General features: G+C 40.4%; 1 protein-coding gene across 1 annotated transcript; it reads right to left on the reverse strand.

The window, feature by feature from the left end:
• Positions 1–5,685: 5,685 nt before the first annotated feature.
• Positions 5,686–48,002, reverse strand: chst15b (carbohydrate (N-acetylgalactosamine 4-sulfate 6-O) sulfotransferase 15b). The gene is made up of 8 exons (XM_085360873.1): positions 47,771–48,002; positions 18,743–19,348; positions 17,038–17,377; positions 13,164–13,304; positions 9,636–9,792; positions 8,241–8,397; positions 6,697–6,844; positions 5,686–6,170 (listed from the first exon to the last, which is right to left on the reverse strand). Exons 2-8 carry the CDS (start codon positions 19,181–19,183, stop codon positions 5,971–5,973), a joined length of 1,584 nt encoding a protein of 527 aa, XP_085216999.1. The 5' UTR covers positions 19,184–19,348; positions 47,771–48,002; the 3' UTR covers positions 5,686–5,970.
• Positions 48,003–72,089: the final 24,087 nt, after the last annotated feature.

Here is a 72,089-nt window from a genome sequence, read left to right on the forward strand (position 1 = left end):
TTCACAGATGGTTTTCTGAATACCTTGGCTCAGTTGTTCCTCTGAGCTTTGACATTAACAAGGAATTATCACCCTGAGAATTACTGGCCAATGGATATTTCTCCTTTTCTGACCATTTCATTGACTGTGTGGGAAAATCCCAGATTAGCAATAACGACCATGCCATGCTCAAAGTCACTTGAATCACCTTTCTTCCCCATTATGATGCTCGGTTTTAATTTCAGCAGGTCATCCTGACTACGTCCATGTATCTGCCATAAGAGGTTAAACAGGTGTACCTAACAAAGTGAGTTAGCGTATATCTACCTACTGCATATTTCTATAGTAATTTTTTTACTGATATTGTTCCATCATATTCTAAGTAAACTACTTTATGATTTATGACACTATTTCATAATTAAACCACCCTGCATACAACTGAAAGCTAATAATGTTGCATCCGGACAGTATGGAGAAGAAACAATTATAGAGCCTTTGATGCTACTAGCTAACTGTTTGCAACATTTCACCAACCTGGAATCTGATTTTCTTTTTCCTTCCTGGGATTTTAGTGACCACCTTTCCTGAAGGAGCTGTGGGGAATCACGTCTTCACGCATGTAAGTTTATTTGCTAATATTTATTTGTAATACGTGTTATGAGTTTCTTGGTGGCTTAGCTTGGAGTTTTGTTAGTAGCCGCTAGCACTTGCAGGCCGGTGTTGCTGAACCTCTTGCATGACGTAATTCTGGGATTAATATTGCAGTCATTTATGAATTATTACACTTATTTTAGTTAACTTTCTATGTTTTGGTCTCCTATTTGTGCACTATAATATTTATGTTATTGGTTTGTTTGAGTATGTTTTGTGTTGTTTCATTTTGCTGCATATTTCCTGCTGTCTTGTTTTTTTTTTTTTTTGGCTCACAACACTAAAGGACAGTAATATGTGTTGACTCTAGGAATGGAAATATGACAGCTTGTGCTAGAATATTTCACCTGATGCTTATGTCATCTAAGAATCAGGCAAATAATAGCTCAAAAATCCAACTTAGACCAATGCTACTTGATACTCTATATTTAGCTGGATTCCTTCCAACCCTCAGTGTTTATGTGCTGATAATTATGCTGATAATATATTTTCTAGATGTTATAATATCTACAGCTGATGCTGATATTATTATTATTATTATTATTATTATTATTATTAATATTATTATTATTGTCATCCAAAACATCCAAATTAAATTCAACCTTGTGCACCCAATTCTTGTTTTCTAAAGTTATTAAAGAAGAATTATTGCACCCTGGAAAAAGAACATCAATAAAAAAAATCAATAAAAGCCCAAAATTGCCTTTCATGCCCATGATAAGTGTATGTTTCATACTGTAGTCTACATACTGTTACATGCCCGGGTCGTAACTTATGACCACAACCCACATGCACATTAGTGCACTGTATTTCCCTTATAGTCTTTGTTGCCCTTTGCCCTGCTATGCTTGCTCTGTCCAGCTCTTCTGCTGCACACTGCAGCATTTCATAAACTCCACCTACATCAGCAGGATTCATCTGTGGGCTAAATTTCAAAGTTCCCCTGAGCTAAAGTTTAAATTCCTCATTCTCCAGCTTCTGCAGTGCTAGTTTTAGTATATACCTGTGGGAAGTGTTGAGATCAGAACCTAAATGCCAATCTGTTCAATGTTTGGTTATTCATTAAGAAAATTGAAATAGTGTGATCTAAGTGTGCATTTCAGAAAGTCTCTTCTTCAGTTTCTTCTCAGTCACTGTAATCTGTATTCCAGATTAGGATGAAAGATACTTTGATAATATTTGTGAATTCAAAGACAACTGAAATTGGTTGGAGGCTCTCACTAAAGCCAAACTCCTTCAGCCAGTCATATACACATCCAACTCTAAACACAGTATGCAAATGACTTGGAGTCACTATTTTTCCATTCAGATTGTCTTGATTTCAGTGAGGATAAAGTAGCCAAAATTGCTGGCACTTCGGGATTGCAGAGTGAAAGGGCTGCATTACCTTTTGAAAAACAGCAGCGAGAAGTAGAAGATCTCATGTCGTTAAACTGTTAAGCTCAAGTTTCTCATAGCTATTTGGGTCAGGTTGTCTTGAAGTTAAGATGGAAAACTACCACGGAATCCAAAGTACCATCAGGGTGTACACCCCACCCCTGGCGTCGTTGCCCACCTCTCAATGTTAAATACACGTAGACATTGAGGGCTAGCAGGAGGGACCATGCGTTTACCTGCTGCTCTCTGGCAGGTAGCTCCATGCCCTCCTGGGTTTTAAATGCACCTTAGAACACACATGCATCAACACTACAATGAGCGGGTGGAGGGAGGTTTGGAGTCTTCTCTCACCCCCATTCTCTGCGACCTGCTGGAGCGGGGGGGCTAGGAGGAGGAGTTGGCCGTCCGACTGCGGTCTGGAGTGTGGGGCCTCCCTGCTGCTGCGGAGTCGGGGCGGTCTGCCTCCCCCCACCGCAGGGAAAAGGGTAACACCACCTGGGTCTGGGTGCAGTTCCCCCCTCCAGGGGCAAGGGTACCTAGACCCGGTTCGTAGAGTACGCTTGGGGAGTGTGATCGTGTGTACAGCGTCTCTTTATGTCTGTCTCCACATTGGTTGAGTGTGGAGTAAGTGCATATGAGAGCATGAGGGTGGGAATGGATGTTTGTATGTGTGTGTGCCTGTATGTCTGTGTCTATATGTCAGGTTGGGTGTCAGACGCCACCTCTCTGGGGACATCTCAGGCCCTCCCTGCCAGTGGCGGACTCCCTCAGACATCGGTGCGTTGGTGGTTCTTTGTGTCTGGGGGTGGGCGTCCAGGTACACACCGGCTCACTCCTTGGCGGCCGCTTATCGGGGCCTGGAGCCTGGGGCTCGCTCGGGCCACTTCGGAGGTGGGGTGCCCCCGGCCTCTCGGCCTGGGGCTCGGTCACTCAGGCACGGCTGGCTGCCGGCGGAGCTCACGGGCGCGTCACTGCAACTCCCCCTGGCTTCTGCTCCACGGCTGCTGAGTGAGCCCTCATCTGGGACTCTCCTCAGCTCTTACTGAGACAGTGGCGCGGCTGCCCCTCTGTTGGTCTTCCTTGGTCTCTCGTGTTCTGGGGGCCTCTGGATGTCTGGAGTTTTGATCTCCTCCATACCTGCTTCATGCCCTGGAGGACGGGGCTGTGGCCCCCCCCCCCCCCCACGCCCTCTAGCAGATCATTACATGAAGGAACCTTTTTTAAAAAAAAACAAGCGCGTCCATGCTCACAGGTGTACACACGGGTGATCACACCCACAAACTACACCCTTTTTGGCTCCTACCTCAAAGCACACTGTGTTCTGTTGATCTTATGTGCTGCACAATAATGTTTAATATTTAGTATTTACTGTCATATTCCCATATATCATTGTGATGTTGTTTATTCTATTACTCTTGTTCTCTTCTGCTAGTTTTCTTTTTTCTTTCTCAGCAGGTGATCCAGGTGATTGATATATGCATTTTTTTTTCTGCTCATTCTGTTGGTTTTTGTTTTTTGCCCTTCTCCCCCGTCCCTCTTCTCAACTGTTTCTCTTTCCCTCTTTCTTTCTCCCCTTCTTTCCCCCAGTCAAGTCTGTCCCGTATTCAGTAAGTGAAAATAAAATAAACAATAAAAGGTGAATCAAATGGACCATTACGGCAAGGCTGGGATGGTCAATTTGGTAAAGTAAATCCGTTGGGTATCTTTCTTTGCCTTTAGACAACAATTCTGATGGCAAAAGAGCCAAATGGGACAGGCAAAAAAAAAAAAAAAAAAAGATGGAAAACTATAAATATTGTCAGGAAAGAAAAATTACTGCATGATTTTTCTGTTTTTTTAACCCATATTCAAAATCGAGGCACATTTTCTTAAAGCATCACAATGTTTAATAATAATATTCTCATTAATGATGGCGTTAATAATTGCTGTAACTTACTAAACGTCCTGCTAAAATCGAAGTTACAATTAGGTATAGTTAAGTCTTGTCTGCCCTCTGGTGTAGAGAATAGATTGTACTCGAATTTCATTTTCACAGTCTCATATTTTCGTAATTGAAGTCATGCAACATTGTTTTAAAGACGTGAAATATTGTTTTTTGGGGGAATTTTTCTGGCAATATTTTGCTCCTTTGTAGGTGTGCTTCTGTATAAACTGTGAAATTATTTGCATTGTTAAATTAATTTGAGCTATGTGTTTCAGCAACACTCTGCAGCTACAGAAGTCCAAGAATAAACAATGCTATCAATCAATTTTCCCTCGAGTTTGGGCCTTCCTCCAGACGTTGGCAAAGCGGTGACTCATTCAGCACCACTTATTAAAAGAGTATTTTTTTTTACCCTAGAGAAAATCCAAAAGTGGAGGAGTGGACATTGCAATCGTCTACATGCTGCTTATGATACTGATGACCCGACAAGACAGACTGCATGTAAGACTGTGCAGTGCTCTGTATGATTTGGTGATGTTCAGTACAGGAGCTCCACAGGAGACTGTGCTGTCTTCCTGCTCACCTTGCAAACCTCAGAACTTCTTTGTAAGTTTGATTCATGCCACCTGCAGAAATACTCTGATTACTCCGCAGTTGTTGGATGAGGTTGGAAGTGGAATGAGGAGCAGTACAGAGCACTAGTGGATAATTTTGTGGAGTGGTCTTGAAGAAATTGTCTTCTGGATGCAAATAAAGGACAGAGGACAGCTATAGAGCTTGTGGACCAGAAATGCTGATGTGGCGGAGGAGCACCTGGACATCCATGTCAGCAGCAGGCTGAACCAATACAGAGGCTGTATGCCAAAAAGGTACGAACAGGCTCTTCTTTCTTTTCTATAGAAAGAGATGATTTTTCAATGTGTACAGCAAAATGTTGGAGATTTTCTATCAGTCTGCTGTGATCAGTGTACTGTACTTTGCTGAGGTCTACTTGGGGAGCAGCATAGGAGGTAGTGACTCCAGCACTGGTTAACTAATGAGGTAGGCTGGTCTGTGACTGTACAGAGCCAGCCCAGAAGCTGTGATGGAGAGAAGGTTACTGAACAAACTGTTATCCATTATGGATTATCCTGACTCTCTGCACCTCTTACCGTACAGGCAGCAGAGCACCTTCTCTAACAGACTGATTAAGCTCTGCTGCAACAAAAACAGATACAGGAAATCTTTCATACCACATGGACTATTATGCATAATACAATATAACTATCTGGCAGGAAGTCATCTGCCAGATAATAAGTCCTTCAATTTAATTCAGAAACTATTTCTTTTAATTTCCTGTTAAAATCTCTGCTAACATTTAACATGAGACAAACCATTGTATTAATTTTGAGGATAACATATATTCCATTTCACATCTGTGTTTTTAACCTTTTAGTCTTGAATGAGGCCAATTTTAAGACTGCAGTTACACCTTCTTCACAGTAGAGGGCGCTGTTGTTTCACTAATCCATTGTGCCCCTACAAGCTCGTTTCACTATGCCATATTTACAATCCTTCTGATAAAGGTACAATCAAAGTAATTTGTCTCTGTGAGTATAGCTATCTTGGAAGAAAAGGACCAAAACTAGTAGATCTCATCTTTTCTCATCTCATCTTTCAGTCCTGTCGGACGTCTTCCTCTTTAAATTAATTAAACATAAAGAGACAACGTAATATCTTCAGTTTCACTATTTAATTTTGGTACATCTGGTTAAAAAAAACAACAACAACAATCAGGGCCAAGAACAACTCAACTCTCGCTCACACACTCTCACACAAAACCACCACACTTGCTTGTGCTATTTTTCTATCGTTGATTCATCTCTGCTTTTATAACTTAAAAAAATAATTTAAATAAAAAAACATAGATTTTATTGTTTTTGTTTTTTAATGGGCACTTGAGAGAGATGAAGTCCAAAGGGGCTGGTTGACACATCAGTGGTATTTTTTTTTTCTTTCTTTCTTTTTCTAAAATAACAGGAGTTGTGATGTTGGGATGTTCAGAGTTTAGAGTTATTCTCCCAGAGGAAGGAGTCGTTCTGCAGCACTTTGGCCAATTTTTCATTGAACGGTGTGTAGAAGTCCCGCAGGATGTCTTTAGTGATGGGCAGCATGGGTCCTAGGTTTTTGTCAGCTGGCCTCCTGGTGTTTGACGCTGGGCTTCTTGTGATTTCTGACTCAATTTCTTTTGTCAGCGGCCCTGTGAAAAACACAGAAACATTTCTTTCACACCCCCTCGTTCTGGTCCACTTATTTTGATTTTGACGCAACACTAAACAAATGGAACAAAATAGTGAGAAAGGTAATCACACCTTAGATGGTGTTGGCAGCTCTTTGAAGAGCTAAGTCTGAGCTTTGGGGCAATTACACTGTGGGATAAACCAGTGAGTTCAGAGGAAGGAAGCTTCCACAAAGCTGGAAGGGGCTGTCTTTGGCTGTCATATTCATACACTCAAACCTGTGTGCGTGTGTGGTAAACTGTTCACGATTACTCCTAAGTGGAGATTTTATACTCCCGTATTCTGCATCGACAGATTTTAATTATATCGTTGCATGCCATTTTAAAGTGACATTTGTTTGCACAGGTTTTAGGTCGACGCATTCGTTTTTCTAATAATCACATTCACTGCTACACTACATATCCATATTTGTATGTATCTAGGGCACTGTTTGGAACTGTACTGATCAGAGTCCCCATGACTACACTTACTCACTTGTTCACTTACCCAGGTTAAGGAACTCGAAGACTTGATGCATTGTGTATTTCCTGTTAGAGGCATGGTCTTCCAACCTTAGGACCAGAATTTGTTTCCTGCTGAAGATGGTCAGCCAGTCCATTAAGTACACAATGTATAAGCCAACTTGCAATCTGACCTGAGGGCACAGAAGAAGAAAGTCAACATGAGATAAGAAATTCCTATGCAAGGCACTTTTTCTTAGCAAAGTGGTGCATGCATCCTCTTCTTTAAGGAGATAAACAGGTGGAGGGAGGAAATTTTAACTGCTTTCTTTTTCGTCTTCTCCATGAATTCGGCTCAGTGATGCTAGATGCTGTGTAGGCATGTAAATGTGTAGTGTTTATTATTTGAAGTGAGAGAGGGAGATAAGAAAGAGGGAAACCTGCATCATCATCACAACCAAACTAAATACTTTACGGCCAAACATTATATAGTATTTCAATTTAGTTTTGCATCATAATAAGGTGATTTTCCCTCTTTTGTAAAAGTGCAAATTGAAATAATCTAAAGATTTAATAATCTTTAAATTATTTTCTGGTCAAAACAAGTATTTTAAAGATCTCAACTTGGGCTCTGGGAACACAGGATAGACGTTTCTTTTAATTTTCTGAGGTTTTATTTGAGACGTAGATTAAACCACTACACAATTCATCAACCCCAGAAATAAATGAGCACACTGATCTTTTGTGAGATCTCATCAAAGCATTTGCTCGTAGCCTAACCCTTGTTGAAATTGATTTTTGGATTCCTTTGTGACAGTTCACTGCAGAACAGTAGGTGTGCACAAAATACCCTGTCCTTTCGCCTTTTTAGCGAAAATTGAAAGGCCATTTAGAATCGATGATTACAAGCCAGCTCAGCAATTCCTTCTTTGTTAAATCAATTTGGTACAACAGTTTAGGTCAGACGTGTTCTCATGCTGGGGTTTATTTGTTTTTTTTCTCTAAGACACTAATCCAAGCTCTAAAACCTTTATCAAGAAACCACAGGCATGAGAGTCTGCTGTAGGGACAGCTGTAATGCTTCTCACATGGGCTAATAACTCTTATAGATATTTGCGGATGAACAATTAGGTCATCGCTAGAGAGCAAACATGCTTATGAAGGGCCATAAAGACTGTTGGAGAACCTCTAAATACAAGGCAGCATAAAGGGAAAGCCAACAGAGGACAATCCTCATCCCCATCTCACACAGTCTGCCTCAGGGTGCTATGAGAAAAGCTGACCTAACACCGGCCCGGGCACTGGCTGGCACTAATACGTGGTCCATGAGTAAGAAGCAAGTTCACAGGAAAACGAGCTTTTGTAGTACACAAAGAGGCTTGAGGTGTTGAACTGCTCAGTGGTCCCACAGTGCTGCCAATCCTTTCCATTAAGTCTGTCCTGCGAACTTTAGCGTTTGCTAATGAAGCACGGACTTCTCTCCATCTGTCTTTTCTTACTTTCTTCGTTCCCACCAGCTAATCAACTGGTCACTAAGTGCCGCTTTTCAGCGGAGCTTTGAGACAAAAGCAGGAGGCGGGGAACACTCACTGGCATGGCGTTGTTGACGGTGGTGTTGTACACACAGGAGCGCATTGTGAACTCCGTAAGGCACCCCTCAAACAACTGCAGTGACTCTGACACCTTCTCGTGGAAATCCTCTGCAGACTTATTGGCACTACCAAAGTAAAGGTAGTCAGAGTACAGCCTGCAAGACAAGAGACAAATTTGAACATGGAAAAGACATCTCATTATGTTTCAGGTTTTTGTCTTCAAGCATTTACAAGCTGTAATATCACAGATATATTTCCTCTTCTCTGGTATTTTTAATATGTCTCCTAATTAAACTGTAGACAGTCATCATATTGGTCCAGCAAGAGGAATCCCCAGTGCCTCAGCCTCCTCTGACAGCAAATTATTTTAGCTTGTTAAGCCAGCCAGATGTTTATTGATGCTGGCACTGGTCTTGACTCTTATCTCTGTCATCTTAGTGCTTCCATTATACTTCTGTTGTTCTCTCTTAAAATGAAAAAAGATATTTCGATTTTAATTAAGCTGCCAGATTAAGTGACAATTAAATGAATCAAAATAATCATTTGGGGTTCAATTTACTAAAAATTGCTACTCTTGTTTGCTTTCAGCCAGCCCTTGTGAAAGATTTCTCTCTGTAATTAATTTGATCAGTCAGTAATGGGTTCCAGAATTGACAGGCCTTCACAGAGAAACCCAGATGTCCAAATTAGGACCTACAATTTGGTATTTTGTCGTTTCCAGTCAGTCTGTTAATGTTTTGTATTTAGGCTTTTTTTCTAAGTCAACCAAAAGTATTCATAGTGAACTCAACTCAGTTCTTAATGGTTGACTCTATGACTGAAACATGTTTCTGCCCATATGTCAAATGAGAATGAAAGGGAATTGTGGCGACACTGATCCATATAAACTCTAAGTTGCAATTTAGTTTGAAATGTAAGATCGTATAGAGGAAATGCGGTACAGGGTGTAAACTGATCTCACCTAATAAAAATGACACAGCTAATCTAATTGAGCATGCAACTCATTTTTTCCTAGAATTGTTTCGGGGGAGAGGTTCCACGGGCCACGATTTGACAGACAGAAGCAATTACAGAGCATGCTTAGACATTCTCAGAAGTAAAAATCAACATTAACAGCGTTAAGAACCCTCCCCACCCCCGTCTAAACACATTATCACACAGGCATTCAGCTGTAAGGTCTCCACATGTCTGATAAAGGCATCATAATGATACTTTTGTAGCAGCCTGTCTGAGTAAAAGTCAACACATCTCTTGTGACAACAGGTCTTTTGTTTCTTATGAACCTGGAAAATGTCTGTCTGTGTCAGCAGTGTAAACACTTATGATAGGGGTGCAAAGACATGCACATCAGAACTAGATCTGCATCATCGCTAGCAAAGCAGATTTCTCCCACCTTTCCACTGGATCCCTGAGCATGACAATGAAGCGGGCATCAGGCTGCAGGGCATGGATGAAGTCCTGGATAAGGAAGGGAGGCTCTCCCTTTGTTGTGTTGTCATAGAAATATACCCAAGCGTTGTTATCCCACATGGTGGATGCGCTGGCTTCTCCTGGAAAATACAGCCACAGTGCTTCAAGTAAAAACATGCACACATACACAAAAATATTGTGCAGTCACAGACACTTTTAGTTTTTAGTGTAAGGCTCATTATTTGTGTTTTTTGTGTATTTTTACCAAATATACACAGTACAGGATCCCTGTTAAATTACATCAAATTACTGTTATATGTGTTATCTTACACCTAATAATCTAAAACAACATAAAAACATCATACTAATACACTTTTGTATTGTTATTTTAGCGTTACTATTCTTATCACCATAAACGTATTTTATTGTAAAATGTGATGTTGATTGATATTTAAAAAAACAAACAGAATTTGGTATCTCGTTTGGCTTAAATGTAAACTGGCCAAATGTTATTAATCACTGAAAGTTGGGTTTTAGATAGTGGACAATACAAAATAAACAGTTTGGTTATTAAGAAATAATGGGCATGTATTGGGAAAACCATTGTTGTTGTTGTTTTTGCAACTAATTTTTAAGCCTATTTTCATTTTTCATTTCCGTTTTAGTTTGTCATTACCTGCAAATGATTGTCTGAGATTTAAATCGCACGTTGTTATGAAACTTGAAACATACAGCCTCTAAATTAAAGCTTGAAGTAAAACATGAAAGCAAAGGTCAATAAAATGAGATGTTCTAAAGCAAGTGCTCAATGGGAGAAAAAAGAAATAAAAAAGACAAACAGCAAGGGCAGCTAAATAGTACAATGACTGCAGTCTTCAAATCCTTGTCCAGACTGGTGCTCATACCAAGTCAGAGGACATTGTTTCTCAAACAATTTAGGACCATAAACTTTATCAAGCCAAGCTGAGAAATGATATCCTGGATTCATTAGACTGTCTGCGCCTTCATTATCCTCTTATCTGTGAAGCAAAGCTGTATTTGGAAGGAACACAACAGGAGCCTTATCTGCCTCCCTTCCTCAGAAAAAAAGGGACGATAGCCAGGGCCTATTTTTTTGCGATGAAAACGGTGAGAGCGAAACAGGATCACTGTTAATGCTGTTAACACATAAAATGATACACACTGTGATCAAGTCTATTTAAAGGTCTCTGTATCCATTAAAAGGGCTTATTTTGGTCCAGAAGGAGGGCTGTACAGGACAAACAAATGCAGGAGCCAGACTGGTCTCTCTGGTGTTTCATAGTGGCTGGGTCTTGGCCGGGGGTTGAAAAGAATCAGAAGCCCAAGATCCTGGCCATAGGCCTGCGCCGTGCTGGGCTCTCCCAGGGCATCGTGTGAATACTGAGTGGGGTTTTGCTCCCCCACACCCCTCTAACTAGGATTATTTATTTGAAATCGCAAACAAAACAGTGCAACATGCTAAGCTGCACCCAATGCAGCGAGCCAAGTGTGAAAAGCCTGTTGTTGAAAATTGAAATCAGTTTTTCTTTGTGACCGAGCAATTTCTTTGACACAGTGTTTAAGCGATGGAGGGGGAAAAAAGACAGAAACAGATAGTTGCAGAGGGGCTGGAGACAGGATATGCAGATAGAGGAAGGAGGTTTGTAAGACTTCACCACCCACTGCGGGTATTATTGCTGTCCTGACACACACACACACACACACACACATTCACACACGCATGCACACAAAACAATGATTCCCTTATACAGCACTTCAGTGAAGTGGCTAAGTGAGGCAGACGGAAGTCCAGTATTATTAAGCTGTTAGAGCCTCTCTTTAAGGCTTAGTCACTAGCTCGTTTAGAAATACCTTCCCTCACTGAAGTGAAAGTGGCTGCTACAGAGCGGCCCCATGCTTCATCCTCACTACCTGCTGCTTTAATAGTAGTTTTGTAATATTGGACACAAGATTACAGGCGAAGTTTAAAGTGAGTGTCAGGTCACCCCAGGCCCAATGCTATTGGCTGCAGCCCGACGAGGGCACAGAATGCTGCAGGACCACGTTCTATAGATGGATCACAACAGATACATGACCCGAGTAATTAATAAGATTCTCAGTAGAGAGTGGGGAACAATAGCTGTTCCCTGAAGCAGTGAAAGAAAACAGGAAGACAGAGGTTACACTCAACAGGAAATGTTTCCGCTTAGAAAACTACCAAGAGATGCGATTAGCAAGAAGTCAGGCAATGTTTTACACACTATCGCCTGTATCTTGTTGGCTTAGCTACCCAAAAACATGTTATTCTGATGATAATCAGTCTGTAATAGTTGGGTATTTTTTTGTGTGGGGAAATGCTGATATGCAGTTTCCTGTCATAATGTGCAACTCAAAGTTTGATTTACTGTGCTTGCATAGCACAAAAAGTGCAATATGATATTCAGTGTTTGCATTCTGCGCAATCTTAGTTCATATTAAATGCAAAATGTAGCTGGGTCACTTTGGAATATGAAGGTTTTGATGACAGTTAGATTTGAACTGGATCAAGGAATGATTTGTTTGAATTATACCTGCTCCTGTCACCTCATATTACTCACAGTGTATTTATTCAAGAGACATTTCATTTAAGAGCATCAGTTCTTGTTTTCTTGTTCAAATATTGCAACAGTCCGCTTCAAAACTTTGCCTTTGGACTCAAATAAACCACATAGATTTGTTCGTCTACTGCGCAAAATTGTATGTCTGCCCTGAGACAGACTGCTGCCCGCACAGACATCTTGTCCTCTAACTGAACCTCTATATCGTTGCACTCAAGTCATTTCTGTTTGCTTGCAAAACTTCCACTTCTAAATCTCTGCTCCTGCTCCCAGCATTTTGCATAATGAGTGACAAACCAATTGCCAAGTGGTTAGTACTTATATCACATGGCTGCTAATCATCTGAGCAATGGGTACCAGGTTTTATGACCTTTCCCTGCTCTTTGGCAGTCCTTGTTAGATCCATTAAATTACTGCAATGGGACATAAACCAGGAAGGTAATGTTGCTCACATCCACTGGAGGCTGCTGTGCAGTAGGCATAGGGCAACTACAGTATATGTAGGTATTCAGTTGTGCTGACTGTTTAATTCTAAAGATTATAATCTTCTATTGTATAACTTTTAAAGCCTTTGTTAGCAAGTTACAGTAGCACCAAGTAGAAACGACACAGAGTGAATTTTCAACCACCCGGAAATTAAACTAGATTTGGGCCAGATGGTGGATTTGAACCAAGGACCTTCTTACTGTAAAGACCACCATGCTGCCCAAAAATATTTTAAGTCTATTTTATAAATCTCGGTCCCAATATGCTACTAAGACGATAATTATCCATGTTATCCACACTGGCTAACAACTAGTGGTGCAGAGCCCAGTTGGAAAATGCTTCAATAAATTTTAATTCGAAGTGTTGCAATAATATATGTTATAATAGTTTCATTTCTACAAATGGGAGCTGGCTGTCATCTCACTTACCTATGATCATATCAGGTTGGCTGGATCTGCTGGTATTTGCTGTGAGGTTGCCCTGGATTTGGTAAGCAGCCTGATCGAACAAGTCCAAGTAGTCTTCCACTGGGTATCGATCATGGAAGCCCTCACTGAGACGAATGATACCTGACAGAGAAAAAGATGTTGACTTTAGGCAGGTATATTTTAGAATTTTTTGCTAAGTTATTACACTTAAAAAGCTGTTGGAGTGGATACGTTGGCTTTAAATGGGATTCTAGAAGCAAAAGTGGGTGTGTTTTCAGTCCCGCCTTCTTGTTTCTCTACATGTGTTTCTGTGCTCACACTAAAGGGGGTCATTAGGGTTTTGTTGTTGTCCTGACTGCAGGATGACCTAATAAAATCCAAGTAAAGATCCAATCCAAATTCAGCAGGGAGTACTGTCTCTGCTCACTTTCTCGTCTTTCCAATTAAAGGCCAATGTCAAGTTAATCCTTAAAATGCAGGACTAGCAAATGCGTTTTCCATCTTAGCTGCTGTGGTGTACATTATAATTATAATTTAGTAGGCTATCGTGGAGATATGGTTTAGGACTTGGGAGCATCCATGCAGCATAAGGATAATGAGGTAACTCAGGCGGCTGTTACTTTCAGCGATGCTTTGATGGTGTCCTATTAAACCACCTTTTCTTAGGAGGAAAAACATGATTAGAAAACTCAAGTAAACTCTCCAAACACCCAGTCTGCATCATTACTCATCCAGAACGGTCACACTTGTATGAGGTGTGATGGCTCTGGCGAGTCTTGCTTCAGTGCTTTTCTTTTTTTTTCCCCGTCCCTGTGCTTTTTCATATGAATTAGGCATAGAGCAGTTTTCAAATAGGCTGTGTTTCTTGATGGGAACTGTACACAACAGACACATCTGCTTAAGATTCAAAATGCTCCTCCAAGAAAGTTATGTAGCACGGATCGCATCAAATCACCTTTTTACTGCATCGACCGAGCAGCGCCTCGAGGGGGATCGAAATAAATAAATACAAAACAAGACCATTTGAATTCTGTCTTAAGAGAAAAGTGCTGATTAGCAGCCCGAAGTTCATGACTAGAAGGAATAGAGAGAAAGAAAGTGACAGCAAAGATGAAAGCGCACCCAACGAGGGGGAACAGTAACTGAGGGGGACCTGTGTCCTTGGGATATAACTGCATTTGCTGCTATGCAACATCACAAGCAGCAGAAAACACGGAGCATGAGGCAGACAAATTAAGGCAAACAACTCATCCACAACCCACAGCTTTACGAGCTTCAAATAATTATCAACTCAGATTAAACCCAACACATTAAAATAAGTATTGCATGCAGACTGATCAATCCACCAATTAGGTTTTGTGAGTCTCGAAAGGATTAGGGGCATAGTCAGCAACTGGATAAACTTCAAAGGGATAGATTTGGCTGTGACACTTAAGCCTCTTTTGATATTTGTGGTGAGAATTTGGATGATTTTTTTTCCAAAGATTGTGGCCAATACTGTATGTAGTGCCCTTAACAAGGAGTACACCAAAGCCATGAGTGAATTTATTCAAATCATTAAGTAACCTTTAGACAGACAGCTGCTGGAAAAATAAAATGTCAAATTAGTCATTGTTGAGTAGAAGAATAGCCCCCATCCCCAGAAATCACGGTGAAAATCGAGCGCTCGTATTGCACTCGTGTTATAGCGTAGCTTCATTTACTAAAAGATAATTATAAAATAATCTGAGCACTGCATATACAAAATTCAGTATAAAGCTGTTGTGTTATTGACTTCTGATTTTGAAATCAGAACTGAAAACAGAGCCATCGGTCAAAAGGCAGATCGCTCCCCTAAAGTTTAACTGCTGGGCTTTGTATTTCTTTATTTCAGGCACACATTAGTGAGACGCACGCGCTGACTCACTCGCTGATGTCCGCATCCTGGGCTGATGAAGGATTCCCATTATTCATGAGTCTTAATGACTCTTTCAGTATCAAAGAGAAACAAAAAAAACCTCATAGGTATGATGATCTGCTTGTTTAGAGACAACAATGCAAGAGAGAAAAAGAAATCTTGGCCTACTTAAGATTTTTACTACAAGCCTTATTATCAGCTAAATTTGTAATTAAAAATATTTCAGATGTAAGAGGAAATCGAGTAAAGCCTTCGTGGTGTCTAAAATCACTAAATCAAACCAAACAAGCGATTTAACATTCAACTTAAGGGTGTCCAGAGGGTTTTCTTCTCACATGAGGTGCATTCAGTCTCACTCCCGGGTCTTGCGTATCTTTTAATCCCATCTGTGATGGTGTGGTGGTTCTTTTTACATCACAGATGCTCGTGGAGGAAGAACACCACAATGTCAGGCACACTGTTAGAACTGCCATACGACCCAGATGTCTGCTGCGAGGCGGCTCTTACTTCTTGACGCACAGGGTTTTCTCTTTGTTTGTGCAAATGACTTGTTCGAGTCACCACCTGTTCAAACGCCTTGAGTGCCAAAATTATAAGCCGGAATTTTGGCAGTAATTTGTGTGCGTCTAAACAAACAAGCCAATATATTAACAGATAGTGTTAAACTCTCCATGAAATTGGCCAGTATTTTCACTATTTATCCATTATTTATTCAATATTCTATCCAATAAGAAGTAACAACTTTAATTGCCTTTATGCAACAGCTCTATCATAAAATGGAAAGATTTGTTGTGTAATTAAATAAACCTATAATTGCTCTGTTACTCTTTTCAAGGAGAGTGTAAAATTCAAATTTATGCACAGTGGGAACAGCCCAAATGATGCACCTAGAAGCTGAGGGAAGCAAATTTCACGGTAGAGAGATGTGTCGCAAGGAGCGACTGCAACATTAACGTGCTAAACAAGTGCAAAAAAACAGCATGCGTGGGTTCAGTGTGCCTGAAGAAGCTTCGGTTGTTTTTATGTTCCTTTCAAGTGCTTTCTACCACAGAGATAAGTCTATGTCACAGATGACAATAAAGCACAGTTAATCTAGCTCCTTCTGCGTATAGTTCTAGTCGAGCTGTTAATGAGCTTTGTTAGCACATAAGCTTAACCACACATACCAAGATGAGAAAGTTGCACTGGTAAGAGTCTAATGAAGGTGTAGAAGTACGCAGGAGGGGAACAGGGAATGGTTATAATTCAAATTGCTGCATAAAGATTGTAAATATACAATTAGGGATGTTGATCTGGGTCAACTCTCAGGCAGAAAATTAGCAGTTTCTGTTAATTGTAGTGCTTTTGTTTTGAGTATTAATTTCCCTGTAATTATACTGTAATTGCACTGGGAAAAGCTTATATAGCACCTTTCTTCTTAATTTTGAGCACTGAAAGCACTTTCTACTATAAGTCTCATTCACCCAGTGACACACACATTCATACAGTGCTTTTATCTATCCCTAAGCACTTTTATCTAACATTCACACAAACATCAGGGGCATCAGGGTTCAGTATCTTGCCCAAGGTTACTTGGGAATATAAAATATATTAATATAGATACATAATACGCTGGACAGCCGGGGTAGAAATTGGTAGAAAGCCTGAGACAGCTGGAAACTGAACTATATGGAACTAAATGTAAAAACAAATACATAAATGTGTATTTGTTTCAGAAAAGTCTTACTCTAACATTATTGTCAGTCAATACCCAAAGAACTCAAATTACCAACTAAAATATGCAGAAACTGTGCAATTCACGCATAAAACAATATGATGATAGTTATAGCATAGACAATTTCAATATTATGTCACTTAGTGGTTTTGTGGGGTCCACTGAGGCTATTTTACTGCCAAAATAATGACAGTGACTTGAGCTTAGCATATGTCATGGTCCCAGGCTCCCTTACCGCTCAAAATTACGTGTTCCTTACTCACCAAAACGTTTGCGGGTCCACCAGTGTGGCTCTTTGAAAGTTGTGAACTTCACGTCCGGGTGCAGCTTTAGTCTATCATACAGGTCTGTTGTGCCGCACTTTGGCTGACCAATGATATAGAAATAAGGAAGGCACCGCATGCGGTAGAGTTTCCTGTTGTGATGAAGCAAATGTTCGTGGAAAGTGTTCCTCAAGTGCTGGAAAACTGTTCTGAAGCGCCGCGAATAGCGTCCATATAAGTTTGTCCTGTATGGGTCGGAAGTGATATTCCCAGTGTATTCCTCATACCAGCAGGGGTTCTTGACACCAGGCAGAAATTTGCGAGGGATAACAGAAAACATCTGTAAATGCAGAGAAAGCAGGTTGCATCAGTCTGTTAGGCCATTTAGACATTTCACGCAAAACTTTTTGTAAACTCTCAATTATCATCGCACGGTAGAAGATGAATATGTTTGGGGTTTTTTGTATAGCCTACAGACCATTATTTTGGTAGGACTAGGCAAGCACTGTGTGCGTTCATGACAAGTTTGTGCAGCTAGAATGTGGTCTCTGGCAAATCAGACTTATAATAAATTAGAAACACAAGCAAGTGGCTTCATGCTAAATTTGTTGAGCAATGTTCCAATAAACACCAGCACACTCTATCATATCTGTACTGCTGATGCTCAGCCACATAGTCCAGCCATTCATACCTTTTTCCTTGTTCTGGAGGCTTTTTTGCATTCAGTCTGGTCTTGAATAGTTAAAACGAACATTAGCTGAATTGTGTTTGAGGGACTGATTTGGCCAGAAGGGAACATTGCAATTTGTGGCCATAAAAACAATCTAACTCAGATCCATTATCCACCCTCACACTCACAAAAAGAGCTTCAAATTCATTGTTGAGTAAGTGTGGAGGTGCAAACTCACAAAATGTTAACTTTCATTCTGGTAATTTTGTAACCAGATTAACCTCTAATCTCATCTCACACTTTCTGGTAGCACTACACATGAGCATGCATGCATTCATTCACATTGTTAAGATGTTATTTTTTTCTTTTTGTTGATGAAAGGCAGCAAATAATCACGTCACTATGACTTGCTTGCACTTTGTAAGACGTGGCTACTTTAAGGACAATTAATGCCGGATCCATCCACAGATGCAGTATTGATTGTCCTGCAGCCACTCTCTCCAATTCATTAGGTTGTTCAATAAGAAATTAGTTATATTGCAAATAGCCCAAGCACAAGCCATTATCATTACGATTAGCAATTAATTGAACTAAGCTTTGAGGTGAGACGAACAGTAAGAAAGCCTCAAGGCCAACATGCTGAAGGACCTCGAGATGGCTTTGAGCTTAAGGGGACCTATGTAATTATCTGGTTTGGCATAAAGAGTTATAGAAGGATTTCAGTGCAGGTTTATCTCTTTATGAATTAAATTAGACACTGTAGCCAATGGGGAATTACACCAGAGTAGCCGTATTCAGCCCTGGGTAGACAGCATGTAGGCAGGAATGCTGATTTCAATCACCTTTTCAACACATTTAATTATAGCACAAGGCTCTTCGGGCTGATTAAAGGAGTAATATAAATAGTTATATAGTACTGAAGTATGAATTTAATCAGTTTTAAATAAATCAATTTTGTGATAGCATTTGATATCCAAAGCCAAAGTCCATGCGTTAAATTGGAAAAAGAATATATAGAATAATTTGGATACTCACATGTGGCTCACTCTTAACCAGTGCTTTAAGCTCCGGAAGCTGTCTACTGCTCTGAAACTCCACCTTAGATGCAATGGATTTGACCACCATTTTAATATGTATGTAATCCTTGACCGAGGAGAGATTAAAGGTTAAAGGTCCTGGGCTGACCAGGCTGCTGAAGTGATAGGGAGAAGGGGTGAGGAGAAGGCCCTTTTTGTCCCCAGTCAGAATGTATGAAGCCGTGATGAGGAACATGACAGCCAGGCCAAACAGGAAGCTGTAGACACGGATCTTTCGGAACCACCCCAGGTTGCTCCATCGTCTTGGTAGATCCCGTTTTACCTCCAGAACTGCAAACAGGTTCATAGGTGTTTCATCCACCTGCAGGAGTAGCGGTCTCTTGCGGTAGTCCTCCACCGTGGAGCCCAGCAGGCTGTACTTGTAGTCCATCTGTGTCATGATGTCCACAGCCTGTGAGTCCCGGGCGTCCCAGCTCAAACACAGGGAGGTGTTATGGAGCAGGAGCCTTTCAGACAGGATGTTTTGAGATGGGTAAATAGCCAGTAGTTGATATCCATAATGGGTTATGGAGAACAGCCCACCTCATCCACTGACTTCTGCTAACTAAATGGAGACAGAGAAAGAAAGAAAACTAAGTGCGATGACTAGGTGTCAACATTATCTCACTGTTTTCATTATCTGGCTGAAATATTGTAAAAGAGCAGAATTATTATAAAAAAACTCATTTAAACCTCTCTGATTGTGTGAAATTGTGACGTTGCTATATTGTAATTACCTGCTGTGAATACGAAGAAAATATAAAATTGCAGCAGCTCACAAAATGTCAACATTTCTACCTCAACAAAGCGGTATAATCATGAGAAAAATGTAACTAATTGGAATGACTTCTTAAACTTCCTGTTTCAATCAGACATTACAGCAGCGCTCTACTCATTGTCCATCCTCCCATCCTTCCTGTGCATTGGAATCACAATATGGAAGAAACGATAAGGATGAGAGAGACATTCAGCCCAGAAACTATGAGGCTCTCACGGGGAGGGACATAGATATAAGAGATACGCAGCCGGGCCTGGACCACAGGAGGGATTATATTATCAGAAAATAGTATTCCTCACTGTGAAGTCACTTGGATCAACACTCACCTGCAGATAAAAAAGAACACCAATGTCTAAAGGGTGAAAGAAATGTTGATCTTTAAAGATAATGCTCTCGCAGTACTACCTTCTGGTTTTATCCTTGAGGTTTTCTTTGTGTCTAAAGGTAAGCCATAATGATTTGCTCTGAACAAAATACAGCAGGATGACAAAAAGGATACTTTTTAAAAGGGTGAGCAGAATGATTTTATAGCTGAAGGCTTTGGAAATGTTTCCCATCTTCACACTTGGAGCTGCATATATATATATATATATTATACCCATGCAGTTGAAGCTGATGTATGCCATTCCTGCTCTTGCTCGCATACATCATAAGATAAGGGCACCGTGGAAGTGAGTCATTGCTCGTCCTCACAGCTGCTGATATTGTCTACCCCCAGCTACCCATTGCAGCTCTGTATTCCAGCAGCTTGCAGGCAGAGCTGATAAGAAGACGGAGTGACTGCCTCCCTGCTCAAGCAATGTCATTTACCCCCCGCTGGGCCATCAGGTTCACCCCACAGCAACAGTCTTTCTAGGAAACAGGTGTCGAAATAACAAGCTCTGCTCTGAAAAGGTTCCTTTCCAACCTACAAGAAGTTCACCTGACAGTACCTTCAGTTTGGAAAAGAAAGACGCAGATGTAAAATATGTTTTTGCTTTACGCCAGCAAAATAATGGATCTTAATCGATAGATTCTTCAGTTAAAGGATTGTACACTATAATCACAGCACTAAAGTTAGGATGACATTTACAGAATTAGACCTAACAAGCCCGCTGATTACTGTTGATGAGCATATCACTCTTCTGTATCACTCTTCTGTTCTGTTCCTTTATCAGTCAATTGGGGGTCATGGCAAAGACTACAAGGATGAAGGCAAAGAAAAATGGTGCATGAGGGTTACATATGAAGAGAGATCGAGACAGGTAAAACAGATGGATGGAAAATGCAAAAGCAAATAAGGGACGGTGTCATTGACACAACAATGTCACTCTCAAGGGAAGTTGCATCTAAATCAATCAGTCAGCTAGCTGTAGCAGTGGGTGACTGGCAGCTTGACAAATCTGCTATACTCATAAAGCAAATATGTTGCTCCTGTCCATCAAGTATGATGAAATAGCTTAACTGGAACTGAAATATGTGTAGAGGGCAGTGGACAAAGAGAACACAAAGTTGCATCATCTACCTTTTTCAGCTGATAAACCTTTAAATCTGTAATAATTAAAGCATGGATTTGAAGACTATCTGCACTGAAGGCCACCCGTCACATTCATTTTTCCACCTTTAGCATCCTTAATGCCTCTGAACACTGCCTGTAAGAAAGTAGCTGAAAAGTTTTTTTGCAACTAAGTTTTAAAGCATTAGTAATAATTCTTTCAATAATGTGTAATTAATCTATATTAAGCATTAAAAAATCTTAAACTATTATCTGGCCACTAGCTATTCAGTTCAATTCTTCCTATTAAATTCAGTGTACTGATACTGTGTTGCACCAACAACAAAAGTCAACCAAACAAATTTAAAGAGGAAACACAAAAATCTAGGTATAGTTTTACTGCTGATATCTATCTGTACTGACATCTATAAATAAGAGAAACACCCTTCAATCATCAATATTATTATGGGTGTTGACTTTGCATAGTTTGTTCACCAGCTTCCCTTGGCAGCACACATGTTTGAAACGCCACAGACACAACAACCAGCTGAGCAGAATCGCGTGAAGCATAAATAAAAAAAAAAAAAATACAAATAAATATTATGGAAATCTGTTTATGTTTCATGTCTTTAAAAGAAGAAGAAAAATGGCATAAGAAATATTGGATTTTTTTTTTTTTTAATTGACAAATATTGGTATCTGTCCTAAGAGTCCTATTGATCGGGCTCCAATGCCCTGCAGCTTGTGAGTAGTGAGACTAAACCTCTTTTGAAGAAAGAAATCTCATCTGCAAATATGTCTTTACTCAAATGTAATGCAAATGACTGTGTGTGTGTTTTTTAAAGATAAAACTTGATATCAGACTAGGCTGAGATGTTTTAGCTATGAATAAAAAAAAATTGTGTGCATCTATCTGAATAGAACAGATTTGAGTGCAATATAGTATAAAACCATTTGTGTGCGTGTTCTAGTATAAAACCTGTTGAAAAGCTTTTTGTGCGTGCATCAGTACTTCATTTTCAGGTCTTTTTCAAACCACAGAATAATAAGACAGGATAAATTTGATAATACGATTTCGTGCTTTGTAAAATTAATAATGATCACTAAATATTTAATAAATTATTATCGCACAATCAATATCACCAGTAGTTTCAGATTTTATTTGAAATTGGCACTGAGAAATGAAATATCACTCATGTAGGGAGACCGCAGGTCAGGAAACTGGTTTGGCTGGAAAGATCAAACACATAACCACACAGATAACTCAAATTCATAATAACTGTAATTAACTTTGAATACATAAGCCTCAGTAGTAGTGGTGTACGTGCTGCGCTGACGGCTCCTTCCCTGTGTGGTACAAATGGAATTGGCCACAGTCTTAATAACTCATGAAAGCGAGGCCTCTCCATACTATCTACCCTGTCATTTAGGGACATATCAGCACAGCCGTATCATATCATATCAGCACAGCTGATTTGTTTAAAGTCTGCTGTCTGCTTTCCTCCAAGCTTCCCATCCCGGCTCTGGAAAAAAACAGCCCTCCTCACACCAGCAGTTAATTGCTATTCTCTTTTGTACTTTCCCTTCTTTCACAAACAATTATTTTCTTTGTGTTTATTTCTGTCAATACAAAAATGTTTCTTTGTGTGAAAAGTTGCTGTGTGTAACTCATTTTTTGGCCAATCTGAATCTATTGTTGGCGATCACTATCACGCTATTGGCTGTAGCAAATCAAATTTAAACAGGCTATGCTACAGCTTTTCTAATGTTCTGAAGATGAAAATTTGCTTTCTTTGGTATTGATTTTGCACACACACAAAAAATGGAAAAGTGGTGACACAAAAGCAACATGTCCATGCGTTTTGGTCTCATTCTTAGAGAAAGCGAATGACAAAAACACTCAACAGCCCTTTAACCATTCATTGCTCAAACCACAGCAAGGAATTATTGTTATACCTGGCTGGAGAAACAGTCTGTGTAGCAGAGAGTGCACTGTCCTACTTCCTCAGCTCTCTGATATTTCAAATGGTGGAAATTAATTGCTGGCCTGCTGATGGGCCGTCTTTGTTTTGATTCAAAGCAAACCAGTAGTGCTTTCTCAGGCTACGGAGAACTCACAGGAAATGTTTAAAATACCATCGCTGTCTTCATTTTTGACTCATGGAGAAGATTAAAAGGCCTTGTTTCTACTGGGTTTAGCACTAACCCATTTTCAGAGGAAATGCTTTCTCTTTGAAACATTGTGCAAGAAACTCTTGAAGATGTTCCGCAAGATAAGTTGGCCGAGTATATGTTTGTGTCCTCTTGTGTCTCCGGGCGTTCTTAAAATGTCAGACTATCTTTTAATAGTGCAGTGAAGCGAAATGCTATATGAGGTTTTGCACAGGGTCAGTTGATAAGCTCAGGCGAGCCCGATTCATATCACCAGAAAGACTCAATGAAAAATGGTTGAATCCTCAAGCATTTATTAGTCACCGGAAACCCAATCCATAATCAAGTGTTCAATCAGAAATGTGGGTGATGAAGGAATAAATCAAGATAGAAGGAAGAAAGCAAACATTTATATTCTCTTGTAGTGTTGGTCCTTATATAATCTCCCTATATAGTACCGCCTCTGCCAACAAGTCAAGTTGCACTTTACAGCCATGTAAATCCAAACATACATGTAAAGATGCCTTCAAAGACATGTAATACGTGGGCACCGAATATTAGTTTCACAAATTCAAAATGATGAAAAATCTGGACATTTCTTCCACTTCTGTTCTGAGGCTATGGTGAATAATGGCCAACAGTATGATGATGCACTAAAGTTGACCTTTGAATATAGCTCCAGGGCTCGGTTGTGGGACACAAGCCACTGTACTCCTACTGCCGGTCCCAAGTCTGGATACGTTGGGAGCCTAGTGTCAGGCAGGTCATCTCCTGTGGCGACCTCTAAACAGAGCAGCCAAAATAAAGAGGAGGAAGTAATGTTCACCTTTGAATCTGTGGCTTATAAAGTATTATCAATCATCATTGAATCACATAGATTTTCCAGTGAATATGGCATAAATGAGTTGTCTTTTGTCCTGTCTTCTTCCTGTTAAAAGGGAGTTTTTCCTTCCCACTGTCACCAAATACTTCCTCATAGAGGCTCATTTGACTGTTGGGGTTTGTTCTATATTATTCTAGGGTCTTTACTTTATCATATAAAGTGCCTTCAGGTGACTTGTTGTGATTCGGTGCTTTATAAACAAAAACTAAATTGAACACAATCACACCAAGTGTAACATGTGTGTATTTTATGAGGCTTTTTTTGGGTTACTATGTGCACCAAAATCTAATCAGTTCAGTCCAAGTGAAGGGTTGTTGCAGATGTAAAGAACATTTAGAAGCTATCAACAATATCTCAAATTTATTAGAATGGATGGATTAATGAATGGATGGCAGAGTAATGTACAGTCCCGAAACAATCCCAAAGACATAATGCCTCTAGCCATGGCCATCGACAGCATGGAGGTATAAAAATAGATGAACATAAGTGGAATATGACAATACCATAAAAATGAAATCTACTGCCAGCTTTCCTCTGCGGCAACAGAGCCAGAGAGCTCAATACCATTGCATTGCTCAAGGTGCAGAGAAAAATAAAACATGAAAACAGTATGACAGAGTGGACTGCAAACCCTGCAGTGGAGTCACTTGAGAGACCTTGAGAACAGAACAGCACATTCTGTCCAGAGAGTCCTTCTGGGCAGCTACCCAGAAGTGCTCTCGACAGGCTGATTCCAACTATCCATTGTTATAGTGAAGAAACGGTTTATCATTCAGGGACGATCCTGTCCACACACCATTATAAAGTCATTTCCCTTTTAGGACCACTTACAAAATAAGCAAAAAAACAGAAGAACAGAGGAGACAGCTAATGAGCCTACTTGCCTGCAGACTCCAGGCAACTTCCTGTTGTGGTGTTTTGTACAAAAACAGCTGATAAGTTGACTATAAAAGCCAATAGAAGCTGAAAACGTGAATTTACTGTACGTTCACATCTGTGAAACCATCTGGTCCTTCTTACTGCCTCACCTCTCTTAACATTTCCAAGAGACAGGAAGTTGAATTTGGTTGAAGTCCACCAAAAACACAGGAAGTACTGGCAGGGGAAGAATGTGATAGAAGTAGTAAGATGGAAGAAGAAAGGAATTGTAGTTGCTGTGTCAGCTGAAAAAAAAAAACGTTTTTCAACCAGGCCACTCACAATAATTAAAGTTCAGCATGAGGCCACTGCCAGGGTGGTACAGCCATTAAATGCTCTCTGACATGTGACACTGCGGCAAATGCTTGATTGGTCATATTGGAATTGTGATAAATAGCTGCTGGTGACAATGACACTGCCTCCTTCTGTGCTGGGGCTTTTTTATTCTGCCAGGGTGATATAAAGGGACAGAAGCTCTCTTATAATAAATTATGCATGTGTCTCATATTTAAATATTAATTTTCCATTAACATGTTGTCTATAAATCTACAGATGAGTGTTTAAAAAAATAGCAAGGCTTCAAACCTGAAAATGTTGTGTAACATTTTGTTTTCCTGGTTTAACAACCTGCTTCTGCTAAATTGTGTGAGACTGTGGGTTACTGGAAGTAGGACAGTGTGGGTTTTTTCAAACTATACTAATATCCATTAAACCACTGATCTCATTCTCAGAAGCAGTGACATGATGTTTCTTACTAATTTTTCTTAATACGGTATTACACAAAATGTACTGACTCGAGCAGCTACAAACATTTCTCTTGCAATAACTATCTCTTATAACAACATCTTTAAGTTATATTAGGTTTCCATAAACTTTGCTTTCCTATAATTCATCCAAACATATAAGTTGTATATAGAGTTGTTTACATAGGTATTTTTTATAATGCCTGGGAAATGTATAATCTAGTACTTACTTACTGCGTGACTTACTTCGTGACTTACTTACTTAGTAACTTACACTACTTAGTGATATTTATATATTAGCATCCTTAGGGTAACGTTGGAATATTTTTAGTGATTTCTGTTATTGTAACGTGATGTATGCTAATGTATGTTAGGAGTAATACAGTATATGTATTTGGTGTATATTATCTGATGTTTCTTGTATGTATGTATGTACAGACATATCCCTCTTTGACTCGATTTTAACAATTTTCTATTGATTTACATGATCAAAACCTTTGGAGGCATTGATGAAACACATGAATATTGATGAATTCTTTCCTCAGACAACTTTGGCTTTAAAGCCAAACTGATTTCATTTAATTGCTCCTTTATTCAAGAGGTGTCACATGTTTTTAACACCAGATCCCGTTCCGGATACAACACTCCAGGGATTTGTGCCACTTCTTGGGATCTTTTACTTGTTAGGAAAATTTGTAAACCACTACACTATGGAACTACCTAATATGCACATTTATGTATATTAAAAATTGGATTTATAATAGTATACATAAAATTAACACAAATAATTCTTTTTTCTGTTTAGTTCACCCTTCCAATTTTTTTTACTTGCAGTTACTAACCTGAGGCCATTAACTTACTAATACTTATCAGACATCTGTATGCACAAACACATGATAAAGATGAGAAGGAAAAATAAATGACATTACTTTCTGGTTTGTTGAGTATCCCTATGGCATTAGATGAAAGGAACGCCAAGCTCCAACACGTGAAAAATTTACTCGCTTGATGTTATTATGTATTAAACTCCTTATCAGATGTAATTACTCATTATTGAAGATACGTGGGTGTGCAGCCCCATGGACAAGGAGGGCTTGATCAGTGAAGTCCAAAAACAGAAATCAACAAGAAGCACTCGGAAAGCTCAAACGTCCCCCAAGGCGGCTCACTCTCTGGATAGTATTTATGGTCAAGGGAATAGTATTATATTTTGTATGCAAACATTTTGATTTCTTTGTTATTTTTTAAATGTACTTTAAGATGTTTGCATTGCAGTAAAAATCAGATAAACATTATCTGGGACATTATCAATGGATAAGCTTATCCAGGGAAAAGTCTAGGGGTTCCCAGGCCAGCCGATGCAGTTAGGTTCATACATATTTAGACACTGACACAAGTTTTGTTTTGTTACCTGTTTACTAAAACATATTCCAATTATAATTAGATAATGGACATGGGCATAATATGTAGCCTTTCAGCTTTCATTTGAGGGTATCAACATTCAAATTGGATAAAGGGTTTAGGAGTTTCAGCTCCTTAACCCTCTCAAGGCAGGCGTTGCAGATTTGCAACAGTTAGAAGCTAACAACCTGATTACCCCACATACATATTTTATGAGTTTTCTTTTACTCAGAAGTACCACTGCAGGTATTCTTTTGTGCATTAGCAACAAAAACTTAATTTGAGCCTGAGAGGGTTAACATGTGTCGCCCTTAGCTGTCTCCTTTCAATGTGGAGGAGCAGCGACTATACTCAGAGTTCTCTTGGGAGAAATTTACTTTGGACAACTGAGGGAAGCAACTCATATAAGGTACCCCACAATTGCACCTATTACCATTTAGTAATTTGACTGATAATGGCACTAGAGACATTTTTAACCCACTTAGCTTAACAGTTTTGTGCCCTATAGCTTTTGGATTTGACCTCACCATGGCTATGTCCACATATTTTCTATGCAATCTGAGTAAACAACAGTAGAGCTAATATGCTGTTGAGTGTTAGAATCTGTAAAAACAGACGGTGAACCTTTTTACCCATATTAATATATTTTTCTAAAAACAACAATTTAAATGTAATAAATGCTCATAACGTGGCAAAAAGAGAATTATTAGCTTTAACTTTGATGTGTTTATTTGAAAGCAACTGAAAAAGGCTGGTTAGTGCAAATAAAGTGAGAACCAAAGCTATCTACTGAACCATGAAATTACTCCTTAGTATAGTTTGGGATTACAAGACAACACTTGGAAAAGGGGATTGTATTATATTGCATGTCTACAGTGTGCCACAAAGATGTCTGATAATAGAGTGAGCAGGAGCACCCTGACCTGTCAGATATGTCACTCCTTCTCCAGCACCCCCAAAGGTCTGTGGCCCAGTTCAATCATGTAAATTACAAGCACACATAAGAAAAACAAGGAGAAGATCTGTATTCACTGTGGCTTAGAGTGGATTCATTTGTCATATTACCCAAGGAGAAGTCATCCATCACATTCATCTGGATCACACACTCTGTGGCCCAAAAGATCAGAATCTAATCCCCAGGAAGTCAATCTGACCTCAGCCTGACCAATGAGCACACAGGGTCAAATTAACAAACACAACCATCAGCCGCTCTCACCCCCGAGGAGGGTGGTGAGAAACGTGGCCTCTGCCCTGCATTCATAACTGCTTCTCAGCTGGGATCTCAGACAGCTGGAATCCCAGTTCAGCACTTTCCACTATCTTATCTTTTATTCATTATTTTAATTTCAGTGGCAGCACCTTCTGAGGTGAATAAGTGCTTATGATGGTGTCATTAAAAAGCAGAGAAAAACAATGGCTCCTATTTAAATTATTGATTGTGGTAATGGATATGCTGTGAAGAGCTGTTCTGGGCTCCAAACAGAACACAAATGATGAGGATAAACTAGGCCTGAAAATGATAACAGGGAAAGTGACAGGTCATGTGTCTTATGATGGGAGTATACTTTACATCAAACCCTGAACAAGGGATGATGGTTTTATTTGAAGAGCTCTGTCTTTAACACAATAAACAATTAAGGTGTATGTGTGTGGATAAAATGGTGTTTCAAACTTGAGGGGCATATGCAAAACAGTGCAGCGTTAGCACAGCAGTTTCAAACGAATAATTTATCAGGATGAACTTCGATGTGATGTGTCTGCAACTTATTATCTAACTTTAGAAAATTTATACCCATGTGAGTAAAAATAATTCTGAAGAGATCCTTGTGTGCATTTCAGCATTTTCCCTGCTACTGTTCTTTTTCCCCTTTGTTTTAAGCTTTCTAATACTAATCTTCCAGTCAATTAAATTCAGTTTCTCTGTTCTCTTTTATCAAGTGTTTTATGTCTGTCTATGTTCCTTTATGTTGATTATTCTTCTTATTTTTGTGAAATATTAATCCGTCTTGCTGACAGATTTTGTGATAAAAGAGATCCAGAGATCTTGAATACAGCACTAACTTGTCAGTAAGTTGCATGGAATGGGGAAGAAGATGTCATGAAATACTAGTTTAATTCACAGTGACTGGTTTTTCTGTTTGTGGTGGTAGAGATGAGTTCAAAAGAGTACAAACCCACATAAACTATATTACTTATCCAATTCAATTTAACTCGATTTTAATTATATAGCACCAAATCTGCTTTATATTGTAAGGTAAAGACCCTGCAATAATAGAATTACCCCCCTTGAACAAGCACTTGGTGACAGTGGGAAGTAAAAACTCCCTTTTAACTAGAAGAAAACTCCATCAAAAACATGCTCAGGGAGGGGCAGCCATCTGCCATGACTTCTAAAGTACAGAAGACCATTTTATACCACATGAGGTGCTCTTCTGTATCTTTTAATAGCAAAGAATTTGGGGAAAAATAGCACATTTGAATCACCTGTGAGTCACTCATTTTGCAGATGGACACCAAATTTACCTGATAATTATCCTTCTGCTCTGTAGCCTTGGTGATCTCAGCATAGCAACAATTAATGAGGTAGATCTCAACAGAGATGCTGTCAGAACCCATATTTGTGATACCTTAAAGTACCGTAATTCTGACCACAAAATATTTTCTGTCTATCATAGGTACTGTAAGCAGAATGGGGTAGTATATGGCTACAAGTAGTCTGTTGTATCTTTACATGCTGATGGATGACCACAGGCACAGGGAAAGTTCATAGTATAAAAGATGGACATAGCTACTGTGACGTCAGCCACTGGTTTCCAAAGTCTCATTTCGAGGTCTTGAGAGGCTAAAGCTGTCTGCCAGTACAAATACAGTAACTTGAACCTGAACTCCGATGCATAGATAACCAAGGCATTAAGGTGCAGGGGGATAACTTATTTCCTAAAGGCAGTATGCAAACAATGCTATCATGCTTTTCAGATCAGGGGAGGAAATACTTCCAATTTAGGAAAGCACCAGAAAGTCCAGCATCCAAATCTGTTTGGATTTAAATGGTAAAAACAAATAATTAAAAAGGTGAATGTGCTTCAATTCAACAACTTCATCCAATATTAGTCTGAATGTGTTATCTTTTGAGACAGCTGACATTGCTGTTACAAAATCCCCCACGTTCCATAGGCTTAAATGTTTGCAGTGGTTAATGCTATGCAGTGCACATTTAAGTAGGCAGGATAATCATTTTCTTTTGCTATCAAACTGGGTGTCAAGTTGGGTATCGTGACATCCCTTCGTCTCACGTTGTTTAAAATGAAGGCAAAAGGAATGTGCAGTGTTGTTTTTAGATTATAAGGTGGATGTTACACCTGGGTGGACTGCTCAAGTGAACTCTGTGTGCCTGTTTGAATAACACTGAGTGTAATGAGAGTAGCTGTTAGTGGAGGCTTATGTCTGGAATTTATAATTGCTAGCAATGCATGTTGAATATGCAAGCCATTAACATGTATAGGATATTGTGCACCATCAAAATCACCTGTTTTCTTGGAAGGTAGAGTTTAAACATAAACAGATAATTGTCGAAATTAGCTAGTTTCGGTTATTTATAATTTTCAGCCATTGTAGCAGCTGTAAATGTACCTATCTGTTATTTGATCCCAATATCAAAGTCATTGTCCCCAGTGAGTGAATCCCACCGTCTTTGGTGACACAACAGCACATTGCCATTGCAATTTTAAAGTAAAGTTTTTGTGCTGATATTATTGTCAATTTTTATGTGTATTATACTGTCTGGTAAGGTGTAGATGATTAAAATAGCAATAATGCAAGTTGAAAATTCAAGCCACAAACCTCTATAACATATCGGACAACATCAGAATCCCAACAACGCACCTGTTTTCTTATAAGTTAGGTTTAAAAAAAGACTACTCACAAACAATGCAAGATAGACATAGAAAGTTTCAAACTTGCAATAACACTTTTGTAAAAACTTCAAAGATCTGTACAAGAGATAAAACTACAAACAACTACAAGATGCTAGAACTTGTCCCTTTTACCTAATCTGACCTCTTCTTTCAGACATCCAACTTTTCATTTGTTCAACAATCCACCAACACCTGGTCCTACTCGCCTCCTCGCGCTTTATGAGACCTGACAGGCAAACTCTCTACATGTGGACCAAAGTTCATTCCACTGTTAACCTCCATTCTGACAAGAAACAGACAGAACAGAGGAAAAGGAGTTGGTAATTAATCCAATGGGAATGTTTACCATTTCCAGTGGAATGCCTCTCAACCCACAGAGCGGCATAAAAGATTTTGATCCTTACAGGCTCGCAGAAAAATTCAGGGGAAACTATATTCAGTCAATAACACTTGTATTAAAAAAGAAAACATATGCTGTGGTTAAGACTGTCAAGACTAAATTTAGATGTAAAACAATACTGCAGTTGTATTTTTCCATGCTCAGTGTCTTGCCCAGTGACCCTCTTAACAAACACATCTGTAAATGCTATTTTATACTTTGGAATCACGCTACACTTCAAAAGGGTGAACCACTACTAAAATACGATTTTATGGAGCAGCTGTGCATGCATAAATATATTTAAGGTTTGGTTTACACTCAGTGGAATTTGGTGAGAGTCCAGGTTGAGAAATTAAAGGACCTATGCGAAAATTTTCATCATGTTTTCTTCCCCAAAACAAGGCATGAGCATTGAATGTTTTTAGAAAGCAATTCCAAACTATTGTAGTCTTTGACTGGAGCTGAAACAAATAAAGTGTTGGACAGATAATTATCTAAATTAGATTCGATCTCATTCAAAGTGTATTTTGTTGTTTGTTTATGCAGTAGTGTCACTTGAGCACCACGGGGAATGGGTTTTACATTGCCCTATGTAGGAAACGCATTGAGAGCACAGGTGGAGAGAATTAGAGCCAGGAGGAAGCCACACAGATCTTTCAACCGTGTGGTTTTTGGTTCTGATGGTAGTGTCGTGTTTTTATCTGTTTTTGCACTGTGAATTTGGCTTTCAGTCATTCTCTCAGATTTGTCTGTTTTTTTGTTTGTTTGTTTTTTAAGAATTAGATGATAAAGTGTTAAAGGTATTGGCCATGGTGGACGTTAGTTTATTTCACCACAGCAGCTTGGAAATTACTTCAAATTGAGTCAAGTGGCCTTTTGGTGCTTGGATCATCACTACAATGACATGGAAACCAATACAAATATTTATGGTAACCCAAGTTTAAGGATCAGAAAATGTTTCCTAACACTCTGATGAAAGCATTGGGAGCAACTTGGCATTCAGTATCTTGGTCAAGGATACTTGACATGCCGAGGTCAAACCATTAATAGATGACCTGCTGTGCTGAACCTCCTGAGCCACAGCCACCCCAATATAAATATATTTAACTAGCAAAAGATTAAATAACAGCATGAGTTCAATGAGTTCCCCTTTTTCCCCAGCTCGATTAAGCAAAGAGGTTTGCATGACTGCCACATGAATGGGAAATATACCTGAAATATTCTTTATTATATATAAATGCATTGTTATATATTTGCATCAGTTTTACATAGCATAAATATTGTATCTGCTTAACCTAAGCTTTTAAGCATATGAGTGCAGCCTTGCCCAGACTCCTTAGAGTGAATCAATGTGTTTTCATCTCACCATGCACATCTGAGACTGGACTATCAATCAATATATCAACTGACATAAACAGATACAGTATATACAGAGTTATTTTATATACACTGTGTATTTTGAGAATGAAAAATTATAAAGTCATTGCTTATTCAGCTTTCAGGGACATAATTTTCCATCTTACCACCTTAAGTGAAAACATTTAACTCTTCATTGCTATCACTATTACCTGAGCTGCTTTGCTGAACAAGATATTCAGTGACATTTGGAAATTACCCACCATTTCTAGCATTATGTACTAAAAGCAACTTTAACATCCCAGGGAAGAAAAAAATATACCTATGAATTAAGTATTCTTACCGTTCCTATTCATTGAATCAGCCCTTTTTTGCAGATCCTTTGATAAGAAAATACTTATTTGGTGATCAGAAAAAAATGTTTCGGCAGTTAACAGATTTATGAGTTTATCTAATTGTTTTTGTTAATGTATTTGAGCACATGATGAAATTAAAACTATCAAACATGCTGTACAAACTGTTAACTTATTTTTTGTTTAAAATTGCAGCTCCCGGTTCAATTCAATTATCTTAATTCTAATGTAATGTTTGATGATTCTTTTGTAATATGTATGATGGTATTTGTCTTAATTTGTAACTGCTGAATAAAAGAAAACTTGTATTTGCCTAAAGGATATATATAAGTATAGTGATGATATGCTGAACTCATTCAAACTCAAGTAACTACGTACTGAATAGTTAAGAAATTAAGATATAATCTAAATAAAACTGAAACTGATATGTTAAATTAAATTAGTCTTAATAGAAATTTTACATCCAGCTGAGCTCATTCTCCACTCCACTCCAGTCTCCTGCAAATAAACTTGTTTACTTGTGAGACTCTGACTAAAGCTGGAGGAAATAAAATAAAATCCTGCTGTTTTGAGGATTCCAGAAGCAACTTGACATAATCAGAGAAATGCAGCCTCTCTCTGCAAATACAACTTGGACGCTCTTGATACCCAGCAAGGCGCCATCTCCACTTAGTAAACTGGAGTCAGACAAGTTTTCATCTGCTACTATCTTATTATGAGGAGAAGCATCAAAGGCCATGACGTGTTTAGAGCAGCTTCCTGTTTTATCTGTAATTCATTGATTTCTGAGCAGAATCTCTAGTAGACATATATGGTAAGCCTATGCAATAGTGTTTCACACCTAGTTAGCAGTCAGAGCTTGTCTTGCCAGCTATGAGCATGGTTTGAGTCTTAGCCTATGACTGCCAAGAAAACGTGTGAATTAACAAAATGTAAGCTATTACTAAGTCAGTTGGCTCCCTCACTAGGGAGCAGGTCTGATGTAAACAGTTTTAAGAAGGCTACTCAAGGGCATCCCACCGGATCTATAATAATAAATTGGCCTGTAGGTTTTCAGCTTATAAGGTGCTGTGCTTTATTTTTTTGTCCCTGCTACATTATACAAATGACTCAACAGTAACGAAGGCTTGGACAGGCTTAACAGACAGCCAGGCAGGTTAATTTTCCAAATTAAAGGTGAGCATTAAGAGGTCTCCTTTTTAATAGCTAGGATTAATTCCATTGTATATTTTAATTTATAAGGCTGTCACTATGTTTCACCTCTAGCAGAAGGATTACTTACACTGTAATTTGAGTGTCAGGTAAATCACGGTAATACATCTGTCCTGTTCCTCCTAGAAGTAGATTATATATACACAATTCTACCTGCTTGGCCATATCCTGATGAATTGCAGCAGGCTGAGGGATGCTCTAACTACAACAGCACATCCGTCTTGCAAAGTGTAACAATTTCTCTGCTACACCAAAGGTTCATATTGGCAGCAGCTGCCGGCACAGATATAAAACTCCAGCTCCAAATTAACTTGGCAGGGATAATCCCACGAAATGATAGCTAAAGCGATGGAAATAACATTTGTACAAATCCCTTGTGACCCAAGCCACATCTGTGTCCTCACTGCCAAAAATTCACAAAAAAGTAAACAGCCTTACAGGTACGTCTGACACTTTAGCTAAACATTTGGGACCTGTCTGGTAAACGGAACTCGGTGTTGGCCTTTCAGCTAAACCAGACGTGCTGCCAAGTTGCATGTGCATGCTAAGATGCATCCTCTTCTTTGGGTTAAATAAGCCCCCGAGCTGTTGCTGTTGGTACTTCTAATTGCAGCTTTAACCTTGCGTTAAGGTACATTGCAAGTAACACAGAGTAACACACAACCAAAAGCAAAAGCTTTCAGCATAGTGCGGTTATTTTAAAAAATCCCATCTCACAGGTGAGAAATGACTGGGACACTGAAAGGTTTCCCAGTTGCTCATCAAAAAAAGAGTAGCCAGGGGTAATTGGGAAATCAACACATCTATCTGTGGTGCTCTATTTTGTTGAGGTGCCCACAGGTCTGTGCTGAGGCCCATTAGAGTGACATCTGGAAGAAAGATACTGGAGTCACACACAGAGAACCACTAATTCTGTCTTTCTACTGCCCTGCAACCCCAAGAAATTCCATGGGAACATACACACACACACACACACATCTATCTATATATAGATATATAGATATATCTATAAATAGAGATAGAGAGATAGTGTGATGGTATGCTGGACTCATCCAAACTCAAGTAATTGCGTACTGAATAGTTAAGAAAGTAAGATATGATCTAATATGTTAAGTCACATTAGTCTTAATAGAAATTGTGGTATATATTTGTCTGTTCTTTAAATTTATATTAATTAAATATTTCACAAACATGAAAAATTTCACAAATATGAAAAAATGAATAATTGATGAGAAGTAGTAGGTTTCACAGTAGTTCCTAATTTTTTCATGAAATGTTTGGATTGCTTGTCACAAAATGAAAGGTCACACTGGACAAGTTTTTCAGCACTAAATAATAGAATGACAAATGTTGAAGATAACAGTTTGACAGGCCTCAAATTGTATTTTTGAAAAAAGGAAGATGATTCCAAACAGCTATTACAGGAAATCGTGAATTATCTTTGGTGTGCAGCCAATCCTTAAGAAAATTTGTAAATTTGCCAAGTGGAGAACAAAAAAATTACAAAAACTATTCTTTTTACAGCAGATGAACGTATAAGTCATGTCCTTAAGAAATAGGAAAAAGATCAGACACAGTATCTGAGAGATAAATCTCACCTTTCAGCTGATCCGCTTTACTTTTGGCTAAAGCCTCAGCAGAAATGATTGATCATGAAGCCCGGAGAACCAGGCTTCATGATCTTCCTGAGAGCTTCCTGAAGACTGTTGAAAGAAAACTTGCCAAAAAGAGTTGCTTTTAGGAATAAAGGTGGTCATCCAATAATATTGTGAATATAAATAGTTTAAAATATTTCATATACACATGATTCTTGTGCTTCAATCCTGCTTTGCCCAGCCACTGGTAGGATTTCTTGATATCAGCCATTTTTTCTCTCTGCTTTACTAAGATTCTTTATCACTACTTATTTTAATATCATACTACACATCTAGACCTAGTGGTTTCACAAACCTTTGTTCAATTATTTCTCAATTATCTAAATTACATTTTCTTCCTTTTCCAACCCTTTTCAGTTTTTATGTTCTCCTGAGAGATATAAATGTCTCTGCTTTTACTAAACAAAAACAGTTGAAATCACTGAACTTCTTTTTGAATATTTAGTGGAAAACACAATATTAAACCTTGCATTAAATAAATAAGATGTATATCGTGAATGTGGATATTTGCATAATTGCAAATAGTTTTCTCTGCACACATTATCCCTTTGTGCCACAGTCCCATAAATCATACCACTGGCTGCTAAGGGGGGTTGTTCAGCTCGCCAAAATCCATCTACATGGCACAACTGGATACAGATGGTGTGGGAAATAAAAGCCAGTTCAGCTCCCCATGCATCATTAATACAAGCAATGACCCCCAGCTTGGCAGTGTCACGCAACCGTGAGTTGCCAGACTTAGCACCTCAAAGTCCCAGTGAGATGTCTCAGTAGCACAAGGTTTGTTGCGTTATTGAAGAAATTTGAAATTGTTTCTCACAACAGTCATTTCTGCACATTAAAACTCGCATGCTGCTTGAAAACAGGTTGTTTTTCATGTGATTTTTTTTCCTTACCTTTAATTTTTCCCACTTAGCAGTACATGTAGTAGCTTATAATTTTTTTTATTCATTGCTTTAAATTTGCAAGGAACCAGAGACAAACCACTGTTTGACTAGCAAACCTTTGTGACTTATGGGATTACACCAAAAAGAAGATGAAGCATGTGACTTGCCATTAAACTTCCCATTGTTTACTGGAGCCAAATGAATTTTGCATGCAAGTCATTCACTTGATAAAGCAGATGAATGTCTGTCAGCATGGTAGCTTAATCACTGGATGTTCAGCACAATGACAAACAGCCTCAGTCCACCACTTCACACAGACAACATCTTCTGGAGTGGTTGCTCCTCCACCGCCACATAAATCCTCTCCTCTGATTCACTAGTCTCATCAGGAATACATAACATGACTTCATTGGAGGATCCTTCTATCACCGGGCACCCTGCATGCACCGTTAGTTTCAAAGTCCAACTCCCACACTAAAACACAGCCAGAATGCAGCCGGATACTGTTTCTAGTACAGATCATTCAGTCATACTGTCACGGTTCTGGGTCCGTCGGACCCAGTAGTTTGAGTTTTATTATGTTTTGGTTTTAGTTTGCATCAGGGATTGTTTTCTTGTTCTCTTGTAGTGTTGATTATGATGATGTTTATTATTTGAGTTTCATGTTTCTGTGGTGTTTAGGATTTGTTCTTCAGTTGTGTCTGCTTAGTATTTGTCTAGCTCCATGTGCCATTTTCTGTCTGTCTCTCTATGTCGAGTTTGTGTCTTAGTGTGATGGTTGCTTGTTCCTGTTTTATTGTGATGGTCTGCGTCTCATGTGAGTGTGTTCAGTTTTACCTTTGTCTCGTCTTGTTGATTATTCCCAGCTGTGTCCACCACCTGTGTGTAATTCCCCTGTGATTCTCTGTGTATTTAAGTCATGTCTGCCGTCATTGTAGTTGCTGGTCCGTCTGTGTATTCCACCCTGCGTCATCTGTGTGTTTCCCTGCTGTCAACCGCTAAGTGTTTCTGCTCATGTTCAGGTTCGTGTTCTGTAGTTAGTTTGTTCCCAGTCTAGTTAGTCATAGCTCCCTTTGCCGTTTGTATTTACTTTCATGCTCAATAAACCACCTTCACACCTTCACGACTGCCTGCGTTTGGATCCTCCTTCATTGCCTCCACACGGCTCACCTCACTCGCCGTGACAGTACGGACCAGCCAGATATGGATCCAGCGGCATTCACCCCACCCACGGAGCTTCGGGACCTCATCACGAACTCCGCTTCACAAATAATCAACCTGTGGCTAGAGCATGAGGGAGAAGCATTCCTCCACGTTCTGGAAGCCAGACTGCAACAGCTGCTCACGGATTATCCCTGGCTATTGGACTCACTACACCCACTCGCGCAAGACTTCATCCTTCACGAACTTCACCTACACCCACCAGCCGCTATCGCTTCCCAACCCAGCCGGACGCCGGAGGTTTTGCCCGGCCCGCCGGAGGTTTTGCCCGGGAGGAAGCGACGATCGCGCCGTCGGCGCGTCGCCCCACAGCTGGAGAATAGGACTTCAGAACTGCCGGCTGTGGTGAGTGGAAAAGACGCTCTGTCTGTTTCACCAGTTCATATGACTGTTTATACCGGGGCTGTGTTCGTTGAGTCAGCTGCTCAGCCGGTAGCTCGGTTAGCTTCCCAGCAGTCGCTAACTCAGTCAGCCACTCACTCATCACCTCCATCACAGTCACAGTCAGACCCAGTAGACACCATGTTACAGTCCATAGCCCAGTCAATAGCTCAGTTGGCAAGAGAGTCATCAGCCTTATCAGTTCAGCCAGCCACTCCACCACCTGTTACTACTTTGCTACCTGTAGCTCAGTTGCCACCAGTTCAGCAGCCTGTCCACTCATTTACCCAGCCTTTATCCTCACAGCCTCATTACAAGCAGGGAACACACTCCACACAAACTTTTGCTGGTTCATTTAAGCTGGCCATCTCAGAGGCAGTTGCTCCCTCTAGGGCCTCCCCAGAGGCTGGGTGTCAGTCACCAGCCAACTCTGGACCCCTAGAGGTCAAGACACCAGCACCAGCAGCCTCACCGGAGAACTCACCTGAACAGTCTCGGCTCTCAGCACCCCCTGAGAGCTCAAGTGAGTTCACCCGTCCGCCTCAGTCCTCTGCTGAGTGTATTGGGGAACACTTCCAGCCCTCTGAGGACTGTATCCCACTGTTGCTGCCTGAGTCTAGCCACGGTGCTGCTCAGTCCCAGCCAGTGTCCACACTGGCAGAGGTCTCCGTACCTGCTGCTTCAGAGACTGCTTTCCCTGGAGGGCCTGAGGAGCCCGTCCAGCCTCAAGTGTCGTCTGCTGGGGGTTTAGGAGAACCCAGCCAGCCTCAAGTGTCGTCTGCTGGGGGTTTAGGAGAACCCAGCCAGCCTCAAGTGTCGTCTGCTGGGGGTTTAGGAGAACCCAGCCAGCCTCAAGTGTCGTCTGCTGGGGGTTTAGGAGAACCCAGCCAGCACATCCTCACATCTGCTGGTGGTCCTGGAGGACCCAGCCAGCACATCTCCACATCACCTTCTGCAGCATCACCGCCGTCAGGTTCCGCAGCCGTTCCGCAGCCGTCCCGCTGCCGTCTTCATCGTCCTCGCCTGGTCCGTCCTCGCCTGGTCCGTCCTCGCCTGGTCCGTCCTCGCCTGGTCCTGCCTCGTCTGGTCCTGTGGTTGCCACGCCGCCGTCGGTGCCAGCTCGACCCGTTCCGCCTCGCCTCTGCCGGCCGTTTTCCGGGCCTCTGAGATGGCATCATGGCCTTCGGGGACGGCCTCCGGAAGGTGTTCGTCGCCGCCGCTGGCATCGCGGCCGTCCTCCGGACCTGCTCGGTGGCCGCCACTGCCTTCCACGTGGTCGGCCTCCGGAACTGTTTGCCCGTCGCCGCCGTTGCCGTGTGCAGGGTCGGCCCCCTGAACTGTTTCGGCTCTTGTGTTGTCGGCCCCCGGACTTTACTGTGGACTCGTGAATGGTCTTGTTTTGTGTTGGCCTGTTTTTGGTTTATTCTGGTCTCTTGTGCTCCTTGTTTTTTTTGTTTCAGACCCTCCTTCCTGGACCCCCTCCGCCCGCCCTGGCTTGGTGCTTTGTGCTTTTTTTGTTTGGGGCTGTCGGGAGCCAGCCCTTAGAGGGGGGGTACTGTCACGGTTCTGGGTCCGTCGGACCCAGTAGTTTGAGTTTTATTATGTTTTGGTTTTAGTTTGCATCAGGGATTGTTTTCTTGTTCTCTTGTAGTGTTGATTATGATGATGTTTATTATTTGAGTTTCATGTTTCTGTGGTGTTTAGGATTTGTTCTTCAGTTGTGTCTGCTTAGTATTTGTCTAGCTCCATGTGCCATTTTCTGTCTGTCTCTCTATGTCGAGTTTGTGTCTTAGTGTGATGGTTGCTTGTTCCTGTTTTATTGTGATGGTCTGCGTCTCATGTGAGTGTGTTCAGTTTTACCTTTGTCTCGTCTTGTTGATTATTCCCAGCTGTGTCCACCACCTGTGTGTAATTCCCCTGTGATTCTCTGTGTATTTAAGTCATGTCTGCCGTCATTGTAGTTGCTGGTCCGTCTGTGTATTCCACCCTGCGTCATCTGTGTGTTTCCCTGCTGTCAACCGCTAAGTGTTTCTGCTCATGTTCAGGTTCGTGTTCTGTAGTTTGTTCCCAGTCTAGTTAGTCATAGCTCCCTTTGCCGTTTTGTATTTACTTTCATGCTCAATAAACCACCTTCACACCTTCACGACTGCCTGCGTTTGGATCCTCCATTTCCTCCACACGGCTCACCTCACTCGCCGTGACACATACACCGAAGCCCGCTGTCACTTAGACGCAAGCTTACAAAAACACCAGTCTGTTTATGAAAATTTACAAAGGCAACAAAGGATTTCCTGTGACAGGCGAGAAGCTGAAGACGACATTTAAGAGCTGACATCTCTTTTGATAGACTGCTTGAATGGCCTAAGACTTTTAAATAGACATAGAGAACAACACAGCTTCTGACAGCCGGTTTGTTTACGGTGACGCAAAGAGCTCTTTTGCATACTAATGAGATACATGTATGTTTCCACTAAAGTCTGCAAGATGTGCAGTCTTCACAGGACATAGAATTAGTTGAATAATAAACCTCTGGCAAATAAAGTCTTCAAATTACTTGTTTTGCTCAAACATTGAAAACACAAAAAAATATTCAGTTTTAAATTAGAGAAAATCTTTGAATACAGAAAATAAAAACAAGGTGGACGTTTTTTGTTTTGTTGACAATATTCTGTTGACATATAGGGAGGGTAAACACTTTACAGATTTTGAGGGTTTCAACTAGAGATGGACCGATCCGATATTATGTATCGGTATTGGTCCGATACTGATGTAAATTACGGATATCGGAGAAATAAAAAATGTAATCCGATCCATTAAATATCAAAAAAAGCACCTCACAGAACGCGTCATGTGATAGAGTGGCTGTGTGTATTTGTAGCCTTGCTACCAATCTGGCATTTCATCTCCGAGGAAGTTATCCCAGAGAGAAGTAAAGCAAGTGTGTAAGTTCATCTCTTAATGTTTGTAAAGCATTCCCGTAAGCTTTACAACTGATATATGGAGCGACTGCCTCTCATTCTCTCTCCCTCCCTCTCCTGCTGCTACTTCAATCATGAAACTGATCAATGATCAGCTGATTGGCTTTTCTGTCAAGAGTCCGTCTCTCTTGCTTGTCTATCGCCCACTGCGCGCCAGAAAGAGGAAAGCAGCGGCTGAACAACAGCAGCACGTTTAAGCTTGATAAGCTGTTAGAATTTATTTACTTTCTACACCAGGATCCTTTTCTACGTAGCTGACGGCTGGTAACTGTGCAGGGGCGGTTCTAGCAAAGTTTAGCCAGGGGGGCCGATAGGGCATGAACAGGGAAAAGAGGGCACAAAGACATACTTTTCTTTCTTATTCTCATTTAAAATGTCGAGCTTTTAATAAATAATTATCCAAATCTTACACCCAAAGTTTTAATCTGATGTAAAATGTATAGAAGTCCATTACTGTATATAGTAACTATTAAGTCTAATATACCCTAGTAAGCTATAGTACTTTTTCTTTGGGAAGGTACGATCTGTGCAGTCTGCAATTCTGTTGAAGAAAGATGTTGATTCTATTTAATTATTCTTGAAAAATAATTTATTTCTGTGCATTTTCTTTCACACTGCATCAAATTAAAGTTGATTACGTCAATTAAGCATCATGAGGTGGAGGGTGGGGTGTTCCCTTTTTTTTTTTTTTTTGCTGGGAGTTTTAGAGCCCTATTAGTTAGGTTGCTTACTCTTTAAAATACCAGAATAGGGAGAATGGAGTAGGTTTAAGTTTATTAGATTGATCAGTATTGCTGAACTATGAAATATTTTGGGTGCAGTGTATTTTTTGCATACAGGTATAACAGAATAGCTTTAGTGTTTTTTTTTAACTTGAGTATGAACTTATACAAAAAGGAGCAAGATATTAAAAAAACTGTTTTATTGATTAAAAAACACACTATATCGGATTCATTTCGGTATCGGCAGATATCCAAATTTATGATATCGGTATCGGACATGAAAAAGTGGTATTGTGCCATCTCTAGTTTCAACACTGACCAGAAATCTCTTAGCCAAGTGGGTGTCTAACCCACAAAGATTAGTTTTCAAAACAAAACTGCTCTGCGGCCGTGGGCACAGTTTATGAATGCACATTGCAGGAAGACAGGTATTATAGGGTTTTTCCACTGTGGTGGGTTTAGTCACACCAAACTATGCCATGAGCGACTGAGAGCAACTGAGTCGCCCTGGCTCTGTGCAACTTTTCACCTTGATGTGTTGTGGTGTGACAGTGGAAAACAACAGCAAGGACCAAGACACGTGCCGACCTTTTCATCTCGCTATGGCTGCTTCTTTTCATACGATTCTCCCACGCAAAACTCCGTAACTGACCAAACAGTACAGAATCTGTACAACGCTGCATTTCTAATAATGCCTTCACAGCAACCTTTTAAAGGAAAACATGGATGTGTCAGTATGCGTCAACAGTAGCACAACGGGGCTCCAATGACACTGAAAATCTCTAATAGGAAAAATGACACAGATATCTAAAATTGAAAAAGCAGAACTGAAACTATTTAAGCAAGAGGTGAATACTAAATATGGACATTTTCAAAAATGTAAGTTTCTCTCTAATCCTCAGAGCAGACTCATAGACCCTGAGGACACAGCTTAACTGAAAAGACGTCATGTTGTGGGAGTGGGAGGGGTTTGTATTGCTGAGGGTTGATTACATACTGAATCTACAGCATGCAACATGCAGCCAGTGCTGAAGAAAACAAAGGTTTCGTAAAAAGCCTGAAAGGAAGGTGAAAACTTGACAGATTTTTTTTTCATATTTCGATATGTCTAATGATCGGTGCACCAGTGAAAACTTGATATAAAGCATCCTGCAGCAGTGGTTGAATTTTTATTTCAAAGAAACAAGACACAGGTCAGATGCTTCACTTGTGAAACACAGTTGTGCTACAGGATGGAAAAAGGCCATGTAAGAGAACAAAATGGGTGCCAGTTATCAGAGCAGGGCTGGAATGCATGAGTCACTGAGAAAAAGAAAGCTGTGTTCAATATCAAAAGCACTGATCTGTGGTGTGGTGTGAGGTACAATTTTGAGGAAGCCAAGTGAGACAGTAACCCTAAACCACACGATTGCATTTTACACAAAACATGCAGATACAGGATGTGCAGAGAGTATGCAACATACCCGATGCTGACGTTTACCGACATGCAGTGTGCTCTCTTTCCCAGTGCAATCAGGGCACCTTTGCTTACAAACCCTGTTTTACTTGCCTGATGTACAATGATACTGTCCATGCTTCCTTATCATTTAAAGCTAGATCAAATGTTCAGGGCCCAGCATAACAGACTGAGAACACAAACAAGCCTGCACAAACTGTAAACAGCCACAATCTCTCCAGCATTGAGAAGTACAGTGCTTCAGTGCATTTTACAGACGAGTCCTCAGTGATGAGTGAGAAAGATAACAGGAGGGGAGAAGAATTACTGAAACTGTTGGACAGATTGTTTTTTTCTTTAAATAACTACTAAAATCTGAACAGAAGGGGGGGTAGTTGGCTTCCCTTGACCACCAGGGAAAAAATGCCACAGGGTCTGATCAGAGGCTTTTGGGATGAAACAGAGCTGCTCTGGGACACACTGTTGCCCCATCTGGTGCAAAATGTCCCAAACGAGTTCTCACTGAAAACAAAGAAATGTGGGGCAAAAGGAAGCTGGCAGGAAGACAGACCATGCACCAGTGTTCATTAATACTTCCGCTTTCTAGTTCATTTTGATAAATTATGACACCACCAGCAGAATATGAAAACGTTTCAAGATTTATGGGCTGGATTACCCGGTGAAAATTACACCTAAATTAAAACTGCATGAATAAGCAAACGCACCGACGTGGCAAATGCATGTGACACTAAATGCACAATGGCACGATTCACATGAAAGTCTTCACTTCTCTCTGCTAATAAAAGCTGCCCCACTGCACAAAACACTTGGGTTCATCTTGTGCACTTGCACTAATCCGGTGTGTAATTCATCCTTCGTCCAAACATTGGGATACGTTTCATCACTGTCAGTGTCTAATGACTTTAAATCCATGACTCTGAAAAGACCACAGCCCTTTGCATATTTTCTTTTAAATTCTCTATGGTAATTGTAATGGTAAAGGTCACTTAAATTGAATTCCTATAGAATGCATCTGCTGTGTCTATTGCATCCCCTTCTCCTGAGAAAATTCCAACAAAGATAGGTTAGCATTTCTTCTTTATCAAACTCACAATATATAACAGCCTATAGCTTGGGTGTAGTTTATAAAACTACATCCTTGGAAATATACTTAAAGTTAGCCTTTGTCATTTGCTCAACAGAATGCTTGATTTTGAATACATAAGAAAATGCATTAGGAAAAACAAACCCTGCTTAAACAGCTTTAGCTTGTTATTTACATTCCTGTGATCTATACAAATCTCATATCAACTTAAATGAACTCGGGCCCTTTTGAAAGATTCTTGGTGAAAGTAGAGGCACTTGGAGCCAGGCAATTATTCATGGACTAAACGGTGGGTTGAAAAACAAAGGAAAACGCACAACTCACCACTGCAATGAACAAAGATAGGTCTAAAAAAGAGAGCTGCAAAGTTCAGTACAAGCAGCTTCCACTTCATAACCAGCAGAAAAATCATTTACATCAAGTCTGAGTCATCGATTTTGTAAATGAGATATAGACACGTAACGGTTTGGAGATGACAAATTTTAAGCCGCAAGTTTTTTTTTTTATCATAAGTTCTGCATTTTGGCCATTGACATCGCTTCCACTCCTTGCTCAGATGTCATGGGCGGGAAGTGGAAGTGAATCTTTACCCATTACGAGGAGTCACTTGTCAGTCATTTATTGGGTAACAACTTGTCATAGTCATTTTCTGCTTATCATGTGTTTTACGTCAATTTAAACCTTTTCTTGGAAAATAATTATAGTGCTGCAATAACCCTTAGGGAGTGAGAACGTGTTGGCAATAAATATGGCTTGAAACTTGTAAATAAGGCCAAAAATAAAGAAATGTATACAAAAGAAAAGTATACTGAGGTCATACATCGGGAGAGAAGTAGGGTTATTTTCTCTTAAAGTTCTCTCTTCTTGGCTTCTGCTGATCTGCTCATGCATTCCCCATCGTTTTTCAGAAACCGAGGAATCTTTTACATACAGACTGTGATCTGCTTAGCAATAAGATGATCGCCACGTCATATTTATATGCATTTTTCTGCCGACGTGATGTTTCACATCAAAACTGATCTTATCCTTTCTGTGAAAGAAGCGTGATCATCTTCAGGACCGGAGAAAAACCAGTGTTTGAAGCTGTTAATCCCGCTGTGCTCACATTTACACGTAATCAAAGCCTCATTGAAAAAAATCTTTCTCCTCATACTTGACAGAAATATTATTCATTCATAGCTCTGCTTCTTCAAGATGCGAAATGAATGCCTCATCAGCCCAGTATGAAGAGAGACGTTGACGCTACACCAGTCAGAAGTTTGATATGATAGATCAACTTGGGCTGGCCAGAGTAATTCATCAAAGTGCTTCAGTCACTCCAGAAATCTGTTGTGGGTAGAAATCTTTAAAAAAGAGCTTGAACAAAAACAGTGAGGCTGCTAGAGGCCACGCACGCTACCCTCAGTCGAGGCATTTAAATCATTTTAATCATCCATCCCACTCACTGTATAATAATATACTGCAGTGAGAAAGAGAATCCCCACCACACTTACGCCTACGACTCGCCTTCCCACATAGACTGTGTCAACTTACAAACAGCTACACATCCTGTCACAGACACACACACACACACACACTGTATATATCCTGCCGCGCCAATGTAAACAACATGACATGATATATAAGCTTTAAAAATAAGTGTTCTTTATGGATGATAGCAATTATTAATTTCATCACGGGTTGTTCTTTAATTTATTTTTTGAATGAGTGCTTAGTAGTTCATGATATGTAATTAAAAAAAAGATGACGTCTTCACATTGCTTGCACAGTTAACTGCCCTTAAATCCCACAAATATGAGATGTATGGTGACACAAATCATTTAAGTTGATGGTCGCTATAGGATGCGTGGCATTTCTGCTTGATAAATGTCTCAGCTCTTTAAACACTTCATTAATTCCCTGGCATTCATCTAATCAATGAACTGCTCCAGCCAGCACTAGTGCTCTTGACAGATTTCCCATCACCTCTGCATTGTCCTGCTACTTAAGTTCTCTTTCGCCGATTAAGTTCTCTCAGCGTTTGAGACCACTGCAGCCACTTTGCTACCTGTGCTCAATTAAAAGCTCAATTACAGTAATTAAAATCCCTTGTAGTAGCTACTGTGCACATTAACTTAACCAAGCCGAAAGTTAAGGGGGAAGGAGGTTAAAGTGAGGTGATTCACACCGAGGGGCATGTGTCAGCCCCTAACCAAGCACATCACATGACTCCATAAAGCACCAGCATATTCTAATTTAAATGTCTACCTCCTGCAAATTCTTTCAGGCAGTTAAAGATAAATGTGCAGGTGTTTTCAGATCCTGCTTGACTGTGAGGTGCGCCTTTACGCGCAATCGCAAAAAGATGCCGTCTCACTCCCAAACACCCCCCGGTCAGGCTGGCTTCGCGGCAGGCATCAGTGGTCGGTCTGGTGTTGTTGGACAAAGAGAGGACCGCTCCGTCCCTCCAGAGGCTTCCCCTGCTCTCATTGGTCAGCAGGAAACCTTTTGTTTGGTCTCTCACGGTTGAAAATCCTGCATCTCATGAATGGAAGCCACATTTTCTCGCAGGAAATGTAACCAAAGACCTCGCTGTGGTTACTTTGGAATAAAAGCGACCGCTTCACTGATTGCGACTCGAATAAGATTTCCTCGATAGTTTTGCGAATGATCTCCACGATGTTCGCCCACGATTGGCGCTCTTTTCGGTAACTCTCAGGAGCGGCGGCTCTCTCCGCCGCTTTAAAATGAGTCAAATCTTGGGTTTGATTAGAATACATAGTGACCTATTCATTCCCTTTAGGGAGAGCGGGCGCCTCTGCGCTGAAAGGAGTCCGTTATACTTATGATGTCTCCGTAGCTATACACTGTGCGCGCACAGTCAAATCAGCCATAAACTTTTCCATTTCTGCACCCGCTCCCTTCAGACACACAGCCAGAGAAGCGAGTGCATAAACTATTTTGAACTGGCGCAGACAACAGGTTTCACAGCAGAAAACTGATGTTAAAAAGGTTAAACAGCCGTGAAAATACAGCAGGCTGCTGTGTGAAATAAAACCTACCATGAGTTTATTTGTGCCGGCAGCGCTCGCACGTCCGGTCGGATCAAACAACTTCTCATAGCCGGCTCATATTCCCTGGTCAGTGGTCACGAGATTTAAAGGCATTTGTAAATCCATGCAATTGTTCTGTTTTCTTCTTCTGCGTCTTTCCTTCACGGGCGGTTACATGAGAACAAGTTAAAGCATGCGAGCCAGGCTGTGTGACAGTCTTTCTTTCGCTTCTGCCTCTCGCTCAGGCTCCCAACGCGAACAGTGGGAGTCAGTCTCTCTCTCTCTCTCTCTCTCTCTCTCTCTCTCTCTCTCTCCCTCAGTCTCTCTCTGGTGTTGTGTGATGCTTGGGTGAGAGGTCAAACGGATGACACGCGGGTTTCCTAAGAAGAAATGTAGAAATCAGTTCTAACTGTGGAGTCTGGGACCTTAAGCAAAAATTCACAGAAAGGGAGCGATGACCCTGCAAAGAGTCATCACTATTGTGTTATAAATAAGCTGACACCAACAAAATAAATTTGAAATAGAAACTGTTTAGATTTCCAAAGTTACCTACTATAATTTTCAATGTAACATGAAATGTACAAATAATAACATAAAAGACAATTTAAAGAAGAATTAAAACACAATTATTTAAATAACTTAACTCTAGAAATGGCAGAGGTGGTTCTGCCGGGATCTTCTTTGTCTTTACATGCCAAAAATCCGTGATGCATTTGCTGTGGTGACACTTGGGAAATAAGAGCGCATCTGAAATGACCTTCTAGACTGGAGAGGACATGTTTATTTCCAAAACAATGCCCTACACCATGCAGACTGGTTATAAAGTATTGACATAAATAGTAGCTTTTCAGCTCTGCTGCTCGTGTCCTAAATCCAACGAACTAAGTTAACAAATGTCAGACATCAAAGTAAACAAAGGAAACGATGCGATGCTAGACAAAGTTATCCTATTCAAGTGCTTCTTCCCCAAGGCGGGTTCTCTAACTAGGTTCATTATGAGTGATTTACATCAGCAAGTGTAAGCATGTTTAGATTACTATGAATTTCAAAAAATAATCAGTGTTTTTTAATCCAACTGAAATATATAAATATGTATAAATAAAATATATCCTAAGAATAAAAAGAAAAATAATTAAATGGCTTACTCTAGAAATGGCAAGAGTGGTTCTAGTAGTAGTTAGCACATTTCCCTTTTAGACCTAAATCCCTGGTTTGATTCTGGGAGGAGACACAAGCATCCAGTGTAAAATATGTGACAGGTGGATCAATCTGTGGTGACCCTTGGGAAATAACCCAGAATCTGAAATTGCCTTCTTCACTAGAAACAGCCAACACCATTCGTGCCCTAAGACCACGCTCACTGTTTATGAAGTGATAATACTGTAAAAATAGTCTGATCGTACTAGGCTGCTCATCCAGCTAATTTAACTAGCTAAGCTTTCCATGATGCACTGAGCGTTTCTCCTTCATTTATCTGTTTTCAAACTCTGTCTGTTTATACACCACTAATTATTTCTAATGATTAAATAAAGCAAACTCTGTCCTACAGTTTCCCTTTTGTCCTGTTTCTCTCTGCTCTCTTCTCTTTCCCTTCATCCCCCAAACCGTCACAACAGATGGCCGCCCCTCCCCGAGCCTGGTTCTGCCTGTTAAAAGAGAGTTTTTCCTTCCCACTGTTGCCAAGTGTTTGCTTATAGGGGATCATGTGATTGTGGATGGTTCTTTTGAATTATGTAGGGTTTTTTCTACCTTGCAATATAAACCACCTCAAAGCAGTTATTGGAGTCAGATGGGAGGTAAATTGTCTGGTACTTATATAGCATCTTTCATTCACCCAACCACACTCATTCATTTATCTGACATGATGCTAACTAACATGATAACAAATGCATCAGGGACAACTCAGGGTTTAGTATCGTGCCCGAGGACTGGAGGAGGTCGGGATCAACCCATCCACCTTCCGATTGTTAGATAATCGATTGCATGAGCCATGACTGCCCCTAGGTCAAGGTTCTGCTATTGATAGCTGTAGTTTAAAGTTTGTCCGTCCTAATTATTGGCTAGAATAAACACTATAAAACATAAAATAACTATTTATCCCGGTAAATGTGTTTACATAGTCAGCAAATGCCAAAAGATTAAAAACTACAACAAGATGTGGTCGCCATAAATTCTATAGTCACATAGAGCAGAGTGTACATTGAAAGGGTTTTTTTAAGTATCATGATAGTTCTGTTTTGTTTGTTTTTTTTAAAGTGGATTTGCTATGAAGTGTTATAAAGCAGATTTACACGGAAAACCATTTTGCTATTGCTGCTGAATAATAAAGACTGTATAAATGAACCAAAAAAATAATTAAGAAATGCAGTTGCTGAAATGTCCACTTGAGGCAAGATCACAAAAGCAAATCTGTCCTCACAGAGTCTCATGAAAAAAAAGGCCCAAATTTGTCTTATCCAGCTTCCTTATTCATTAATTTATATGAATAAGGAAGCTGGATAAATATTACCTGATGATTTATGGGATTAAATATGTGTGCAGTGCACTTCTTCCTACTCCTTTTCGATATGTAAACCAAATCAGAATAGGTGGAGCAATTTTGGAATGTATGTAATGGGAACATGTGAAATAACCAATTCTAGGTTATGTAGGTTACTCGTGCCAGCTCTGCATCTTAAGAAAAGGGCAAAAAGTTTATGTTTTCCATATTTCTGAGTCTATAAAACACAATGGAAGTACATGGAATTACTTGGAGGTTTAGACATTGCACTGATGAAAAATTTCAGGCTTGTTCTGATGGGTTTTTCCCATTTATTTTCCTATAACCTAAGAAATAAAAACGGGTTTTAAGAAAATGTGAAAGCGCATATTTGTTAACATGTTTAAATATTGCATTGGCATAGACCAACAGGGACAAAAAGCAGCGAGAAACTGATTGTGCAAAAATGTTTTGATCTTTTGATTAGATTTTTATGAAATATTATTGTAGTAAATAACATAGAAGTGGAATAGTAATCATAATAGTGAAAATAATGTGTTATAAAACATCATAAACCTGCTACTGTTCAATTCATCACTGGACTGCTGTGAGGCTTTTTTCTTCAGAGACGGGAGTGACAGTGTGTAAAATGGGATGCCTTTAAACAACAGTATTCTGTTTGCCCCAAAGAAAAATGAATATAGCATAATACACTTACTTAAAAAAAAAAAAAAAGACACAAAGACCACAAGTGACACATTCATGTTCTTGGGCTTATTTATTTAGTTATTTTTAATCTTGGTGTTTCAAGAACAAGCGTGCATTCTTATATGATGAAGACCAACAGGGAGATGCAATCTCAGCCAGAGATGTGGGAGATGATTCATCGTGACACATCTGGAGGATTCAAAGCTAAACGGGTAATAGCTTGACTGTGGTGACCGTACAGCACATGGACACACTTCTATCTGCAAGCAGCTGGGTGGTGGTGGTGGTGGTGGGGGTCCAGTTAAGAGAGCTCTCAGCTGGAAAATGTGTTGTCTCATATCGTGTTTCACTGATGCTGCCGTAATTCTGTAACTGCTGTCACTGAGTCAGCAATCACATCATCATCGCAATCATTGCACTGGATACCATTAAGCCTTCAGACGCTGTCTTCCACATGCTGGTTTCATAAGCTTCCAACGTCCATTACTGCTAATAGACAAGATACCCAATAGGTGTTATAGATTTTCAAGAATTTCATCTTCTCGCAATATGAATTTTTCCTGACTGCTGGCTGCATTTCACTCATGGATAATATTAATGTAATCCACTACTGAGACCAACAACATGATGACGATGATTATGAGGAAGGTGGTAGGCCTGTTTTTTTTTCTTCAGAAAGTCACCCAGATCATATGAGCCACCCTGCCTATCAGAAACTGCCTCCACTTTGTTTATGCCTGGTGGAAATCAGAGAAAAAAGGAAACAGATGAAAAAAAAAAAAAAAAAAAAAAAACCCAGCTGGTTTTTGTTTGTTTTATCTTCCTGTGTTGTTTTTTTTATTTTGTGTATTAGGTCACATGTAACTCTGAGGACAGGGCAAAATATGTGCGTTCATTTGCAAGCAGCTTTTTCTTTGAGCTAGTTCAAGTACTGAATGGCAAGGTGTTCGTACCACAACCTGATGTAATTCAGTTTGTCAGTGGTATTCGATTTATTATTTCATCACACACATCCTAGGATTGCTTTTTTAAAATATGGCTTGCCAAAGATCAAAGTGCTAATTTTTGGCAGCGTTGCTAGAAATGACTAGCTCCTTTATAAGCATTAACATGTCACTGCAATATTCAATCAACAGTGGGGCAGTGGAAAGCAGCATCTTTAAACCTTCAAATTTGATCAAAGGACTACAAAATATTCCATGAATTCAAGTTCTCTTCATATATTTTCAAAATTGGAGCCAAGGTAGATCAAATTGAAAAGCTTCTTTTTTGCAGTTTAGTCAAATATAACTTTGTTGCACTTTCTGCTTCAGGTGTGCAGTAGTTCAGTAGCTGTCACACTTTGATTGAGATGAGAACATTTCTTCTATCCCAATTTAACTAAACTCTACAAAGAGTCTCTGAACTGAGCGAGACGCTTCACGGTTTGTCTGTTAAATATCTACCATTGAGTCGTTCTATGACCCGCAGCACTACCAAATCTTAACATGGTCTCTTTTGTATTCTGCATAATAGGAAGGGTTTAATTTGTTGCAAAGAACTCAGCAGGACAGTCAGATGAGGCTTTTGCGCAAGCCTGTTGGTGAGAGGGGGTGGAAATGATGTCTGATAAAATCATGAGTCATGATAATTGAAGGATAAATGCTGAGCTCATGCATAAATGATTGGGTTTCCATTGAATACAGTCTGTTTCCAGTATTGGTCATGAAAGGGGGGGTAAACTGTGTTTATTTCGTGCTCTGTGAAGATGTGTTTGTTGCTAAGTCTGGTTTAAACTCCAATGGGGTCAGGCAACTTCTGCCATGCCGTTCTTTTCAGCCTGCGAATTACTCATCTCTTTCATTTCACGTTGTGTGAGTGAAGGCTGAGCAGAGATTACAGCCTGACCCTGGCAATATGTGTGCGCTGTTCAGCACTAATATGAGGACTAAACAAAGACCCTGGGATGCAATTTCAAAGATTGAATAATGATTTTATTATTTCTCGGTGACAGTCGTGCCCTCAGGCATTATGTTTTTGAGTTGGTAGTCCCATTCACAAAAAGGCAGTATTTCTTTATTCAACACAAACATTCATTTGGACTCAAGGATGAACTGATTAGAGTTTGATTTGGTAAAAGGTTTAACTCAGGAATTCGTTTTAAAAATGTTTCATACAAATGCCTCATAGCTAGAATGATAAAAGGTCAAACCTCAACCTCACACTGACACACACTGAATCTTCAGCAAATTTCTCATTACCCTAATCTTTGGTGGCCACCTATTAAGGTCCTCCCTATTAAAAGCTTTACAAGCCACTTTGTTAGGTACACCTGTTCAGTTACTACACAGGCATCTAATCAGTCGATCACATGGCAGCAACTTGCATGGTCAAGATGATGTGCTGAAGTTCAAACAAGTATCAGAATGGAGAAGAAATATGATTTAAGTGCAAGATAGGGTGGTCTGAGTATTTCAAAAACTGTTGATCTACTGTACTGGGATTTTCCCACACAACCAACTTGAAAAAGAAAAAAGAGAAAATATTCAGTGAGCAGCAGCTTCCTGGGTGAAAATGTTGTGTTGATGCTAGATGTCAGGGGGGAAAGGCCAGACTGCTTCAAGCTGATTGGAAGCAGAAGAGCATCTCTGAACGCTGAACTGAAGCGACAATTTACATTATTTCAGCAAAAATGGACAGTAGAAGATTGGAAGAATGTGGCCAAGTTATGCAGCAGAGCATCTCTGAATGCACAACACGTCAAACCTTGAAGTAGATGTGCTACAGCAGCAGAAGACCACATCAGATGTAAGCTGAGAACAAGAAGCTGGACCTACAGTTTGATTAGGCTCACCAAAACTGGGCAGGAGAAGACTGGAAAAACATTAGCTGTCTCCATTTCTGTGGCAACATTCAATTGGTAGGGCCAAAACTTGGTGTAAACAACACAAAGGCATGGATCCATCCCGCCTTATATTAATGGATCAGGCTGCTGCTGGTGGTGTAATAGAATGGTTGATATTTTACACACCACGACCTAGCTGAGTATTGTTGCTGTCCATGTCCATCCCTTTATGAGCGCAGTGGAATCATCTTCTGCTGGCTGCTTCCAGCACAATAACACACCATGTCACAAAGCGCAAGTCATCTCAAACAGTTCCTTGAACATTAAAATGAGTACACTGTATTTAATATGCCTCCACAGTCACCAAACCTCTATCCAAGCACCTTTTGGATGTGGAACAGGCAATTTGTATGTTTTAAGCACAATGTTGAATCTATGTTACCAAGAATGAGGGCAGTTCTGAAGGCAGAACGATGTTCAATTTGGCTACTAGCAAAGTGTAGCTACTAAAGTGAATTATATGTCGTACACTGCAATAAAATTTGTAGTGCTGTCACCGTTAATCTCATTAAAATGACGTTAACGCCATAACCGCATTAACATGGCAAATCTCCGTTAGCGAGTTAGCGCAGATCACCCGGTGCCCCGCACGGCGCTAACGTGTTAACAAGCTAACCGTGCTAACGCGTTGACGCCATGCAACCCAACTCACGGGCCGATCCACGCTAACTCGCTAACGGAGATTTGCCGCGTTAATGCAGTTATGGCGTTAACGTCATTTTAACAAGATTAACGCTGACAGCTTTAAAAATTTGTCATTTTGCTGAAAACCCACAGTCATTAGGGTTAATCAGTATTGGACTTTAGACTAGTATGTCCAAAGTCCAATATATATATAAAGTATTACCCCAGAATATGTTTTTTTATAATTATTTGTTAACAATAAGACAGATGATGAGCAACAGTAGCCTAAGTAAATTAGATGGCACCTATCTTCTTTGAATTTATTGTAATTTTCCGTTCTAAGCATGTAACACCCCTAACTATTCAACCACTTACATCTTTTCAAAATATTTTTGATGTAATGTAAATAAAATTAATAAAATCAATTTTTAATCTTTTCTCAATACCTTCTGCCTTCCCTACCTTTCCTGTGGCCACAGCTCTATCCCTTACTGTTCAAAAGATTCCCCAAACATTGCCAATCTTTAAAAATAGGTCAGAAATATATAGTTTCCATTTTTTAAAGAAATCTTTTCCTAATCTTAACCTCACAGTGGGCCTCAGTATCTCTTTATCTCCACCATACACCCTGGCAATCTCCCTAAAACTTGCATGTGGCACAAAATGGAGCATATTCTTAATTTAGAAAATGTTCCTGCTTTCCTGAACACAGTCCAACAGCTGAGATTACATTGCCCTCTAACTCTGTTTGGTTAAAAAAAACACGACTTGATTTGATTTGGTGGAAGGCAGTGTTGTACACTCTTATAAGGCTTTCCAGAAGATGATGTTTGTGTCAAGTTGGTTTACTGATTTGTTTTAGAAGTTTTTGAACAATAATTATGGTCTATGGCAGAGAGGAATATAACCGTAGGATTTTTCTGATGTTTTTCACGTCTTACGGCAAGTTATCAAAGTCACAGTCTGCAAGTGATCACTTTTCTCAGACATGTTAAAGATAAAAGAGAATTTAATAACTTATTTTTTTAAGTGTGGGTTTTCATGTTTGGGTTTTTCTTGTAGACTTTTAAACGACCTTTTCAGTGATGTATACTGGAAAGTGCTTTGGATCAAGACCATGTGAATAAATCACAGAAAATCCCCTAATGGCTTTGCACAGAATGGGGGAACAGTTGATGATTTTCTCAGGAAGCAGGGTTTTTTCTGTGGTCAGATGACCAAAGCTGATGTGGACCCATAGCCCAGATCAAAAGAACAAATATTACAGCATGTTTTAATCTGCTTTATGCTTGCTAAATCATTTGATTCAGCATTCGCAGGGAGACATCTGTACCTGACACCGCAGTGAACGTTGCTGCCTCAGCACTTCACTAAACCAGGACTTTGGGCCAAAGCTGCCACAGTGCATTGTCTTCGTCATACGTCTCTGTGCATTAGGAGGCTGCTCCTTTTGACTCATCAAATGAATGGAAAAATGTAATATTTCTGTTGCAGTACTCAATAAATTGCATCATGTGTTAACTGAGCTGAGCAAAAAGAGTCACTGCAGGGAAAACAGACAGATTTTCTTAAAATACATGTTTGATTTATGAGCGCCTGTTTGTTTGTCTAGTAGAAAGACCATTTTTTCGAGAGGAGGACATTTCTCTGGAGAGGGCCAATAGAGAAACTCCTGCAGTGCTGAACAGGATCCCATACATCAGTTTAGCAGGCAGGGTCATCACCCATTGTTTTTTTATAACAACACAACACACTTCCCAGAAATACATAAACAGAAATGAATTCCACGTGTGCCAGAATAACCTCATGCAGGCTGAAGAGGGTTTTTCTTTTTGACATTATGACTGCAGTTATCACTTGGAAAAGATAATTAAATGGCATTTGTTTAATTAATTAATGCTTATTATTTTTTATGCCTCTGCTTTCACCTTTAGGAAGAGGGGACGAGGTCCTTGTTCAGATTCTGCACTGCAGTGCTGTGAGTTGTTGAGTTGACTCATTTTTAATGTTGTTTTTAATGTTATGGAGTCTTGAGCATTTAACCGGACAAAATAAGGAAAATTAAGACAACATATGAAGAAAAAGTGTAAAACTTTACAATCAATCAATCAATCAATCAATCAATCAATCAATCAAAAGAAGCTTTAAAAAAGAACCACTGCACCTCACTTTAAAAGTGTTTTGCTTCAAAATAAAGTGATAGCACAAAAACCGTGGTAGTCACATATCACAAAGACACACTGATTCATTTAAAAGGTTTCAGCAAGGTGAATAGAAACGGTCTGATTGTCTCCATCTTAACCTTGAGCCCATTCTCTTTCAAGACTGACTGTATGTTTGCTGAAAACACTGAAATAATACACCCGAGGTTGGAACGTACAAACAGTGCAGATAGCACTCAGTCTGAAAGTCTGTAGAAGGAAATATAACGTCCCTTTTCTCTTCCATTTATCATTCATACATCATGAGATGTATTTGCATGCATGTACACTCAATGACCGCTTTATTAGCTATATTTAATTAGTACCGTATTCAACCCCTTCGAAAACTCTCCCTATCCCACCACATCCCTAAGGTGGCTTGTTGGATTGACATAAGGTGACCGTGGAGGCAGTTTTAGTGCAGTGGGCTCAGGTGGGGTGGCTGTGGCTCAGGTGGTAGAGCAGATCAGCTGCTGATCGGAAGGTTGGTGATTCAATCCTTGGCTTCCCCAGTCTGCATGCCAAATATCCTTGGGCAAGATACTTACCCCAAGTTGCCCTCCGATGCATTCATCGGAGTATGAATGTGTGTGAATGTACTTTAGTTTGCACTTGTGTTTAGAAGTGAATGGGTGAATGAGGCATGTTGTATACAGCGCTTTGAGTACTCCGGGAGAGTAGAAAAGCGCTATATAAGAATTACCATATTTCATGTTGTTTATAATAAATTCTGATCCTGCCATCTGAATGATCTGGACTCATCAGACCAGGCAATGTTTTTGCAGTCTTCTGTTGTTCGATTCTGTTGAGCCTGCAAGCCATAGCTCCAGCTTCCTGTTCTTAGGAGTGGAAGCCAGTGTGGTCTCCTGCATAACTTGGTTCTAAACCCATGACTGTACAAAAGACAAGTGGTTAGTTGAGTTACTGTTGCCTTCCAGAAGCATTCTGGCTATTCTCCTCTGACCTCTGGCATCAACAAACTATTTTTTGCTCAGAAAACTTCCGCTCGCTGGATATTTTTCTTTTGGATCCTTCTCTATAATCCCTAGAAATCCCAACAGAACTGCAGTTTCTGAAATACTCAGACTAGCCCATCTGGTACCAACCCGGCCACGTTCAAAGTCACCCTATTCACTTTTGTCCTCCTCTCTGATGATCAGTTTGAACTTCAGCAGGTCTTTTTGAGCAGCTGAACAAGCGTGTCTAATAAAGTTGGAAATCAGTTTATAAAACATCATTTTTCATAATAACTGTGAACAGGAACCTTTTAATAAAATGTCAATGTTATTGGCGGTATCAGTTGTTCAGGTTATTGCTGGGACTCTGCATTTCCACATTTTTCCACTCTATTTTTGTGGGCAGGAAATTCTTTCACTATCACCCTTGTGTCTTCCAAAATTTAAACATGCCAGGTGATGTGAAACAAACATCACTGGTTTGGCACTGAAGATTTTAATGAGCCAACAAAGGAATTCAAATAGCAACTCAGACAAAAACATGAACTGGAAAATGGCTGGAGGACAATGAGGTACATATAAGTTTTTTTCCTCATTTGCATCTTCTGGGGATTTAATGAGGTTTAGAAAGGCACCATCATGTAAATAAACTGTAGACACTAAGACGGCAATGATGAAGTAATTATTACAAAGTAATGGAAACACGTCAATCAGATCCGCATTATTTTCAGGCACTGGCTAAGCATCTTTCTTCACTTGTCTGACAGTCAATGGCAACCCCATTGTTGCCGGTTCGGTAACCAAAGACACGGCTTGAGCAGCATACTTCTGTAGTGTTTATGTCTGAAATGAGTGGGACCACAGAGCTCTTTTGAAGTATTATGAATTCTGCACTGCATCGCGATGTGCCAGAGCATGGATGCACATGTTATTTTTCATTCCGCTCACTTCAACTCTTTTTCTCAGTGTTTCAGATGCACAATGAGGGGTGTGCGCGTGTGTGTGTTCTTTTTCATATGAAGCAGTTTGGTTGCGTGTCTTCACCTTTGCATACTTTTGTCCTTATGTAGGAATTCATGCTGAGGACCTGCAGTCTCAAAACCACATTTTTGTCTTGTCATTGTTGTCAGTGGCACTGCAGCTGTGCGGCTGTTTCTGCCAATCAATATCAATTTTCATCCAAATAAGTGTGATTAGAGCTGATTAGACAAGCACAAGGCTTTACTGATGTTCTGGTTATAGACCAAACACAAATAATTACTTTAACCCAAAAGATTTGAACTCTGCATTACAGGATAGGATGAATGTAACATATTACAACAGTGTGATCACATTTGTCTTCGCATATGACAACACGGGGGTTTTGGTGGGTTAACAAAGCAGAGAGCACACAGAGATGCTCGAGCCGTGGCAGCTATTTCATATATCAACGGCTGCTCGTGGAAGCTAAATTGGATTCCGCAGCTCTGTAATCATCAGAACTTTTCAAAGAGCACAAGGTCATAAAGCCTGTAAGTTTGTCAAGGAAAATGTAATGCACAGATTGAGCAGGAAGACAACTTCCATTAAGGAGGATTTTGTATGGTTAGGAAGCACAGCCATGAATAAAACTGGACAACCTCAGGGAAACAAAACAGCCAATAAGAAGATTGTTTATTCACTGATGATCTTTTTTTTTTTTTAAACAATTGAACTTCTGATACAAGAGCCAGTATAATTGTCTACAGCTTGAAAGTGAATGTTTGGTATGGCAACCTTTATTCTTCAACACAGGGCGAATTCTCTTGGCTAAGCCTTTTTGTCATTTCTTTAACTAGTCTTGAGGAATAGTTCTCGAGGCTTCCTGAAAGATATTCAAAGCTTTTCTATGAATGCTGGCTGCCTGTTATTCCTTTCTCTGACAAAATGATCCCATGTTGCTTTAATAATAGTGTTATTGAATGGATAGTGTTCCTTTATGTTTATTTCTATCCAGCTATGCTTTTCCTGCTTTGCCAGTGTTTATGGATCACTGTCACGCTGAAAAACGAAGCCTTTGCAATCAGATGATTTCCACATGGCATAGTGGATAAAAATCTGATAGTACTTTGCTCTGTTCATCATTCCATCAATTTTGAAAGATTCTTACACTACTGACTAAAATGTAGACCTAAACCAGGGCAGATCCACCACAGGGTTTTACAGATGACTCACAGTTTTACCTCTCATATCTCCTCTGTACATATTGATGACTTCAACCAAAAATGTCAAATTTGCATTCCTCACTCTATAAGACCTGTTGCCACTGATTTCCAGGCTCTTTTTAATTTGGCATTTCTCAACCTTTTGTCCTGTGTAACTTTCTTAATAATGGTTTCTTGACAGTCACCCTTCCAGTGAGACCATTTCTGATGAGGCTTCATAGATAAATCAACTGAAAGTCCAGCTGCCTCTCTAAGGTGCTGTGTCAGATCTTTGCTGGATTGGATGTGGCTTTTGGATTCTGTTCACCAGCTCCAGATAGTTTTTTGTTTCCTCCTCCATTTGTTAGTTTTACTCACACCGTGACCAAGTATGCCTAGTTTTGGTTGATTAATCTTTAGGAATCACCTTTTTGGTGCATAAATACCACTTCATACCTGTAAAACTGTGCTATCTTTGACATTTTTGTACATTCAACTGAAAAAATGGGAACAATTTAAATGTTTTTGCAACAGTCAGGCAAGTGCATTGCTTTTGTTGTATTTAATTTTACTTTTTTTTGTATTGACAATTGACAAGTGAGCCCATTCTAATATCTAGGGCATCAAATTTAGTAGTTAAAACTGCTGCTGTTTCGGGTATAAACACAAGATTTCCTTTATAGCTAATCCCTTATTGCTAGAAGAAAACAAGACCACAATTAATTATATTCTTACCCAAACCACGATCACTTCTTAAATCTCACCAAGTACTTTTGGTACCTATCCCCAAAAAAGGAAGGAAAAAAAGACTTAAAAATTGGTACTAGTACACTTCTCCATTCCCCCATTCCATACTTTCACTCTCCAAGATTGTGTTAAACAGTCTGGTTAAAAAATCGACTGCCCACTCTCTCAGACATCTCCATATCTCTACTGGTATGTCATCTGAATCCACTGCATTTCCACTTCTAATCATTGTCATAGCTGCCTCACTTCTGCCTTGCAAATACGCTACACTTCCTGATTCACTAACTGTTCTCCATCTGCATTCCTTTTAATCAGCCAATGAAATTAATCTGTATTTATTCCAGACTCATAGTCCATAGTCTTTTCTCTTATTTTCCTCATTCATGAACTCCTTAAAGTACTCCTTCAACTTTCTCAGTACTCTCTGTTCATTCCTTAGCACAGGGGTCGGCAACCTGCGGCTCCGGAGCCGCATGTGGCTCTTTAGTCCTTATAGTGCGGCTCCGCGTGGTTTGGGAAAATAAATTAGAAGTATTTAGCTGAAGTGTATTTTATTTATGTTAGTTCTTTTTTAACTTGTAGTTCTAAATTGGAAGGTTATTGTGATATTGAAATATAAAAATAAAATTATATTCTATTATTTTTTCATCGCTCAAAATAAGCGTCACACTCGCGGAAGCCGGTGTACCTGCCTAAACGGCGTGCATTTATCGAGACTTTCAACCCCAGGTAGGCCAATTTTGGCTCTTCGGATCCACATTATGTCAGCAGCTATTCTTCACCTTGAACTCTGTTGAAAACAAACACCGCTCACGCCTCACAGATGACAGCTTACAGTCCTGCGTAAAGATGAAAGCCCCGATTTGCAGACGCTGTGCGCAGAGGTTCAGGACCAGTAGTCCCATTGTAAACATATCACGGCAGACCCGATGATGTTTCCATGAACACGCTTTTCAGCATCTCTTTATTGACCACTTTTCACACACGGTTGCTGACGCATACAGCCGGCTGTAGCTTTTCAGCTCACAGCCTGACACACACCAACACAACAGCAGAGATAGCACAAACGTTAAGGCGGTGAGGCATGATTGCGGGTGCCGCTCAGGTGCGTCCGCCTCCCCTGCAGCGGTGCTGCAGACCACGCCCCGCCACACACATTAACCAGGTAAAATACATATTTAGGCAGAATTTTGCAAATATCTATTTTTCATTTTGTAGCAGCATAGTGCTTTTTTTCCAGTTATTTTTTAAAAGTCAGGTCAAGGCTCCAAAAGCCCAAAGGCAATATAACAGTTTTGTTTGCTACATGGATCATTTTAGTTCAGCTGGGTGTCTTTCCTTTTATTATATTTCTTTAAGAGTTCAAAATGTGTTAATTACATAAATAAAATGTAATTTTCTCTGTAGCACTTCATGGATTTCATAAGCAACACACCTTAGTTGTTCACACAAAGCATAAATGTAAAAAAAACAATATATACAATGTTATCTTCATTTTAGATGTCAAAAAGTATTTGCGGCTCCCAGCGTTTTCTTTTGTGTGGAAACCGGGTCCAAATGGCTCTTTCGGTGTTAAAGGTTGCTGACCCCTGCCTTAGCACATTTCCAACTCTGTTTTTAACCACTCCATCCTTTTCAGCTCAATCTCTCTGTCTAGTCAATTAATACAAGTCCTTTTCTCCTTCCATACTGTCAAACCTCACATTCAACTCCCTAAAAGTCTACATCTCTCTTTGCAGTGTACCTAACTTCCCTGTACTCCTGTCTAAATTCTTTATCTCCATGACCATCCCACCTTTTCTTTACTAACCTCTTCCTTTGAATACTTTCCTGTACTCCCTCATTCCACCAACAAGTCTCCCTGTCCTCTTCTCTCCATCCGGATGATACATCAAATACCTTCTTGGCAGTTTCCCTCACCACTTCAGTGGTATTTTCCCAGTCATCTGTTAACTCTTCCCTAACACCCAGAGCATGTCTCATCTCCTCTCTAAACTCTGCAATATATAAAACTTTCATCATTTAATTATTGCCTCTACCTTCACTTGCTCCCTGTTCTTGATTTTCATACTTATCCCAACAGACAGTCACCTTATGCTGCCGAGCCACCTTCACCCCCGACACCACCTTGCAGTCTCCTGTCTCCTTCAGATTGCCCCTTCGCCATACAATATTCTTGAAATCTGTGTTGACCACAGCCTTTTCAATGCTTTATGCAAAATCCACTACCACCTATTATTCAATATTCCTCTCCTTAACACCATACCTATCCAACACCTTCTCATCACCCCTCTAATAGCTACAGATCCATTGAAGTCAGCTCCAATCACCACTCTCACCCTGGGGACACTCTAGCACTTCATCCAACTTACTCCAGAATTCTTCTTTCGCTTTTAACTCACAACCTGTGGGGCACAGACACTGACAACATTCAACATCACCTCTAGTATTTCTAACTTCAAACTCATGATCCTGTCTGACACTCTCTTCATCTCCTCAGTGCCCTTTATGTACTCTTCCTCCAAGATTACCCCTACTCAATTTCAGCAGCTTGAATCTACTTCCAGTGCTCCTGGCCTTGCTTCCCTTCCACCTGGTATTTTGTACAGACAATATATCTACCTTCATTCTCTCCTCCATATCAGCGGAGACCATCCTATCAATGACCGAAAAACTATTCAAGAAATATCTGTCTACTAACCCACTATGATTCGTTTTTGCTCTCTGAAACATTTACCATTTCAATATTTGAATTAAACATGGTAAAAACAAATGAAAGGTGATATGGGTCATCAAAATGACAGACTGTGGGCTTTCATGGAGACATATACTGCAACTTTAGACTACGAGGTTAATGGTTTGAGAAAATGTACCTATTCATTCAAGAACCAAAGTAAACCTCTGTGGAAAAGATTAGTTGGTTTGTATTACTGGAAATACATCCTGCTGGACTTGCCTTGTGGGATCTGTCAAATGTTATTCTGTTAGAGAGATATAGAGGTCTGTGTATCCATTTCTGCTGTCAAATCATTTGGATGTGACTGTGTTTATCCCAGGTTGGAGAAATGGAAAAGGAGGATATCGTCTAGCTGGCTCCACTCCTCTGGTCTGAAGTGGGAACACAGGTGAGTAAATCTCCATCAGAGTACTTGTGGCTGAGTCATAATGGCCATGAGACTGATGGTGGTGGGATTAAATTGAATGGCTGGTATCCAGTGTACTGTCTGTCTGGCCATGTTTCACAAACTGCAATCCGTCAGTGACACACAGCGAGACAAATGCTCCATCCAGGTGCTAGCCTGTGTTCTTCTGCCAGTGGAGTGACTTCACATTCTCCATTAACAGTGAATCCCTTTCATTCACCACTGGAAGAATGTAGAAGGAGGGGAGGATAAAGTGGACATAGAGTACCCATCACATGAATTTGGCAAAATTGAGTATTATGCTCACATATAAACTGGAAAACTGAACAAATTTCACCGTATTGGGTTTATGAGGATTAAGAGGATTCTGGCTGCAGGAAATGATTGTTTTCATTAAAGGTCCTCTGCGTAATATCCAGGAAGCCATTAGGGCTCAAGCTGCTTGAAGCGTGTATTTGCATCCCTTGAGCATAACATAACCGCCTGGCTGGATAGTTTTAACTACGTTTCTTTTTTCTTAGCTTACTTGAAAATGAACACAAATTCCTAGCTACCCAGCCCAAAAGCTAGCTGGCTAACATCGGTCGGTTGTTTGAGGACATTAATGGTCAAGTGCTCCATTCTGTAAGCTGACCTTACCTAGTGTTACCTCACCGCTCGAAAGCAAAAGTGAGACATTAATGCAAAGTGCCTGGGAGGAAATAGAAAAATGTCACTGAAAAGAACACGTGAAAAGCACAAGCAGACTCTTTAATGGTCCATCTGTTCACAATTTAGACATAAACTGATTAATCACTTGGTCTTTTTACTATGACACATCTTCAAATTGCTTTTTCAGCTAGCTAGATCTGAAAGATGTTGAACATCTTTATAGCTTCTCTCCTCTCATCATTTCAGTAAAGTTTAAAAATTTGTCTAGGTTAAAAATACAGAATTAATTCCGAGACAGGATTTTCTCAGACAGATCTTATTCCCTGCTGGGGATCACATTTAAATAGAGCACAAATTAAAAAACCACCACAGGGGTTTGTTTCTTATCGCCACAAATGACTTGTTTCATTTTGACATTGTGCTCTTATTTTGAGACAGAATGAGTAATGCAAAGATAAGAATTCATGAACGCTGCACGGAGAGCTGTCTGTAATCTTCATATCAATGATTCCTCTCTCCTACAAATTCCCCCGCACACCCACCTCCTCTCAGCCGAACATTATTGTGATGGCTTGCTGTTTCACGCTCATTCAGGTGTCGTAGCAGCCGCACTCACAGCAGCAGTACACAGTCTGCTGAGTGAAACAGACGTGCGCACACATCCAAGGTCATTATTCGCCTCCAAGTTGCTGTTTCCTAAATACAGGTTTCTGCACCGAGTTAAACTTATTGCCACCATCACTCTTTGTTAATTAATGGGTGCTTTAGCTCACAGCTTGGTAAGATACACAGTTGATCACATCTATTATGATTTCTAGAAATTAAACTGGAATGAAAACAACATTTAAGTTAACAGAAACTAAAATAAAATTCCAACTGAAGACTGGACATTACCAAAAATGGCTTTGCTTATATGGTGCAGAGTGCTTTAGCTTCACCTTGAAGCGTCTAGTTCTCCACTTTTTGCTTTTATTTCTTCTACCTTTATGACATAAAGTCATTAAATTGTCACGATTTTCATTTGGCTTAATTCATGTCCTCAATTTGTGTCTGTTGTCAGTGGCCATTGATTTCTTATGTCACGCCACAGCTAAAATATTGACCATTTTAATGTTAAGTACGTGGAAACACCCAAATTTAAAGCAGTAAAATCATAACGCAGATCTCTGGATATTGGCTCCTTTTTCGCTCATTTTCAGTCCAGTCCTTGTACCTGTCTAGCCTGTCAAAATAACCACATAACCTGTTCCCTTTGAAATGGAATCAGAAAAAAATACCAAAAATGAGAAAGTTTAACAGTCATAAAATAGCATTTTGTACCAACAAAGTACCAAAATCAAGGTTTCTAAAGAGATATCAGATTAAAATTCAAATAATTTGAATAAACTGGACAATTTGAGGACAAGAGAAGATGTGGCAGGCCAAAAAACATACTGCAGGTGAACAAAATTATATTTGAAAGTCATGTCCTTAAGAAATAGGAAAACGTCAGGCAACGACCTGACACACGATTCATGCCGTTAGCCGAGCCATCTACTGTTCACCGAAGCCTCATCAAAAATGGTTTCAACTGAAAAGCAGCTGTCAAGAAATATGTATGGAGGATATCAGGAAAAGGGTACAACAGTGAGTGTCTGCAGCCATCTGAAATACGGTAAAGCCTCTGTCCATGGTTGGGCGCTGCATTTCAGCCAGTGGTGTTGACATCTTATCAAAATATATCACGGCAACAATTTCCCATTTTCCTGACAAAATATAAAGAAACGTCCACAGTCCTGTGCATCACTTATTTTCCTTTTTTTGTGCTGCAGATTTCATGCAGTCTTGTTCTCAGAGATTTTATTCAGTTCAGTGTATCTATTTAATTGCATGCAACCATCAGCTTCTGCCTTTCACTTCCAAGGGCAGCGATATTCTATAAAACTCAAGGTCATTTTTATTTTATTTCTTTTTGCATTTAAAATGGCACAAAATGACCTCATGAACTTATGGCTTTTTGCTGTATTTCTTTCATTTTATCCCCACAGAGTTTGCACACAGCTGCAGTAATGTAACCATAACGTCCACTCCAGATTGGTCTATTGAGAAAAGTATTTTTTTTGCTTCCTCCCCAAAGGTTTGACAAGGTCAGAATAACTTTTTACATATTTAATGTGTAACCCATACACAAAGGGTGCTTTGTTCTTCATTTTTGCCATATAATACAAACAAACAATCTTCCTCCCTTTGAATGCTACCTCGATTTACGCTGGAACGGGCTGTTTTTCTGGTGATGACAGCTTCATACATGCAGATATTAAATTAACAGACGAGCAAATAGCAGCTCAAATATAAAGCAAATATTCCTTCAATCTTCAATATTTGTATTGTGACATGTCATTACACCCTTCTCATTATTCTTTCTTTTGAATTCTTTCACCCCTGTGTGTTCCCTTTGTCATTTTTCAGACTGCTGTTTGTATAGGCAAAGCCAATTGGATTCTGTCGCTCATTTTCTTTTCATGGCCTTGAGCTGCCAGAGTCCTTTCAGCCAATTAGCTCAGATAGCAACAGTCTCCAACATGAGCTGAGAGGAGGGCATGTAAAAAAAGATTTACAGCTTTAAGAGCCAAATCCACCCTCGCGTCTTATCTCATCCCCCAGGGCTTTGGCCACCATACAGCAGAGCTAAAGGCTTTATTGCCGGATAATGGTTGGTCCGAGCCGATTTCATAGGGAAACACTGGGATGATGCCTGCTGTGTCTGACTATGAGAAACTGGGGCATAAAGTTCAAAGTAGGCTCAGCTCTGTGTCCCACGACGCAGACACTATGGGCTTAACCTCCCCGTAACTGCCTCACATTTTCCGAGCAAAAGTGACTCATTTTACATTAAATCTGTTTGTCATTGCTTCAGTAGTTGTGGGTTAGTTACTATCCTCCTCAGATTGCTTGGATTTAATCGGATGAATTATGCTTAGTTACTTGTCCCACCCCTGCGCTGTTCCTCCGTTTATTTTCTGCTGTTTATCACCAAGCGTCGGCTCAGATTTAATTTACGCCACTTAGCAGGTGATGTGTCTGAGATGTTTATATTGGAATCTTAACTGCTGCTGGGGAAAAAATCTTTTCTTTTCGGTTGTTTACAATTAGACTAGAAACACAGTAAATAAGCCTGCAACCAAAACTGCAGTCTCAAAGGATGAGCAGACACAGCCATAGTCATTGTATAGACTGCTGTAGTTTTTCATTGCATTTTGCACAGATGCAGACAAATTGCAGAGAGCCTTTGCAGCATCCAGAATCCTACTGTATCTTGTGAAACCCAGAAAAGTACATTTAAAATGGCTTTTTAAAAATCTGAATTATGACAATAAATCAGCCTGAAAAAAGATGCTTTCTTATTCATCACAACAGACTAGAGGTTGCAAAGACTGTGGCAGAAAACTCAGATATAGGAAGGGTTATAAAAATGTTTTAAGATTTTTTTTTTTATTATTTTCTCTTTACTTATTTATTTTTTTGAGAATGCAGGGAAGTAATAACATAAATTCCTGATTCTGATTTGGCTCAGAGGAGGAAACACAGTCTCGAATTTGTGCCGTGTGATCGTTTACACCCGGTTTCTGTCAAGCCACGCAACAAAATTTTGGTATTTTTGGAAACATGCAACTGGACTTAATTGAATGGTTATCACAGTTTAGCCTTTTTAAATCAAGATCCAAAGTAGCAAGAAGATGAAAAGCATAGATACCAAAATTTGTAGTAGTATACTGATTCAAAGCTAAAAATTAAAACCAGTATTTATGGCAAGAGAGCAAAAAAAGAACAAAAAAACAGGCATATTATCTTGAGACACCCCTAACTTAAAAAACATATATACTGACCTGAAAAATAAGATCATGGCCAAGCTTGAAACCTGGATCCCCCGTAGCCGGTTACCAAGATTACGTGAAGTACCCTCAGAAGGTCTGCTAGATGATGTTAATGCAGCACTACGGGCAATACCTACAACCACGATTACAGACACTAACAAGCTGATCTACAATACGGCAACAGTGATCAGTGAGATGCTTGGCTACAAGTTGAACAGCCACAAGGGGCAGTACCCTCCATGGAGAAGGAGGCTAGAGGGCAAGATCAAAGTAGCACGGAGGGAGGTTAGCCAACTTACGGAGTTGCAGAAAGGTGCGACAAATAAGGTGCCTAAGAAATACAGCAAGCTGTCCATACCTGAGGCCTTGGAAACTGCCAAGCAAAGACTCACAGCCTTGGCCAGCCGCTTGAGGAGGTACACCAGAGAGATAGAAGGCAGGAGAATAAACCAGCTGTTCTCCACAGAACCAGCAAAGGTGTACTCTCAGTGGCAAGGGAACAATAAGAGAACAGCACCACCAAGGCTGGAGACGGAGCAATACTGGAAGAGCAACCCATAACGGCAATGCTCAGTGGCTAGAGGATCTGAGGGCTGACCACAGCGACCTCCCTGAACAGGGTCCAGTAACCATCACAGTGGCAGATATCCAAGAAAGGGTCTCCAGTATGAAGAGTTGGACAGCACCAGGGCCCGACATGGTTCACGCCTACTGGCTGAAGAAGCTGACTGCACTCCACGAGCGTCTGGCAGCACAAATGAACCAGCTGCTAGTTAACGAGAGACACCCGGAATGGCTGACCGAAGGTCGGACGGTCCTGATCCCCAAGGACCCCAAGAAGGGACCGGTCCCCTCCAACTACCGACCAATAACCTGCCTCAGTACTACATGGAAGCTCCTGTCAGGCATCATATCGGCTAAGATGAACAGGCACATGGGTCAATACATGAGCGGGACACAGAAAGGGATTGGCAAGAATACCAGAGGCGCAAAACACCAGCTACTGGTAGACAGAACAATCAGCCGAGACTGCAAGACCAGACTGACCAACCTGTGCACTGCCTGGATTGATTACAAGAAGGCCTATGACTCAATGCCCCACAGCTGGATACTGGAATGCCTAGAATTGTACAAGATCAATGGGACCCTAAGAGCCTTCATCAGGAACTCAATGGGGATGTGGCGTACAACACTAGAGGCCAACTCCAAGCCCATAGCACAAGTCACCATCAAGTGCGGGATCTACCAAGGAGATGCTCTGTCCCCACTGCTGTTCTGCATAGGCCTGAACCCCCTCAGTGAGATCATTAACAAGACTGGCTACGGATACCGACTACGGAACGGAGCAGTTGTCAGCCACCTCCTGTACATGGATGACATCAAGCTGTATGCCAAGAGTGAACGAGACATCGATTCACTGATCCACACTACCAGGCTATACAGCAATGACATTGGAATGTCGTTCGGACTGGAGAAGTGTAGTCGGATGGTAACAAAGAGAGGGAAGGTAGTCAGAACTGAGGGGATTGAACTACCAGAAGGCAACATTGCAGACATAGAGGACAGTTACAAGTACTTGGGGATCCCACAGGCGAATGGGAACCAGGAAGAGGCCGCTAGAAAAGCTGCAACCACCAAGTACCTGCAGAGGGTCAGGCAAGTCCTGAGGAGTCAGCTGAATGGTAAGAACAAGATCCGGGCCATCAACACGTACGCCCTGCCCGTGATCAGGTACCCTGCTGGGGTAATAGGCTGGCCAAAGGAGGAGATAGAAGCCACTGACATAAAGACAAGAAAGCTCCTTACCATGCATGGAGGGTTTCACCCCAAGTCCAGCACCCTGAGGCTGTACGCTAAGCGGAAGGAAGGGGGCCGGGGACTGGTGAGTGTCAGCACCACAGTCCAGGATGAGACAACGAACATCCAAGAATACATTGGGAAGATGGCCCCAACTGACCGAGTGCTCAGTGAATACCTCAGGCAGCAGAAACCCAAGAAAGAGGAGGGAGACGAGGAACCATCATGGAAGGACAGGCCCCTGCACGGTATGTACCACCGGCAGATAGAGGAGGTGGCTGATATCCAGAAATCCTACCAGTGGCTGGACAAAGCTGGACTGAAAGACAGCACAGAGGCACTAATCATGGCAGCACAAGAACAAGCTCTGAGCACAAGATCCATAGAGGCTGGGGTCTATCACACCAGGCAAGACCCCAGGTGCAGGCTGTGTAAAGATGCCCCAGAGACAATCCAGCACATAACAGCAGGGTGCAAGATGCTAGCAGGCAAGGCATACATGGAACGCCATAACCAAGTGGCCGGCATAGTGTACAGGAACATCTGTGCCGAGTATAATCTGGAAGTCCCGAGGTCAAAATGGGAGATGCCCCCAAGGGTGGTGGAGAATGACCGAGCTAAGATCCTGTGGGACTTCCAGATACAGACGGACAAAATGGTGGTGGCTAACCAACCGGACATAGTGGTGGTAGACAAACAGAAGAAGACGGCCGTAGTGATCGATGTAGCGGTTCCGAATGACAGCAATATCAGGAAGAAGGAACACGAGAAGCTGGAGAAATACCAAGGGCTCAGAGAAGAGCTCGAGAGGATGTGGAGGGTGAAGGTAACGGTGGTCCCCGTGGTAATCGGAGCACTAGGTGCGGTGACTCCCAAGCTAGGCGAGTGGCTCCAGCAGATCCCGGGAATAACATCGGAGATCTCTGTCCAGAAGAGCGCAGTCCTGGGAACAGCTAAGATACTGCGCAGGACCCTCAAGCTCCCAGGCCTCTGGTAGAGGACCCGAGCTTGAAGGATAAACCGCCCGCAGGGGCGTGCTGGGTGTTTTATATATACATATATATATATATACATATATATATACATATTAGGGGTGCAACGATACACAAAATTCACGGTTCGGTTCGGTTCGATACTTTGGTGTCACGGTTCGATATTTTTTCGATACAAAAAAAATGTTCATGCATTTTTTATTTGTCATTTATTAAAATTATAAATATATATTTTAACTCAAAAGTACAGTTTTTAAATTTAACCCTAACCCTTGTGCGTGTTTTTTATTTTGACAGCGAATGCGCACCTGCGGACCACTTATGTGCAGCCCTGGTTATTTAGCTCATCATATTGCAGCCACAGAAATTCTTTTGTCCATGAAACCATAAAGCTGCACTTTCTTTTTGCCTTATAGTCTGATTTGTCATAACTTCTCCGTTTTGTGGTAAGCTTTTCTTTGGCTGTCACTTCTTCACCCTGACCTGTCTTATTTGGCTCAGCAGAACTGAAATGCTTTTACACATGCACTCACATAAGCTCAGCGATTCTCTGCGCGATCAACCTCTCACATGTGTAAGCTGCGGGAGATTTCACTTGTCATGTTTGCATAGTAAGCTAACGATTAATAAGACGATGTCAGAGGAATTGGTGCACAAATTATCATCACTCACAGATCAGTGCTGTCGCTCTCTATACACAGTTCGCACGATTGCAAAGTGAAAGCAAAAAAACAAGCGCAAATTCAAACGCGACTTCAATATGTCACATATTGACAGTGGCTCACCGATGCCAATGACATAATTACCCAGCTACATTTCTGAAAGAATGCAAAAGCATTGACATATATTTTTCCTACAATAGCCCGACGGGCAGGGAAGAGATAGATTTTGGTAGCCCGACTGAAAAAATCGCTAGCTCCAGGACGTCGGGCTAGCGATATTGCGAGCCCTGTATCTGATTGAGGAATCACTCATCTTTGGAAAAGAGAGTTTATTACAGAGAAATGGCTCTTTCCAAAATAAAAGCTATACTATCCGCTTCTTCTGGGCTATACCCATACGGAAAAGAAATAGTAAAAACTTGTATGTGATTACTCATGAAAGTGGCCACTTTCATGAGTAAATCATAT

The sequence above is a fragment of the Diplotaxodon limnothrissa genome, linkage group LG8 (genome assembly GCF_057381915.1).
Source record: "Diplotaxodon limnothrissa isolate DT_005_m linkage group LG8, D_limnothrissa_male_GT1.1, whole genome shotgun sequence".
Taxonomy (NCBI): domain Eukaryota; kingdom Metazoa; phylum Chordata; class Actinopteri; order Cichliformes; family Cichlidae; genus Diplotaxodon; species Diplotaxodon limnothrissa.

Excerpts from the sequence above, each read along its gene's own strand:
- chst15b (XM_085360873.1), bottom strand. The coding sequence starts at position 19,183 with ATGACACAGATGGACTACAAGTACAGCCTGCTGGGCTCCACGGTGGAG. Across the intron at positions 13,305-17,037 it reads GTGGACCCGCAAACGTTTTG|GTATCATTCGTCTCAGTGAG; the intron begins GTGAGTAAGGAA and ends TTTCTCTGTCAG. Across the intron at positions 6,845-8,240 it reads CCGTCAACAACGCCATGCCA|GTCAGATTGCAAGTTGGCTT; the intron begins GTGAGTGTTCCC and ends CTGTGCCCTCAG.